This window comes from Pseudophryne corroboree, chromosome 6 (assembly GCF_028390025.1).
Source record: "Pseudophryne corroboree isolate aPseCor3 chromosome 6, aPseCor3.hap2, whole genome shotgun sequence".
Lineage (NCBI taxonomy): Eukaryota > Metazoa > Chordata > Amphibia > Anura > Myobatrachidae > Pseudophryne > Pseudophryne corroboree.
In genome coordinates this window covers 129,696,734-129,768,822 of record NC_086449.1, presented here as the reverse complement: position 1 = coordinate 129,768,822, position 72,089 = coordinate 129,696,734, and positions in this window count along the sequence as shown.

Here is a 72,089-nt window from a genome sequence, read left to right as displayed (position 1 = left end):
TAATGGTAAAGAGTTTGTAAACAAAATCTTTAAAAAAGTGTTAGAAAAATACGGCATACATCATTTCACAACCAATAATGAATTGAAAGCGGCCATTATAGAACGCTTCAATAAGACTTTAAAAACAAGGATGTGGCGTTATTTCACAGCGCGGAACACGTACAGATATATAGATGTCTTACAAGATTTCATAAACAGCTATAATAACACATACCATAGAACGATTAAGTGTACACCGTGTGCTGTGGGGCCCTCTAACGCTTTGAGAATTTTCAAGACGACGTACGGCGATTACTTTAGAACTAAGAAAATTACACCACGTTTTACATCGGTGAACATGTACGCATATCCAAATATAAGGATATATTTCATAAAGGGTATGAACAGAATTTTTCTGAGGAAATATTTGTCATACAGAATGTGAACACTAAAGGCGTGAAGCCGCTTTATAAGCTGACGGATCTCTACGGCGAAGAAATTACCGGCCGTTTTTACCACGATGAGTTACAAAGCGTGCCAAAAAACTATAATAGAATATACAAAGTGGAAAAGATTTTAAAACATAAGACGGTCACCGGTCGAAAATAGGCGTTAGTCAAGTGGCGCGGGTACCCCGCAAAATTTAACAGTTGGGTTGACGCATCAGAGATAAAAGATATATAAAACGTGCCGCACGCTAAACAAGACGAGCGATGGATGACAAATCGTTTTACATAACCTTACCCAGCAATGCCTCAGCGGATACTTTTCCGCAAAATAAGATTTCTAACTATACAACAAAGCTTGCAAAGTCAATACACTTAAGCGGTGAGTGGGAAGTCTCTCTTACAGAAATACAATATCCACACACGTGGAATACCTTGGATATACAAGATTGTAAGTTACAAATAACACAGTTATGTTTTCCAATCCAGTTGTGGAATTTGCAGCCGTGTGCGTTAAACCCGGATTTTATAAACCAATCGACGCGCTACTGGACGTAATCAACACGGAAATAGGGCGACATAAACTGGATGGCGGATTAAGACTAGTGTACGATCCGCTTGAACGCGTAGTAACATGCGATAGTAAGCGTCTGTATCATCTTACAGCCGGTGATAAACTGACGACGATCCTTGGATTACAACCTAAAACTAAGATTTCTAAACCATGCGCCGACGTCAAAGGCGGCCAGTATACGCTGTATGTGTATACTGACATTATCGAGCACCAGAGGGTCGGTGATAGCTACGTACCGCTACTACGCACAGTTGAAATTAAGGGATATAACAACGAGGTGGTCACAATACGATATGAGAAACCCGATTATGTACCATTGTGCAAAGCGCATTTTGACACTGTAGCCATAGAGATAAAGAACGACCAGAACAAGAACATCTCATTTAAGTTTGGTAAAGTGATCGTGAAACTACACTTTAGACGTCGCAAACACTAAATTTATTAACTAAACAGGATGGTCGCTGTTAAAAATTATGGCAATCCGGATCTCTATGCGCAATATTATAAAACGCAGGCCGGTAATGGATTACCAGGTTTTCACGGCAGCGCGTACATGTACGGATGCGGTTTAGGCGGTATTTTTCGAAGTCTTTTCAGAAAAGCTGTTCCTCTTTTCCGGAGAGGTTTAGAGTTAGCTAAACCGCATATGAAGACCGCGGCACGTAATATAGCGAAAGACGTTATCGGACAAGCCACAACGGCCGTGATGAATAAGATACACAATGCGAACCAAGCAAAACAAGATGGTTCAGGACTAATATATACAAGAAAAGGCGTGTCTAAAAGAAAACGGAAGCGTATGATAGCACTTCCGCCTTGGGACATAACCTTTTTAAATAAAAACCAGAGACGACGCAACTCAAAGAAGAAGAGAAAGCCGAATCGCTCCGTTGGTAATATTTTTTAAACATGTCTTTCATACACCACGAGTCCGTTGAATGCGCAAAAACAGAGCTGGATCTTTTTGACGTGCCCCCGACACAAACTAGCATAGAGAAAAGTCTATACGACGAAGTTCAACCTTTAGCGGCATTATCCGACACAGCGCCGCTTGAATTTTATATAGCGGCCAGCGGTGAACACTACTACGATCTGAACAACACGCTGCTGTACGTGACGTGAAAGATCGTACGTACCGATAACACACCGATACCGCAAGGTGCACGTGTTGCACTTATTAATTACCCCATAGCGACTTTATTCAACCAAGTGGATGTAACTTTGGGCGACAGGCTCATATCACAATCCAACAATCTTTACGCATACCGCGCGTACATTGAGACTATATTGAATTACAGCTCAGACGCTTTGTCAACAAAGCACACAACAGGATTATTTTACAAAGATTCGGCTGGAGAATTTAACAACACGGTGCTGGACGGACCGAATACGGGGTTCAAAAAACGAGCAGGTGCGACAGAGCAGAGTCGCATGGTTGAATTGCTAGGACTGCTTCACTGCGACCTTTTTCATCAACATAAACTAATTTTAAATACCGTTGACCTGAAGATTAAACTAACCAGAAACAAAGACGCATTCTGCTTAATGTCGGCTGATGCGGATGCCTTTAAAATACAGATCACAGTGGCGTCCCTGTTCGTGAAAAGAGTGCAAGTCTCACCGGCCGTGCGGATTGGGCACGCGCAGGCCCTGCTAAACGGCAACGTGAAATACGCGATTGACCGCGTTGGGATGAAAATCTACAGCGTACCAGCAGGCAGTAGAGTATTTAATCTAGAAAATCTATTTTTAGGTCAAGTGCCGAAAACCGTCATAGTCGGCTTTGTGGATAACAAAGCATTTTCAGGAATCCATAACCGGAATCCCCTTTGCTTTGAACATAAAAATGTAAGTGTTGCGTCCCTTTATCTGGATGGAACACCGCACCCTGCAAAACCATTTCAACCAGACTTTGAACACGGTAATGCTGTAAGAGAGTATATGTCACTCCTACAGATCACAAATAAGCAGAAATCTGATAATGGTATACTGATTGACCGCGAAGAGTACCTCAGAGGTTACACACTATTTGCTTTTGATCTGTCGCCGGAGCAGGAATGTGGAGAACACCTCTCCCTGATAAGAACAGGCAATCTACGTGCTGAATATCGCTTTGCAGAAGCGTTGGACAGGACAGTCAATGTGATAATATATGCTCTATTTGATAACATCATCGAGATTAATCAAAGGTGCGATGTGCTGTACGATTATCTATAAATGAAATAAACTAACACTACGCTGCTGAAAAATGAACTCATTACAGATAAACTGTATTCTGTACGCTGCGCAAAGCACACGGTATATTTTTAAAGGAACGTATCCGTGTGATCTGTTGCCTGCCGATAAACTGACTCATTACCCCTGCGCATTTGTAATCAACACGCATAGCAGTGGGCAACCTGGCGAACACTGGTTGGCTGTTTATTTTAATGAAGATGGCATTTGTTATTTCTTTGATTCCTACGGTCTCTCGCCGGACAGTGACATTTTCCCACAGAAAATCATAAAGTTTTTACATTATAATTCAAAAAGTATTTGTCACCAAAACCGTCGGTTACAAGATTTTTCAAGCGATGTATGCGGTCAATACTGTATTTACTTTATATTTTTTATGTGTAAAAACTACAAATATGATGATTTCTTGACACAGTTTAGTAATGATACAAAACGTAATGACCGTTTAGTTTCAAACTTTGTAAGGCGTATGCCAAGAAGCCATTGTTTGAGTCATTATACAGATAAATATATTCAGAATTGTGTAACTTGTTGTAATAACCAGTGTGTTTGATGCATTTTATGTACAATGCGTCATAACTATGATTATTTGAAAATAAACATCAATGTTTTTAATCTTTATGCTGTTGTATGTTTGTAAGTTTCTTTCAAAGACAACTGATTAGAATAAAGAAAAAACGGGGTCTTTCTAAATCATGAATATATTTTATTAGATCATAAAGTTTATTTACAGATCTATTGCCGTTGCATTATTATAATATGTCATTTATTACAGTTCTACGCGTAAAAACTACAAATATGGTGATTTCTTGACATAATTTAGTAAAAATACAAAACATACATTGTGGTACAAAATAAGCACACAAATTTACAAAAATAAATAAATAAACAAACAAACATTAGTTATACATTAGAATGTCAACCACGGTGATTCCTGAAACAGATCTACGGCTCTTTTCCTAGGTAGTAAGTAGCCGTGCGGCGTTGTTAGGCCGGGTGAACTTAAAACATTTATACGTCTTTTCTTAAGGTTTTGCGGTGGCGCAGGCGATGATACAGCAACATCAGAGTCATCGTTCGCCTCTGCTTTTAAACGGTCTAGGTACATTCTAGTTGACGCATTCCTAACAAATGTGGATGGCACATTTAATTCAGACAAAGCACGCATAAATTCAGGCCAGCCAGTCGGCATCTTACGACTCGTCACGCTATGGTTTTGTGTGATGCTTCTTATTAAATCCAGCATGTTGGAACCCTGTACAGCTGTGCCTTTATACAGAAACTCGCCTTTAGCATTCCAGTTTGTGATGTGCTTAGAGCGTGACATTTTATTCAATAGTATTTCACAGTTTTTTTTATACTTCGCATTAACACCGCTCAGTATTTCATGATAAACATCATCGGCAGCATCCGGATGTGCATGGTTAATTGTTTCATCAAAGACATTTGTACCAGGTGATAAAAGAGTTAAAGTTGACATTTCACCATCAGTCTGTTTACTCAGGACCAGATACCTCTGCAAAGCAGCAGTGTAACGTTTTGCCTTTTCATATTCTGATAAATTGTTATTCTGAAGTAAGTTTACGATCTCTACATCTAGACCTTGTGTTGCTGTTTTACGTATGTCATCAGAATTGGGTTTGTTTTGTAAACGCTCTATCTGTCACTGGGGCACCAAATACATTTTCTCAGCGTATTCCATCAGCGGTTAGTCAGAAGTCCTGTTATTAATGGAATAGCAAAACCAAGCAACGACCCAATAAATTCCCCGGATTGTTTCACCAAACGTTTCTTTTTACCAATGGTGCATTTCTTATTACAAAGAGATTTTATAAGATCCCGCTTCTTTTTAAGGTACTTCAACTGTCTTTGTGACAATGGTATTTTACCTTTAAGTATGTTGAGGGCTATCTCACAAATGGCAGTCACCAAATCGTTTGAAGCGTTGGATAAAATAGCACTTCTTTGGGTCGGTGTCGCCTTTATTAGCGTCTTTAAAAGCGACCAATTACGGCTTATCCTGGCTGACATGTTCACGGCTGATAGGACTATGACAAATGACTAAAAGTTGTGCGTTTATAGCTTTTTAGAGCTTCTCTTTTTAATGACATAAGCCACCGGTTCAGCCGGTGGAAATAAACCGCTTCGTAAATGGTATTCGTCAAGCGTATTGGTTCTTAAATCAACAAGTAAATAGCCATACGGTGTGGATGTCGCATTTTGGAATGCATCCAGAAAGAACCGACTATTAGTGGGGTACATTTGTCTAGCCAGCGTCGTCACCTGCAATTTATCCCGTGGGTTTTTGAAAAGGACCATATATTTTGTGTTTAGATGTATCGTCCTGCTCTTTTTACCTTGGCAAAAGACATTTTGCACTAGGTACATGATACTGAGGTTTCTGTGGTGTACATACTTTGTGAATGCTTTCTCAATCTCAGAATTATTACTAGCCGACTCCATCAGATCATCAACAACTGCTAAATAAATCCTACCAAGGGGAACAAGTTGGTCATCGTTAAAAGTCTCAGGTAGACCCTCTATAAAACGCATGCTTGGGTAATCACGCAGAAGCTGATCGTACATAGGTTGCCAACAGCCATAAAACCAAACAATATTATCAGGCACATGTGATATGTGCGTAGGTGCATTTTCCAGCAACATTTTCACAAAATAACTTTTACCCGAATTGGAGGGGCCTGCTAAAATACATGAGAAGGGGTGTTGTAACCGGACATCCATCCTAATACCCAAATGGGACTGTTGTGAAGTTATCTGTAAGTCTCCGTTTAGTGTAAACACACTTTTGCATTTTCTGCAGCGTGCGCGTTTCAATCTGCCAGTACTTTTTAAATCGGACTATACCGGGTTGACGGAGCACAATTTTTTTTTGATCATCACCTTCGGGGTTTAACGGATAATCTAAGACCAGGTCTTTCAGACTTTCAAAGTTAATGTGTTTCGCATTATCAACATTGAGCGTTATACCTTTAACTTTTAAACTAGTCTTTCCATTGTTTAGACGATATCCATATGATTTGGGGCCTGATGAGACAAACTCTGTTATATGGACACCCGCTGGCAGCTCGCTAGTCAGCTCACCTAGATAATCACCCAATGGTGGATTCCAATCACCGGGCCTGCTGACAAAAATCACAGAATCTGTATCGTGATAAAGACAACGTTCTTGTAATCTATCCAATAGTTTGTACAATTCAATCCTAGCATGCGCGGTGGTAATCGCAGCTATAAATATATTTGTATTGGAAGCTTTGGAGTAATGATCTTTTGCATATCTCCAATTAAGCATTGCGGTACTATCATCTATAAAGTCTATAGCAGACACCTCATAGTGCGGTAAAAACGCGTATTCAAAAAGCTTGTCGGGGTCAGACACTAGACATGTGTTGGGCATGTTATTACGTTGACCAAACTTTCCCCATAATGAGTTTAAAAACAATTTTGACATTTGTCTTTTTGCGGGGTTAATTTCTATGTGATCGGGTCGTAAAGACACACCTTCATTTTTTTGATAGGCGTCTATATATGCCTGGCGTTTCTCAGAGTCTGTACACCAATCGGGATAACCAGAAGCCTCTTGTTTATCCCTAAGATGCATTTTAATGTCACCTGAAAACAAATCGTCAGATCGTTCATCAAATTGCCACACCTCATAGATTTTACACACTTTGTAACCCTACAGCCAGTTTTAATTTAGGAGTATACCACGTACCCGTGATTGCCCTGCATTCATCGCTATGGACACAAGGCTCTGTCTGTCCAAACTCAGCACATGTACGACATAAAGGAAACATCAGTTTTCCACGCATTTTAACAGGTAGAACAGGAAAGAAAAGACCCCGTGGTGGATACACTTTTACTTTGGCAATACCAAAATACTTTGTAACATCACCAAAATTTCGATAGATTATACGTGGGTGTTTTATTGGGTACATTTTGGTTTTGTTGACAAAAGGGTACAGACTGCTTGGGGGTCCAGTGGTTCGGGTAATTCTTTACCCTTCAGAAAAGATTGTAGACTCGCATCAGTCTCTACCATTTTTTTCCATTCGCATTCCCAAATGACACGTACGTGAAAACCGCATAGTTTAAGAAAGTTCATTCTCACTAGCGTCTTGTGTCGCAGTTGACCATAGGTCGTTTTAGTCAGTTTGTTTTTATCATCGCCGTTGTAACATGCGCCACAGCCATGGTAAAAACAACCTTGGAATTCAAACGCCGTTGCTACGTCGTTAATCACGGCGTAACCATCAAGGTGATAGTTACCAACTTTCTTTTCACCCCCTTGTAAAGCGTGTCTTATTTCTATACCTTCTTGGTGTTCTATGTACATCAACCATTGCATGGCCAGTGTTGAATATCACTTCTGAGTTTTGTGATAGTTATCCCCCGGTACAAGCGCCAAGGTATTTTCTGGTAAAAACTTGCTCCGGTACATCGCCATGCAGACAGCCGCCAGAGTCGTCATTTGAAAGGGATCAATGTGCCTCTTAACAACGACATCACCTTTCTTCTTCGTTATTACATATTCTTGTTCCGTCATAGATATAACAGCGTCTCTGAAAGAGCTACATGCTTTTTGTAAAATTTTGACATCCTCCTTACAATAGCGTGCGAGTTCATCCTGAAAGTTGAATGGGACTTGTTTGGCACTTTTATACCATTCCGTAAACTCTGCTTGATCTTCAGCTAACATGTATTGTACACCAAAATACTCTATTGAGGGCATAGAACCTATGTAATTTTGGTTAGCGGCAGTGTTAAAAAAATGTGGAAAATGACCTTTGGAACCCTCAAAACCCATCGCTTTTGGTAATCGACTGAGTCGCATGGGCAAAAAAATTAAAGAGTCGATAAATCTTATCTTTAAATCTGCTACTGTTACACACAACAGTTTACCACCCTGAGCCAGCACATCGATCTTAAATTTCTCCTTAATCAGCTGTCGCATAACAAAGTACGCATCATAACGACCGGCATTATGGGCTATGAATGTGTACCCCTCAAATTTTGCTCTCATGAATGTTTTTACAAAATCCTCAATACAAACAACACCCTTAAACTCCCAGGATTCATCATCCACTAGTGTTAGAGCGTAACAGTAATTTGGCACGTGAATATTGTTTTCTTGACTACACTCAAAATCATAAAAAATGTAATTCTTAGTGGGTTTCGCGGGTTTTATGTTTTGTATGTAACACAAATGACCCGCAAAACCTGCAACCACTGTCTTGCAAATGGGGCAAATCATTCCGTCACATTTGTGTTTGGGGGTCGTAAACTTGCCACATTTATCAAAATAGATTTTGTTTAGACACTGTATCTTGTGAGACAAGGCTAGAGACTTTTGCGCCTCTAAACATACAGTTGACCAGCAAAACACTCTACATTTGGAGCACCTTAGAGCAGCATCTCCTGTATCAACACAATCCTGCCTGAGGCATGCTTTACAAAAGAAAAGGCAAGTGTGATTATTTCTGTGGTGATAGCTGTGTGGCAATATGTACAGAAAAAACGGGCTCCTACAAATGCCTAAATATCTAATATACCGTAGAAATGGTCATTATGCCATAATATGAAAAGAATTTCATCGTACTGGCTGTCTGTGCAAAAATAATGGCAAGAATTATTGTTGTGATAAAGTATTTTAATTTTCGCGCTTAAGTGTTTTTCGAAAAAAGCAATGTCGCTAAAGCCGAGGGCTTTATCAAGAGGTAGCTTCAAAGCTTTATGAATCTCTAGAGCCCTCTCATGAATCATGTGGTCCGTTGCATTATCTTTGTCCAGGAGTTTGCAGAGACTAGCAGCCAGACACAGATTGTTATCGGTGTTATTAAAATCAAATAACAGGCGCCGACGCTTCTCAATTATTAGACTATGAGGATCCCTCCGTAGGCTCCGCCCCGTCAGGGAGCCACCTGCACGATTCTTGAAAACAGAGATCACAAATTTCAACTCTGTATCAAATAAAACCTCAGCATTACTTTGCAACATGTTTGTTATCTGATTCAAAAAACCGATGGCGTCTAATGAACCATGCGGTTTACGGTGTAAATAGATGGCGTTATGTAGTCCACCACCCTCCAACCTTAGCTGTATGCGGTCGTTAGGATCCAATTCATGCATATAATCATCGAGCATTGCCTGTATAGCCTCGTGTATTGACTGCACAGCGTCTACAAATGACGTTACCCGGTCCAAATTGACAAACCTGAAATGATGATGGTATTCAGATGCCCTGAAATTGGGGTAATGTCTTTCAAATCTATCAATAGATTCTAAAAAACAGGGTGTATCGCATTGTTATTAACAGGTGTTGGTGGCCTGGGTACTATGGGTGATCCCGGTTGTTCAACAACTGCTGCTGGTGCATGATTGGGTTCTATCGCCGGCGCTGATGAATGTGCTACGCTGTCAACATGGTCACTAACAGGTGTACCCAACACCCGACCAGTAACCCTATGTTTACGCAATATTAGTAACTGCTTTATTGCACGTTTCACTTTTAATTTCCTACAGCGTGACAAAACGCCCATTACAACAGAACTTCTCATTACATCAGCTTTTATTTTCTGCCTGCATAACTTAATTTCATCACATTTCAATCCACGTCCAATCATATCTAGTCATTTTTTTTTTGCAAATATATTTTCCCTTATGAATGTCCATGTTCCATCTGACTGATCGCTGTATTTCATCGATGCCACAGCGTATTCTTTAATAAATCTTTTAAGCATACGCAGATCTCTATCGCCGCTGCGCATTAACTTCTTCAATCGAGTTGACATATCATTTGCAATCTGTTCCATGCAGCTGATATCCTCCCAAAGCTTACCTATCAACGCATAATGTTGTATTTCTATCGCTTTGTGATTATGTTCTGTCAATGTGGTTTTGTCAACTGTGTTTTTTTGCCCCCTTGCCATGTCTAATGATGTTGTCGCAACATCATCCGGCATAACAAGGCCTGATGCTTCTGCATCGACCACTTCAGTTGTTAAAGAATCATGAACCGCTGTCTGCACATTGACCGTGTTGTTCTGAGCTGCTGAATCGCATTGGTTGTCATGTGTGGCTTGTATCTCTATACACTCTGTATAAAATTCTTGTGCATTTATGCCTTGATCACCCCTGGTTACAGGATCATCACTATGCATAAATTGTTGTGCATCAGTAATAATTATCGGGCTAGCCTGTGTGTCTGGTATTATAATTATGTCTGGTTGCACCAACTGTGCACACTCTTTGTTAACACGCCTTCTTGATAGGCGCCACGATTTCTTAGCTCTTGCCGGCTCTGTAATTTTAACACTAGAGTCGACTGTATGTTCATGAACCTGTGTATCTGGGATCGTGATAATCTCTCTGTCTTCATTACCGCTTGCACAGTTGTTTGTGATTATATCGCCTACAGCACTTTTTGAGATTCTGGACCCCCTCTTAGTTTCTGCACGTTGTGTACCAGGCATTTCACCATTATTGATGCCATTACATTTGTTAGAATCATTTTGTAACCTACGTTTTTTAGGTTCTACACATTCTGTATAGGATCGCTTTCTTTTTAGACATTCTGCAGACCCAAGGTTGTTGGCGTCATTGCATAGGTTTGAAATATCATGCAATGGCGTCAACTTGCGTTGTTTTGGCTCAGTAAAGTCTGAATAGCATAGTTTTCTTTTTAAACATTCTGCAGACTGGTTAGATGCTAGACCAGTGCCCCATTGTGTTGTGCGTGACATACCTCTCATACGTTTGTTTGGTTTGATTTTACAATACAGCTGATTCATAAACAATGGGTTAGAAAAATCTAGATGATAGTTCAAGGGCGTTGTGACTTGTTGATTTTCATCATTGTTGACAGGTTGTTGTACTGCTGTTCTGACAGTGTTTGCCTCCTCAGCAGACACATCGGCCACTGTTATAGACGGCTCGTAACAAGTCGCTACATTAGAAGGCCTACATGCTGTAATAAAAAAATAAACAAAAATAAAAAGTTAGATTTATATAGTTATGTTTACGTTGACGGTGTGTAAAAAACATTGTTTGAGACTATTACATCTATAGCTTTGTTTGGTAAACATACATTGTATAAAATGTGTTTGTTCCATTTCAGGATCATGCGTTTGCGGTGGCGGAGTTGGTACATCATTTACGAGGCACTGGTTGTCTGATTGGTCCGCCGGTATAGTTGGGTTATCTACAATAGAGTATGAGTATAAGTACCTTTTAAAAAGATAAAATATTTTTTTTCATCTGCATTTTTTCATCCGCAATAATTACGCACAGCTGTTCTCTGATCCTGTATCCCCACCGTATGTTGGCACCCGGCTGTTCTCTGATACTGGCTCTACACGGTTTGTTGGATAATGATTCCAGAATGTATCAATGTCACACCCAAAAACATATTCTGAACCAGTCGGGTCGGTTGTACCCATATAGCCGTAGTCCTCATTATTTACAGAACCTGCATATATAATTACAGGAAAAATTACATTTTATAATAAATTTAAATTTACATTTTATAATAAATGTATTTATTTTTTATTTATTAACACATTCTTATATAGCGTAGCAAATACTGTTGCGCTTTAGAATTGGAAATCACAATGATGTAACAAAACTGTTTAATTACAAACAGTCATAGAGGTAGGCCGGCACTGCTCGCAAGCTTACAATAAATTAAAATCTTGTGAGCAATGTACAAACATTTTAAACTTTTTAAAAATAAATAACAAATTTGTCGCTGTCAAACTTACGGTTTAGAGGTTGGTAGCTAGGTACAGAATCAGAAATATCAACGTTGCTATTGTCATCGTAGACATCCAGGTTTGTAGGTCTCTAAAAAAGGTATAATGCGATCGGATTAATGATCGTATACTTTTTCAAACTTTCAACGGTTAACGTATTATACATTGAAATACCTTTAAATAATATATATAATTTACTGATATTAAACAATTAAAACACAAAAATATGGTATATTTGTTTGAAATATTAATATACTATGTGCTTGTTTTTTGCTTTATGAGAATGTGTGTAGCATCACTTTACAGCGAGTTGCGACATTATATAAAAGTTGCATAAAATACATTTACAGTAGGGTTTCATACAATGCTTAATAACCAATTATTTAATCATTAAATTAACTGAATTAACTGTACAGTACTTAACTACACACCTGCATTATGTTTGACAGTTGATGGCATGGTATAAATTTTATTAGTAATTTCTGAAAAATATAAAACACAGTGTATTTTTTAATTATGATAAATTACAATGATCATGCAAAATAAGAGTTTATAAACAATGCTGTAGTATTAGTAACATTCAATAGCGCCCTATAACATACACAAATAGATGCCTATAACATTCAAACAGAAACAGCTTCTAAAATATATATATATATATATATATATATATATATATATAGAATTTTAAATCCTATAGGCCTACACAGTATTACAACATAATATAGTTTAATCCCAAGATATTACAGAAATACACTGCTGTGTATTTTTAGACTTGCTAAATTAACAACTAGACACTCAATCAGTATAAAAACACAAAACATGTTCTCTCACATTTTAACTTGTTTGCAATAATATAAAGAGCTTGCTAACTGACGACTATTAGTAACATTCAAATAGCGCCCTATAACATTCACAAAAAGGTGCCTATAACATTCAAACAGAAGCAGCTACTAAAAAATATATATATATATATATATATATATTTTTTTTTTTTTTTTAAATCCTATAGGCCTACACAGTATTACAACATAATATCGGTCAACCCCAAAATATTACAGAAACAAAATGCTATGTGGTTTAAGACATGCTAAATTAACACATTGACACTCAACCAGTATAAAAACACAAAACATGTTCTCTCTCATAAGCAATAATTCACAACAGCATGTGTTAGGGACATAAACACAATTCACACAATAATATAGCGGTCCAACAGAAACAATGGCATAATAAAAATACAGGATGCAGAAACACACACATTCAAACAGATACAATAACAGCAACATATTAATAACTACCACTGCTGTGCTATAAATTATCACAGCATCTTTTCAAACATAAATGACCACAATACCAACCATATGGTCGTGAATAAAACAAAATCACAAAGCATGGACGTGCATAAAAAACATTTATATAGTAAAAGTCATAATTACCGTTTTCGCAGCGAGCAGTTCAGTAACCGAAAGTCAGATTTTCAAGTAGCCTTTAGAGCAGTTGTCCATAGCTTTCTGACCTGTTCTTATATAGCCATTTTGGTGATGACACAACGTACCGCCCAGAAATTACATCTGATGGTGGGCGTTTCCATTTTTTTACTCTTAAAATAAAGTTAATTTCTTCACATAAACATATTTTTTGTTTTGTGTGTACTATAAAGTTTTATTTTATAAAATCAAAATCGTTGAATTTTTTCCTATCATTTAACTTCAAACATGATATGTGACTACAATTGATAACAAAAATAGTTCAATAAATGTAAATGTCACATACACTATATAGATTTAAAATGTTGATCTTAAAAAATTATTTGTAACTATACAATGCACATTGAGACCGTTAACGGCTCAAACCGTATCTTATATTAGATAACACAACATTGCTGTATAATACAAATATATAGTTTTCTAATGCGTAAATCATACAAATACATGCCCAAACATGATTATAAAATATAAAAAAGCCCTATCCCTTTAAATTTAAATCAGAAGATAATATACAAATATCTATAAACTATACCTGTTGTTTCACACACTGACCGCTAGATGTCACTATTACAACACAAACCGCAATGCTTGCATAAGGGCTAATTGTCTGTCCATCTGTTTGACCACATAAGTGGTATACATTACGTTTAACAAAGATATCAAATAGCCGGCCATTTGTCCAGCTACTTCAGCCCTCATAATTGGTGGTATACAGCACATTTCCCAAATATTGGTTACATGGCAAATAGTTGTCCATATGTCCAGGGATTCTACAGCCTTCATAATGAGTGGCAGATGTATTACGTAGCCAGACGCTGACCATTTGTGCAGCTGGATCATCCCCCATCCTCTGAGCCAATTCTAAAACATTCGCATCGGGTTCACACTTTGATAGTTTCCTAATGCACTGCCCATCAATAATGTTTAATACCTAAAAACCCTACATTTGGTTCACATAATTGGTGGTATACATTACAATTGGTTACATGGCAAATAGTTGTCCATATGTCCAGGGATTCTACAGCCTTCATAATGAGTGGCAGATGTATTACGTAGCCAGAGGCTGACCATTTGTGCAGATGGATCATCCCCCATCCTCTGAGCTGATTCTAAAACATTCGCATCGGGTTCACACAATGTTAGTTTCCTAATGCACTGCCCATCAATAATGTTTAATACCTAAAAACCATACATTTGGTTCACATAATTGTATACATGTCATTTTACAAAGATGTATAGATTACAGCGCTATTAGCTGGCCATTTAATATAAATGCGGCTTGTCTAAGGGTCAGATTCTGTTCTTAATAGCCAATCAATAATCATTTGATATCAGTTTTATATCATTTGATATCAGTTTTATATAAAACACAATTAAAAGTGGGTGGGGCTTTAAAGGGGGCGGGGCACCTGTCAAAAGTTTGATGAAAGGTGGTTCACTATACTACTTACAGTCAAATTACCCCACAACAAATGATATTAAAATACAAAGGCACACTATGTTGTCCATATGTTGATGTCCTGCAGATAAAAATAATTAATAATTCATCCTTATATCCAAGTACATTGTCACTCTTGCTTTCTGATTCAAATTATTGAGGAATGATAAAATATGAAATCTCATATGTATACAGATATTGTCAATAATGAGTTAGAGAAACACCCAGTGTTATTGCTCACTGCTTAGTAATAGAAAATGAAAAATGCTGTGAGGAAAAGCAGCCTGAGGATAACAAAAGGTCCTAAACCAGTACAGGGCAATACCAAAAAGGGCACTCCACCTCTTTATAGAAAGGTAATGCAAATGTGCTTACCGTCTATCAACTGGACTCTTACAATATACAAACTTGTGTCTTGGCTTCTCATAAACATCCTTTCTGGTCAATTTGGCATTGGATTCAAAGTATTCACAGTGAATATATGCAGATAAAAAGAAAAAGATGCCTCAGACAGAGATGGTGAAAGACCATATCACAGCCCTTTGTACAATATAGAATCACCATGGAATACCGCATTAAGTGTCCATGAAGATGGCAAGTTTCAGTTACCCCCTGCTCTATGGAGCCTTCCTGTCTGCTGACTGTCTCCTATGCATTTCAGCTCTTGGGAGCCTTTTCAAGATCAATTATCTTGGAGCACATACAAATATCAAACAAAAAAATGTATACCTTTGAGCCTCACAGGTGTAAGGTAAATACTACATAACAAGTTACGCTGCACTGTTCAATCCTTAGCTGGCACTAGCCTTTTCTATGGCAATGAACAGATGCCTGCCATGAGCTACTGGGACTCACGTCCCCTTCCCCCCCACACACACACACAACAAAGTGAAGTGCAAAAGTGACTGATGAGCTGAATTCATGTGTTCCACACTCCGTGTCTACAAGAACAGTGAGGATGGAAGTACGATATTCATGGGCAAGCTGTACTTATTAAACAACTGGTTAACACAGCAAATGCCAAGAAGCAGAGAGAGTAGTGTAACACTCATAAATCGTGGACTGCCGAACAAGGGGAAGATTGTCATCTGGTCGGTTGAATCATCTTGCACCCTGTTCCCAACTGCAGGACGAGTTTATGTGTGTAGAACACTGAACCAAGTGTACAATCAGGACTGTCTGGTGCCAAGAGTGAAGCATAGTGGATGGTCGGTGATGATTTGGGTAACCATATCATGGTATTTTGCTGGTCCCATTATGACCATGCACAGTTCAGTCACTGCCAAGGACTACGTAGACATTTTGGTCGACCGGGTCCATCCCATGGTGCAGAGATTGTTTCTGGCAGTTGACACCTGGTACCAAGATGATCAGGCACCGATTCATGTGTTGTCAAATCGCTGTTTTCTGAGCATGCAGAGGAGGTGTCACCCAATCACCGGACCTTAATTTCATAGAGCTCCTATGATCGCTTTTGGAGGACAAGGTTCGATCACGTTATTTGCCTCCAACATTACTCTGGGAACTTGAACAACATATTTTTTCTTTCTTCAGTTTCCTATCCTCCTGATCCCAGGCCAAAAATGCTGTGTGGGAATATCATACAGCCCACCAAGAACCTTTGCAATCTGGTAGACCATTGTGCTGACACTGCCAGCACCCCTGCAATGATTACACTGTTAGCACCCCTGAACTGAGGACACTACTGGGACACCTGTACTGCTGCCACTGCCGGCACCCCTGTAATGAGAACATCATCGGCACCCCTGCACTGAGCCGGGGCCCTTGACCTGCTGACAATGCTTGAACCCCCCACTGCCAACAGCGCTGGCATACCCAAATTGAGGGTACCGCTGGCACCCTCACACTGCCAACACTGCTGGCACCACCGCATTGAGGACACTGCCGGCACCCCCGCATTGCCAACACTGCCAACACCACTGCATTGTGGACACCACCGGCACACCCCACTGCCAACATGGCTGCTATACCCACATCGAGTACACTACTGGCATCCTCACACTGCCAACACAGATGGCACCCCTGCATTGAGGACATCCCACACTGCTGATAGCCCAGCACTGAGGAAAACTCTGAGACCCCGTGCCACAATAAGTGCACTATTGTTGTATCCGTCCTGTATCTCGCACTGTACCTGATGCACACTGTCTGAGCTTGCACTATAGCCACCCCACACTGTATCCGACCTGCACTGTATCTGGCCCAAACTGTAAACTGCACTGTATCCAAACCATAATGTATTCCACACTGTGGGCTAGATGCATCATTGCTTAGAGAGTGATAAAATGGGGAGTGAAAAAGTACCAACCAATCAGGTCCTAACTGCCAAGTCACAGGCTGTGTTTGAAAAATGACAGTTAGAAGCTGATTGGCTGGTACTTTTTCAATCTTCATTTTATCACTTTCCAAGCGATGATGCATCTGGCCCTGTATCCGACATGCACTGTATCCAACCTGCACTGTAACCTACACTGTATCCAACCCACACTGTATCCAACCCGCACTGTATCTGACTTTCACTGTATCTCACACTGTTTCCGACCTTGCAATGTAACCAACGCGCACTGTATCCGATCCGCACTGTATCCTGCACTATATCCAACCCGCAGTCTGACCTGCACTATATCCGACCTGCACTGTATCTGACCTGCACTGTATCCAACCTGTAATGTAATCTGCACTTTATCTGACCCACACTGTATACAACTCTCACTGTAAAGAACACTGTATACAACCCTCACTGTATGAAAACTGCACTATATACAACCAGCAATGCTTTCCACCTATATTGTATCTGACCTGTCATGTATTAGAGATGAGCGGGTCCAGAACTCTGAGACCTGGACACACCCAAACATAGGGGAACTGCCCCGGATCCCAAAGCGAACCAAAACTTTAGGATGCTAATGTTGGATCCTGAGGTTTTGGCTTGGATGCCAGTCTCCATTTTTGTCTATGGAAGACTGCTGTTTTGTTGAAAGAACCGTCTGTCATGGCTCTCAGCCAATCAGCGTGTCCATTAATTTACATGGGGGGGGGGAGATAGATGCCCCAACCGCAATAATGTTGCAGCCTCCCGCATGGCCAACACAGCCGCCCGCACTGCCAACTCTCCCACACTGCTGGCACCCCTGCAATGAGGACACTGCTGACACTCCTGAACTGATGACACCACTGGCACTCCTGCATTGTCGACACTGCTGGCACCCCTGCATTGAGGACACCGAAGGCACTCCTGCACTGCTGACACAGCCAGCCCCCATGCACTGCTGACACCTCCACACAGAGGACACAGCCCACACTGCTGACACAGCTGGCTACCCCGTACAGAGGACACCACAGGCACCCCCACACAGATTATACCACTGGCACCACCCGCACTGGCGACATCGCCGGCAGACCCCCACAGAGGACAACCACTGACACCCCCATACAGAGAACACAGCTGGGACACCCACACTGCAGACACCCTTGCAGTGAGGACACCATCAGCACCACTGAACTGCAGTGAAATGAGGTTGGGTGAGGCAGGTGAAGCAGAGCCTTTACTATCATACTAACGTTTGTGCCAGAGTTTTGACTGTATAAAGTATATGAAAAATACAAATAATTTGTTTGAAATATCTTCTTTGTATTATTCTAATCATTTTTATAGCCAAACTCTGTAGTAAAAAGTCTATGGTAGGTGAGGCAGTGCCTCCCCTGTCTACCTGTTCCACACATCTCTGATCATAACTCACCAAATTTCCAGGAGTTTATATTGCTGCACCTGAGTATAATGCCCACATGTACCCTTTGGCTCATATATTGTGTGTAAATGTGGCTCTGTTGCTAGCCAGTGCCTCCTGAGCCATTTAGCTCACCACATGTCCCTGTGGTGCACTGAGGACACCACTGGGACACCCTCACTGCCGATACCGCCGGCACCCCTGCAATGAGGACACCACTGGGACACCCTCATTGAGGACAACACCGACATCCCCTTCCACAGTACCTAAAAATCCCCCCCACCACCAACAGCACCAGCATACCCATATTGTGGACACCGCCGGCACCCTCACAATGCCGACAAAGCCGGCACCCCCGCATTTAGGACACCGCTGCCACCCCGCATTGCTGACACCACCAACACCCTTGCACTGAGGACACTGCCATCACCTTCCACTGAAGACATCACCGACATACCCACATTGAGGACACTGCCGGCACCCTCATACTGCCGACACCGCTAGCTCCCTTGCATTAAGGACAGCGCTGACTTTCTCTGCTACAGTAAGTGCAGTATTGTTGTATCCGGCCTGCCTTGTATCTCCCACTGTATACGACATGGGCTGTATCTGACCTTGCACTATAGCCAACCCACACAGTATCCGACCCACACCGTAAACTGCACTGTATCCTAACCACACTGTATTTGACGTGCACTGTATCCAACCCAAACTGTATCCAACCCGCACTCCGACCTGCACTGTATTCGACCAGAACTGTAGCCCACACTGTATCTGACCTGCACTGTATCTTGCACTGTATCAGACCTTGCACTGTAGTCAATGCGCTCTGTATCCGACCTACACTGTAATCTGCACTATATCCAATCCGCACTCTGACCTGCACTGGATCCAAATCGCACTGTAACCTGCACTGTATCTGACCCACACTGTATCTGACTCACACTGTATCCAAACCACACTGTATCCAACCTGCACTGTAACCTGCATTGTATCCAACCTGCACTGTAACCTGCTCTGTGTTCACCCTGCACTGTACCCGACCAGGGCTGTATACGACCAGCACTGTAACCTGGTTGATATTTAACTGTGTCCCCCAAAGTATTCCGCACTGTTTGAGAAGCTGCTCGACAAAAAGGCTGATTAATTGGGGTTTACATTGGCACAGAGTGGCAGTCATCAGTAAACCAGGGCCCCCAGGAGGGAGATACAGACTGGGCAAGGAGAATAGACATGTGCTGGGGGCACTTGTGTAGGGGGCATCAATGTCTGCGTTTGTTATTTTATACATGGTTAGGTTTTTTTTTCTTTTCTGTTTGTTTACTACTTTAAAGTAATAATATTCTATACACGATTCTCAGTAAATTTCTGTGTTGGATTGTTTTCTATTGATGGTACTTGAGAGTTGGTTTGATTGGTTATTGCTAATACATTACTAATTTGGAAAACATTTTTTAACAGTGATAACTGCTGTGTGTTTGTGCCACTGCTCTGTTGCTTAATTAGTCAGCCAGGCGTGTTGGTGAACAATGGGAGTCATTCCGAGTTGATCGCTCGCTAGCAGTTTTTAGCGGCCGTGCAAAAGCATAGTCGCCACCCACAGGGGAGTGTATTTTTGCTTTGCAGGAGTGCGAACGCCTGTGCAGCAGAGTGGCTGCAAACACATTTTGTGCAAAACAAAACCAGCCCTGTAGTTATTTATCCTGTGCGATATTTGCTGCGACGAGTGACACGGTAATGACGTCAGATACACGCCCAGGAAACGCCCAGCCACGCCTGTGTTTTTCCAAACACTCTCAGAAAATGGTCAGTTGACACCCAGAAATGCCCTGTTCATGTCAATCTCCGTGCTTTCGGCTGTGCGATTGGAATAGTCGCTAGAGCCAGTGCAAAACCACAAAGGACTTCATACCCATACGACGCGTGTGCGCATTGCGGTGCATACGCATGTGCAGATTAGCCATTTTATTCAATGATCACTATGCAGCGAACAACGGCTGCTAGCGATCAACTCGGAATGACCCCCAATATTGTGATCTGTGAGGTGGTCAAAACTGACTGTAAATGAGTGGAAATGAATGCTATTGAGGTTAGTACTACTATAGGAACAAAAACAGGCCAAAATTCTGTGATTTAACCGTTTTTATGATTTTTAACTACTTGCCTGGCATGGTTGCATCTGCCAGCAAGTGCTTTATCTGACCTGGTCGCACAGGATGCGACCAGTCAGATAAACAATGTTAGCAGTGGCAGGGAAGGGAAACTTCCCTCCGCTGCTTCTCACAGGGTTCTCACCCAAGCCCCCCCTGTGAACCTGGATGCTGTCCCGGCTTTCAAAATGAAAGCCGCGATGGTCGTGGTGTTTCTGATGTTCCGATGGTCGCAATGTTCCCGGTCAATGATTTGGTGTTTGAAAAAAATATATATTTCAAAAAAATCCCAAATTTCTTTTTAATTTTTTTGTTTCTGTAACTAAAATCATTTTGGATATAGTTAAATTCATGTTCTTCACCTAAATCACTCATTAAAAAAACGTAAATTTCAGAGCAGTTTTTTGGGGACAAAATCATCAGTTAAGTGGTTAAAAAAAATACAATCCAAAACCAATACAGATCAAAAACACACAATGGCGGTTTTGTCAAAACCAATACTGATCCAAAGCATGAAGGAGATACAGATCCAAAACCAAAACACAAAACCCGAGAAAAGGCCCGGCGCACATCTCTACCCTGTATCCACCTGCACTGTATCTGACCCACACACTGTAACCTGCATTGCAACCGACCCACTCTGTATCCAACCTGCATTGTAACCCGCACTGTGTCCGACCCACTCTGTATCCAGACAGCGCTGTATCTGACCAGCACTGTAACCTGGTCAGTACTTAACTGTTTGTCCCAAAGTATTCCACACTATACTATGTAGGTACGGAATGCTGTTTTTTGTGACTGGGGAGATGTGGTGGAGCTGCTCGACAAAAAGGCTGATTGAACGGGGCTTTACCTGGGCACAGAGTGCAAGTCATCAGTGAGCCAGGGCCCGCAGGAGGAAAATACTGAGAATAGGCATGTGCTGGAGGCATGTGCACCTGTGTAGAGGGCATCCATGTCTGCTTTGCTATTTTACACATGGTTTCGGTTTTTTTTGCTGTTAACTACCGTACAACTAATTTTAGAGCAATGATATTCTACTAGGGATGAGCGGGTTCAGTTCTCAGAGAATCGAACCCCCCGAACTTTGGGATCTGAGCCCAGGTCCGAGTCAGGCTCGGATCTCCCTGCCTGACTCGGATCCAAAAATGGTGCAAAACCTCAGGATCTCCCTGTTGGATCCTGAGGTGTTGGCTTGGATGCCAGTCTCCATGGTAACCTATGAAAGACTGCTGATTGGCTGAGAGAGACAAATGTCATGGCTCTCCTCCAATCAGAGTGTCCCCATAGGCTACAATGGGCAAGGTGGATGCCCCCACAGCGCTAATAGTGCCGCCGCCCGCACTGCCACCACCGCCACTCACACTGCCAACACCCGCACTGCCGACACTGGGGCTAATTCAGACCTGATCGTAGATGCGCCAAATTTAGCACATCTACGATCGGTCACACTGACATGCGGGGGATGGGGGGGGGGGGGGCGCCCAGCACAGGGCTAGCCCACCCCTCATGTCAGTCCCTGCCCCGTCGCACAAGTACAAAAGCATTGCACAGCGGCGATGCTTTTGTACTTCAGGAGTAACTCCCAGCCAGCACAGCTCCTGCGCACTGGCAGGGAGTTACTCATGCTGCCTGGGTCACAGCGGCTGCGTGTGACATCACGCAGCCGTTGCGGCCCACCTCCATAACGGTCCAGTTACACCTGCATTGCCCGGACCACTCCGCCTAAACGGCGGCCAAACGCCACTGGCCTGCCCCCTTCCGCCCAGCGACAGCCTGTGTCTATCAGTCAGGCAGAGGCAATTGCAGGGCTATGACAGTCATTGGCTGTCTGGCATGCACCGGTGCACTGTGGCACCGGCGCATGTGCAGTTCAGACCTGATCGCTGCTGTGCACAAATGCACTGCACCAATCAGGTCTAAATCAGCCCCATTGCTGGCACCCCTGCACTGGGGACACTGCCAGCACTACTGAACTGAAGACACCTCCGGCACTGCCGACACCACCGCACTGAGGACACCGATGGCACCCCTCCGCTGCCGACACTGCTGGCACCACCGCATTGAGTACACAGCTGACACCCCTGCACTGACGACACTGAGGATACTGCTGGCACCCCTGCACTGCTGATTCTGCAGGCACCAACGTACTGAGGACACCACTGGCACCCCTGCACTGCCAACACTGCCGGCACTACCGCATTGGGGACACCGCTGACACCCCTGCACTGCCAGCACCACTGCACTGAGGACACCGCTGGCACTACTGCACTGCTGACACTACCGCATTGAGGGCACCACTGACACCCTGCACTGCCGACACTGCCAGCACCACCGCATTGAGGATGCCGCTGGCACCTGTGCACTGTTGGCACTACCGCACTGAGGACACCGTTGGCACATCTGCACTGCCAACACTTCTGCACTGAGGACACCGCTGACACCTCTACACTGCCGACATTACCACTCTAAGGACACCGCTGGTGCCACTGTACTGACGACATGATGGCACCACCACACTGAAGACACCTCGTTGACAACCCTGCACCGAGGACCCTCTGTCACAGTAAGTGCACTATTGGTATATCTAACCTGCACTGTATGCACTGTAACCTGTGCTGTATCTGACCCACACTGTATCCAACCCACATTGTATTTGACCTGCACTGCAACCCGTACTTTATTCGACCCACATTGTATTTTACCCACACTGTATCAAACCCACACTGTATATGACCTGCGCTGTATCCAACCCACAATGTGTCCGACCTGCACTGTATCCAACCCACACTGTATTTGACCCACACTGTAACCTGCACTTTATCCGGCCCATGCTGTATCTGACCCACAATATATACAACTCACAGTGTATGCGAACCATACATCCGATGCTCACTGTATCTGATTTTGCACTATAGCCAACCCTCACTGTATGTGACATGCACTGTGATCTGCACTGTATCCGACCCGAACTGTATCCCAGACTGTATCTGACCTGCACTGTATCCAACCTTGCACTGTAGCCAACGAGCATTATATCCAACGAGCACTCCGACCTGCACTGTATCCAAGCCGCACTGTAACCTTGCACTGCATCCGGCCCACACTGTATCCAGCCCACACTGTATCCGACCCGCACAGTATGCGATCTGCACTATATACAACCCACAATGAATTCCACAAACACTGTATCCGACCTGCCCTGTATCCACCTGCACTGTATCTGACCCACACTGTAACCTGCATTGTATCCAGCATTGCTTTTTATTAGTGATGTGCACCGGAAATTTTTCGGGTTTTGTGTTTTGGTTTTGGATTTGGTTCCGCGGCCGTGTTTTGGATTCGGACGCGTTTTGGCAAAACCTCCCTGAAATTTTTTTGTCGGATTCGGGTGTGTTTTGGATTCGGGTGTTTTTTTACAAAAAACCCTCAAAAACAGCTTAAATCATAGAATTTGGGGGTCATTTTGATCCCATAGTATTATTAACCTCAATAACCATAATTTCCACTCATTTTCAGTCTATTCTGAACATCTCACAGATCACAATATTATTCTAAGTCCTAAAATTTGCACCGAGGTAGCTGGATGACTAAGCTAAGCGACCCAAGTGGCCGACACAAACACCTGGCCCATGTTTGAGTGGCACTGCAGTGTCAGACAGGATGGCACTTCCAAAAAATAGTCCCCAAACAGCACATGATGCAAAGAAAAAAAGAGGCGCAATGAGGTAGCTGTGTGACTAAGCTAAGCAACACAAGTTGCCGACACAAACACCTGGCCCATCTAGGAGTGGCACTGCAGAGTCAGACAGGATGGCACTTCCAAAAAATAGTCCCCAAACAGCACATGATGCAAAGAAAAAAAGAGGCGCAATGAGGTAGCTGTGTGACTAAGCTAAGCGACCCAAGTGGCCGACACAAACACCTGGCCCATCTAGGAGTGGCACTGCAGTGTCAGACAGGATGGCACTTCCAAATATAGTCCCCAAACAGCACATGATGCAAAGAAAAATGAAAGAAAAAAGAGGTGCAGGCATCGCAACCGACACAATTGGACTCTCCTTGGGGATTTGTGATTTAGAAGAACGCACAGATCTTTGCTGTGCTTTTGCCATCTTATCTCTTTTAAGTTTTCTAGCAGGAGGATGAGTGCTTCCATCCTCATGTGAAGCTGAACAACTAGCCTTGAACATAGGCCAGACCCTCAGCCGTTCCTTGCCACTCCGTGTCGTAAATGGCACATTGGCAAGTTTACGCTTCTCCTCAGACGATTTTGATTTAGATTTTTGGGTCATTTTACTGAGCTTTATTTTTTTGGATTTTACATGCTCTCTACTATGACATTGGGCATCGGCCTTGGCAGACGACGTTGATGGCATTTCATTGTCTCGGCTATGACTAGTGGCAGCAGCTTCAGCACGAGGTAGAAGTGGATCTTGATCTTTCCCTATTTTACCCTCCACATTTTTGTTCTCCATTTTTTAATGTGTGGAATTATATGCCAGTAATATATCAATAGCAATGGCCTACTACTAGTGGTCAGCAAACTGTGCAAAACTGAAATGCACCACAGGTATGGATGGATAGTATACTTGACGACACAGAGGTAGGTAGAGCAGTGGCCTACTGTACCATACTGCATTATAGCATATACTGGTGGTCAGCAAACAGTGCAAAACTGAAATGCACCACAGGTATGGATGGATAGTATACTTGACGACACAGAGGTAGGTGAAGCAGTGGCCTACTGTAACTTACTGCTATATATTATATACTGGTGGTCAGCAAACTGTACAAAACTGAAATGCACCACAGGTATGGATGGATAGTATACTTGACGACACAGAGGTAGGTAGAGCAGTGGCCTACTGTACCGTACTGCTATATAGTATATACTGGTGGTCAGCAAACTGTGCAAAACTGAAATGCACCACAGGTATGGATGGATAGTATACTTGATGACACAGAGGTAGGTAGAGCAGTGGCCTACTGTACCTTACTGCTATATATTATATACTGGTGGTCAGCAAACTGTGCAAACCTGAAATGCACCACAGGTATGGATGGATAGTATACTTGACGACACAGAGGTAGGTAGAGCAGTGGACTACTGTACCGTACGGCTATATATATATAATTATGCTGGTGGTCCGCAAAATTCTGCACTGTCCTCCTACTATATACTACAATGCATCACAGATATGGAGCGTTTTTCAGACAGAGAACGTATAATACTGGTGGTCACTGGTCACTGGTCAGCAAAACTCTGCACTGTCCTCCTACTATATAATACTGCTGGTCCCCAGTCCCCACAATAAAGCAATTAGCACACTGAGCACAGATATTTGCAGCACACTGAGCACAGTCAGATATGGAGCATTTTTCAGGCAGAGAACGTAGATATTTGCACTTGCAGCACACTGAGCACAGATATTTGCAGCACACTGAGCACAGATATTTGCAGCACAATTTGCAGCCCACTGAACATAGAAACTGAGAGGATGCCAGCCACGTCCTCTCACGATCATCTCCAATGCACGAGTGAAAAATGGCGGCGACGCGCGACTCCTTACATAGAATACGAATCTCGCGAGAATCCGACCGTGGGATGATGACGTTTGGGCGCGCTCGAGTTAACCGAGCAAGGCGGGAGGATCTGAGTCTGCCTCGGACCCGTGTAAAATGGGTGAAGTTCGGGGGGTTCGGATCCCGATGATCCAAACCCGCTCATCACTACTTTTTATCCAACCTGCACTGTAATCCGCACTGTGTCTGACCCGCACTACGGTCCTCATTCCCAGTTGATCGCTCGCTAGCTACTTTTTGCAGTCGTGCAAATGCATAGTCGCTGTCCACGAGGGAGTGTACTTTCACTTTGCAAGTGTGCGATCGCATGTGCAGCCGAGTGCAGCAAAAACATTTTGTGCATAACAAGACCAGCACTGTAGTTACTTATCCTGTGTGATGATTCCAGCGACGGAGGTACTGGAATTGACTTCAGATACCCGCCCTGCAAACGCCTGGTCACGCCTGCGTTTTCCCTACCACTCCCAGAAAACGGTCAGTTGACACCCATAAACGCCCTCTCCTTGCGATTGGCTGTGCGAATGAATTTGTCGCTAGAAGCATTGCACAGCAACAATGCTGTTTGTACCCGTACGACGCGTGTGCGCATTGTGGTACATACGCATATGCAGTTTTGCCATTTTTTAACCTGATCGCTCCACTGTGAAAATCGTCAGCATGCAATCAACTCGGAATGACCCCCTGTATCCGATCAGCACTGTAACCTGGTCAATATTTAACTGTGTGTCCCAAAGAATTCCACATTGCACTACGCAAGTACGGAATGCTGTTGATTGTGATTGGGGAGATTTTGGGGAGCTGCTCTACAAAAAGGCTGATTGATTGGGGCTTTATATGGGCACAGAGTGCCAGTCATCAGTGACCCAGGGCCCTGATAAGGGTGGTATAGACTGGGCACTGAGAATAGGCATGTGCTGGGGGTATGTACACTAGTGTAGGGGGCATCCATGTCTTCTTTTACTATTTTACACATGGTTTTGGTTTTTTTTTTTCATTGCTGTTTGGTAACTACTTTTGAGCAATGATATTGTACACACGATTCTCAGTAAATTTCTATGTTGGATTGTTTTCTATTGATAGTACTTGTGAGTTGGTTCAATTGGTTATTGCTAATACTGTACATTACAAATTTGTAAAACATTTTAAAACAGAAATAACTGCCGTGTATTTGTACCACTGAGCTGTAAAGTGGTTAAAATTAATTGGAAATGACTAGAAATGAATGTTATTGAGGTTACTAATACCCCAGGAAGAAAAAAAAGTCCCAAATTATGTGTTTTTGGCATTTTGTATTATTTGTTGTTGTTTTTTTTTTTTGGGGGGGGGGGTAAAACAGATCCAAAACCAAACCATGTGAAGGGCAATTTTGGCAAAACCAAATACAGATCCAAAACACCAAGGAGAGACAGAGCAAAAACCAAAACCCATGTCGGGGGCCAGCGCATATCCCTATTTAAAATAGAGATGAGTGGGTTCAGTTCATCGAGATCCGAACCCCCCCGAACTTCACGTGGTTTACACAGGTCCGAGGCAGCCTCGGTTCTTCCCGCCTTACTCAAAAAACCTGAACGAGGCAAAACGTCATCATCCCGCTGTCGGATTCTCGCGAGATTCGGATTCCATATAAAGAGTCGCGCGTCGCCGCCATTTTCACTCATGCATTGTAGATTGAGCGGAGAGGACGTGGCTACGTTCTCTGCCTGAATAGCCCAATATCAGCTAAACATCAGCTAAATATCTGTGCTCAGTATCAGTGGTGCATTGTGGTGACCAGTATATAGTAGTACAGTACAGTAGTCCATTGCTGTATTTTGCTGCTACGTGTCAGTTCTAGTATCCTGAACAGTTCTCAATATCTGTGCTCATTATTATCATTGCTGCATTGTGGTGACCAGTATATAGTAGTACAGTACAGTAGTCCAGTGCTGTTCTCGCTGCCCAGTGTCAGTTCTAGTATCCTGAACAGTGCTCAATATCTGTGCTCAGTATCAGTGCTGCATTGTGGTGACCAGTATATAGTAGTACAGTACAGTAATCCATTGCTGTATTTTGCTGCTCCGTGTCAGTTCTAGTATCCTGAACAGTGCTCAATATCTGTGCTCATTATCATTGCTGCATTGTGGTGACCAGTATATAGTAGTACAGTACAGTAGTCCAGTGCTGGTCTCGCTTCCCAGTGTCAGTTCTAGTATCCTCATCAGTGCTCAATATCTGTGCTCAGTATCAGTGCTGCATTGTGGTGACTAAAAGTCTAGTGGCTTGTGCTGCATCTTGCTGCTGTAGGGCGCTGTGGTAGTGTCCTGTCACTGTGCATAGGTCATCATCATTCCATTTTACAGTGGTATCTGGTATCTATATATAGTGTTATCTAATTTCAGACATTACTGCCGTCTAATTCCAGATAAATTACTGGCATATAATTCCACATATTAAAAACTGGAGAACAAAAATGTGGATGGTAAAATAGGGAAAGTTCAAGATCCACTTCCACCTAGTGCTGAAGCTGCTGTCACTAGTCATGGTAGAGATGATGAAATGCCATCAACGTCGTCTGCCAAGGCCGATGCCCAATGTCATAGTAGAGAGCATGTAAAATCCAAAAAACAAAAGTTCAGTAAAATAACCCAAAAATCCAAATTAAAAAAGAGTCTGAGGAGAAGCGTAAACTTGCCAATATGCCATTTACAACACGGAGTGGCAAGGAACGGCTAAGGTCCTCTCCTATGTTGCTCATGACTAGTGGTTCAGCTTCACATTAGGATGAAAGCACTCATCCTGCCGCTAGAAAAATGAAGAGTTAAGCTGGCAAAAGCACAGCAAAGAACTGTGCGTTCTTCTAAATCACAAATCCCCAAGGAGAGTCCAATTGTGTCGGTTGCGAAGCCTGACCTTCCCAACACTGGACGGGAAGAGGTGGCTCCTTCCACCATTTGCACGCTCCCTGCAAGTGCTGAAATGAGCACCCACAGTACAGTTCCTGATATTCAAATTGAAGATGTCACTGTTGAAGTACACCAGGATGAGGATATTGGTGTTGCTGGCGCTGAGGAAGAAATTGACGAGGAGGATTCTGATTGAGAGGTGGTTTGTTGAAGTCAAGCGCTGCTGTTGTTGCTGCTGGAAGTCAATCTTCATCCCAGAGGGGAAGTCGGAAGACCACTTGTACTACTTCCAGTAATCAATTGACTGTCCAACAGTCCTTTGCGAGGAAGATGAAATATCACAGCAGTCATCCTGTTGCAAAGCGGATAACTCAGGCCTTGACAACTATGTTGGTGTTAGACGTGCGTCCAGTATCCGCCGTTAGTTCACAGGGACTTAGAGAATTGCTTGGGGTAGTGTGCCCCAGGTACCAAATACCATCTAGATTCCATTTCTCTAGGTAGGCGATACCGAGAATGTACACAGACGTCAGATAAAGAGTCACCAGTGTCCTAAAAAATTAGGGATGTGCACTTGAAATTTTTCGGGTTTTGTGTTTTGGTTTTGGGTTCGGTTCCGTGGCCGTGTTTTGGGTTCAAACGCGTTTTGGCAAAACCTCACCGAATTTTTTTTGTCGGATTCGGGTGTTTTTTTCAAAAAACCCTAAAAAACAGCTTAAATCATAGAATTTGGGGGTCATTTTGATCCCATAGTATTATTATCCTCAATAACCATAATTTCCACTCATTTTCAGTCTGTTCTGAACACCTCACACCTCACAATATTATTTTTAGTCCTAAAATTTGCACCGAGGTCACTGTATGGCTAAGCTAAGCGACCCAGGTGGCCGACACAAACACCTGGCCCATCTAGGAGTGGCACTGCAGTGTCAGGCAGGATGTCCCTTCCAAAAAATACTCCCCAAACAGCACATGACGCAAAGAAAAAAAGAGGCGCAATGAGGTAGCTGTGTGAGTAAGCTAAGCGACCCTAGTGGCCGACACAAACACCTGGCCCATCTAGGAGTGGCACTGCAGTGTCAGGCAGGATGGCCCTTCCAAAAAATACTCCCCAAACAGCACATGACGCAAAGAAAAAAAGAGGCGCAATGAGGTAGCTGTGTGAGTAAGCTAAGCGACCCTAGTGGCCGACACAAACACCTGGCCCATCTAGGAGTGGCACTGCAGTGTCAGGCAGGATAGCCCTTCCAAAAAATGCTCCCCAAACAGCACATGACGCAAAGAAAAAAAGAGGCGCAATGAGGTAGCTGTGTGAGTAAGCTAAGCGACCCTAGTGGCCGACACAAACACCTGGCCCATCTAGGAGTGGCACTGCAGTGTCAGGCAGGATGGCCCTTCCAAAAAATACTCCCCAAACAGCACATGACGCAAAGAAAAAAAGAGGCGCAATGAGGTAGCTGTGTGAGTAAGCTAAGCGACCCTAGTGGCCGACACAAACACCTGGCCCATCTAGGAGTGGCACTGCAGTGTCAGGCAGGATGGCCCTTCCAAAAAATACTCCCCAAACAGCACATGACGCAAAGAAAAAAAGAGGCGCAATGAGGTAGCTGTGTGAGTAAGCTAAGCGACCCTAGTGGCCGACACAAACACCTGGCCCATCTAGGAGTGGCACTGCAGTGTCAGGCAGGATAGCCCTTCCAAAAAATGCTCCCCAAACAGCACATGACGCAAAGAAAAAAAGAGGCGCAATGAGGTAGCTGTGTGAGTAAGCTAAGCGACCCTAGTGGCCGACACAAACACCTGGCCCATCTAGGAGTGGCACTGCAGTGTCAGGCAGGATGGCCCTTCCAAAAAATACTCCCCAAACAGCACATGACGCAAAGAAAAAAAGAGGCGCAATGAGGTAGCTGTGTGAGTAAGCTAAGCGACCCTAGTGGCCGACACAAACACCTGGCCCATCTAGGAGTGGCACTGCAGTGTCAGGCAGGATGGCCCTTCCAAAAAATACTCCCCAAACAGCACATGACGCAAAGAAGAAAAAAAGAAAAAAGAGGTGCAAGATGGAATTGTCCTTGGGCCCTCCCACCCACCCTTATATTGTATAAACAGGACATGCACACTTTAACCAACCCATCATTTCAGCGACAGGGTCTGCCACACGACTGTGACTGAAATGACTGGTTGGTTTGGGCCCCCACCAAAAAAGAAGCAATCTCTCAAACTGGCTCTACAGAGGCAAGATGTCCACCTCATCATCATCGTCCGATTCATCACCCCTTTCACTGTGTACATCCCCCTCCTCACAGATTATTAATTCGTCCCCACTGAAATCCACCATCTCAGATCCCCGTGTACTTTCTGGAGGCAATTGCTGCTGGTGAATGTCTCCATGGAGTAATTGATTATAATTCATTTTAATGAACATCATCTTCTCCACATTTTCTGGAAGTAACCTCGTACGCCGATTGCTGACAAGGTGAGCGGCGGCACTAAACACTCTTTCGGAGTACACACTGGAGGGAGGGCAACTTAGGTAGAATAAAGCCAGTTTCTGCAAGGGCCTCCAAATTGCCTCTTTTTCCTGCCAGTATACGTACGGACTGTCTGACGTGCCTACTTGGATGCGGTAACTCATATAATCCTCCACCATTCTTTCAATGGTGAGAGAATCATATGCAGTGACAGTAGACGACATGTCAGTAATCGTTGGCAGGTCCTTCAGTCCGGACCAGATGTCAGCATCAGCAGTCGCTCCAGACTGCCCTGCATCACCGCCAGCGGGTGGGCTCGGAATTCGTAGCCTTTACCTCGCACCCCAGTTGCGGGAGAATGTGAAGGAGGAGATGTTGACAGGTCGCGTTCCGCTTGACTTGACAATTTTCTCACCAGCAGTTCTTTGAACCCCTGCAGACTTGTGTCTGTTGGAAAGAGAGATCCAACGTAGGTTTTAAATCTAGGATCGAGCACGGTGGCCAAAATGTAGTGCTCTGATTTCAACAGATTGACCACACGTGAATCCTGGTTAAGCGAATGAAGGGCTCCATCCACAAGTCCCACATGCCTAGCGTAATCGCTCTGTTTTAGCTCCTCCTTCAATGCCTCCAGCTTCTTCTGCAAAAGCCTGATGAGGGGAATGACCTGACTCAGGCTGGCAGTGTCTGAACTGACTTCACGTGTGGCAAGTTCAAAGGGCAGCAGAACCTTGCACAACGTTGAAATCATTCTCCTCTGCACTTGAGTCAGGTGCATTCCCCCTCCTTTGCCTATATCGTGGGCAGATGTATAGGCTTGAATGGCCTTTTGCTGCTCCTCCATCCTCTGAAGCATATAGAGGGTTGAATTCCACCTCGTTACCACCTCTTGCTTCAGATGATGGCAGGGCAGGTTCAGGTTTTTTTGGTGGTGCTCCAGTCTTCTGTACGCGGTGCCTGCACACCAAAAGTGACCCGCAATTCTTCTGGCCACCGACAGCATCTCTTGCACGCCCCTTTCGTTTTTTAAATAATTCTGCACCACCAAATTCAAGGTATGTGCAAAACATGGGACGTGCTGGAATTTGCCCAGATTTAATGCGCACACAATATTGCTGGCGTTGTCCGATGCCACAAATCCCCAGGAGAGTCCAATTGGGGTAAGCCATTCTGCGATGATCTTCCTCAGTTGCCGTAAGAGGTTTTCAGCTGTGTGCGTATTCTGGAAAGCGGTGATACAAAGCGTAGCCTGCCTAGGAACGAGTTTGCGTTTGCGAGATCCTGCTACTGGTGCCGCCGCTGCTGTTCTTGCAGCGGGAGGCAATACATCTACCCAGTGGGCTGTCACAGTCATGTAGTCCTGAGTCTGCCCTGCTCCACTTGTCCACATGTCCGTGGTTAAGTGGACATTGGGTACAACTGCATTTTTTAGGACACTGGTGAGTCTTATTCTGACGTCCGTGTACATTCTCGGTATCGCCTGCCTAGAGAAGTGGAATCTAGATGGTATTTGGTAACGGGCGCACACTGCCTCAATAAATTGTCTAGTTCCCTGTGAACTAACGGCGGATACCGGACGCACGTCTAATACCAACATAGTTGTCAAGGCCTCAGTTATCCGCTTTGCAGCAGGATGACTGCTGTGATATTTCATCTTCCTCGCAAAGGACTGTTGGACAGTCAATTGCTTACTGGAAGTAGTACAAGTGGTCTTCCGACTTCCCCTCTGGGATGACGATCGACTCCCAGCAACAACAGCAGCGCCAGCAGCAGTAGGCGTTACACTCAAGGATGCATCGGAGGAATCCCAGGCAGGAGAGGAATCGTCAGACTTGCCAGTGACATGGCCTGCAGGACTATTGGCTTTCCTGGGTAAGGAGGAAATTGACACTGAGGGAGTTGGTGGTGTGGTTTGCGCGAGCTTGGTTACAAGAGGAAGGGATTTACTGGTCAGTGGACTGCTTCCGCTGTCGCCCAAAGTTTTTGAACTTGTCACTGACTTATTATGAATGCGCTGCAGGTGACGTATAAGGGAGGATGTTCTGAGGTGGTTAACGTCCTTACCCCTACTTATTACAGCTTGACAAAGGCAACACACGGCTTGACAAATGTTGTCCGCATTTCTGTTGAAATACTTCCACACTGAAGAGCTGATTTTTTTGGTATTTTCACCAGGCATGTCAATGGCCTTATTCCTCCCACGGACAACAGGTGTCTCCCCGGGTGCCTGACTTAAACAAACCACCTCACCATCAGAATCCTCCTTGTCAATTTCCTCCCCAGCCCAAGCAACACCCATATCCTCATCCTGTTGTACTTCAACACTGACATCTTCAATTTCACTATCAGGAACTGGACTGCGGGTGCTCCTTTCAACACTTGCAGGGTGCGTGCAAATGGTGGAAGGCGCAAGCTCTTCCCGTCCAGTGTTGGGAAGGTCAGGCATCGCAACCGACACAATTGGACTCTCCTTTGGGATTTGTGATTTCGAAGAACGCACAGTTCTTTGCTGTGCTTTTGCCGCAAGTCTTTTCTTTTTTCTAGCGAGAGGATGAGTGCTTCCATCCTCATGGGAAGCTGAACCACTAGCCATGAACATAGGCCAGGGCCTCAGCCGTTCCTTGCCACTCCGTGTCGTAAATGGCATATTGGCAAGTTTACGCTTCTCCTCAGACGCTTTTAATTTTGATTTTTGGGTCATTTTTTACTGATCTTTTGTGTTTTGGATTTTACATGCTCTGTACTATGACATTGGGCATCGGCCTTGGCAGACGACGTTGATGGCATTTCATCGTCTCGGCCATGACTAGTGGCAGCAGCTTCAGCACGAGGCGGAAGTGGATCTTGATCTTTCCCTATTTTTTTAACCTCCACATTTTTGTTCTCCATATTTTGCGCACAACTAAAAGCCACCACAGGTATACAATGTAGATGGATGGATAGTATAGTATTACTTATACTTATGGACGACGAGTGACGACACAGAGGTAGGTACAGCCGTGGCCTACCGTACTGCTGCTTAATGCTTATATATAAATATAATATACTGTATAACGGACCTGGTGGACAGTGTCAGCAGCAGACTGCTAAACTAGTATGAAGAAAGAAAAAAAAAACACCACAGGTATACAATGTAGATGGATGGATAGTATTACTTATACTTATGGACGACGAGTGACGAGTCGACACAGAGGTAGGTACAGCCGTGGCCTACCGTACTGCTGCTTAAGTGCTTATATCTAGATATAATATACTGTATAACGGACCTGGTGGACAGTGTCAGCAGCAGACTGCTAAACTAGTATTAAAAAAGAAAAAAAAAACACCACAGGTATACAATGTAGATGGATGGATAGTATTACTTATTCTTATGGACGACGAGTGACGAGTCGACACTGAGGTAGGTACAGCCGTGGCCTACCGTACTGCTGCTTAAGTGCTTATATATAAATATAATATACTGTATAACGGACCTGGTGGACAGTGTCAGCAGCAGACTGCTAAATAAGTATGAAGAAAGAAAAAAAAAACACCACAGGTATACAATGTAGATGGATGGATAGTATTACTTATATTTATGAACGACGAGTGACGAGTCGACACAGAGGTAGGTACAGCCGTGGCCTACCGTACTGCTGCTTAGTGCTTATATATAAATATAATATACTGTATAACGGACCTGGTGGACAGTGTCAGCAGCAGACTGCTAAACTAGTATGAAGAAAGAAAAAAAAAACACCACAGGTATACAATGTAGATGGATGGATAGTATTACTTATACTTATGGACGACGAGTGACGAGTCGACACAGAGGTAGGTACAGCCGTGGCCTACCATACTGCTGCTTAAGTGCTTATATCTAAATATAATATACTGTATAACGGACCTGGTGGACAGTGTCAGCAGCAGACTGCTAAACTAGTATGAAGAAAGAAAAAAAAAACACCACAGGTATACAATGTAGATGGATGGATAGTATTACTTATACTTATGGACGACGAGTGACGAGTCGACACAGAGGTAGGTACAGCCGTGGCCTACCGTACTGCTGCTTAAGTGCTTAAAATATAATATACTGTATAACGGACCTGGTGGACAGTGTCAGCAGCAGACTGCTAAACTAGTATGAAGAAAGAAAAAAAAAACACCACAGGTATACAATGTAGATGGATGGATAGTATTACTTATACTTATGGACGACGAGTGACGAGTCGACACAGAGGTAGGTACAGCCGTGGCCTACCGTACTGCTGCTTAAGTGCTTATATATAAATATAATATACTGTATAACGGACCTGGTGGACAGTGTCAGCAGCAGACTGCTAAACTAGTATGAAGAAAGAAAAAAAAAACACCACAGGTATACAATGTAGATGGATGGATAGTATTACTTATACTTATGGACGACGAGTGACGAGTCGACACAGAGGTAGGTACAGCCGTGGCCTACCGTACTGCTGCTTAGTGCTTAAATATAAATATAATATACTGTATAACGGACCTGGTGGACAGTGTCAGCAGCAGACTGCTAAACTAGTATGAAGAAAGAAAAAAAAAACACCACAGGTATACAATGTAGATGGATGGATAGTATTACTTATACTTATGGACGACGAGTGACGAGTCGACACAGAGGTAGGTACAGCCGTGGCCTACCGTACTGCTGCTTAAGTGCTTAAAATATAATATACTGTATAACGGACCTGGTGGACAGTGTCAGCAGCAGACTGCTAAACTAGTATGAAGAAAGAAAAAAAAAACACCACAGGTATACAATGTAGATGGATGGATAGTATTACTTATACTTATGGACGACGAGTGACGAGTCGACACAGAGGTAGGTACAGCCGTGGCCTACCGTACTGCTGCTTAAGTGCTTATATATAAATATAATATACTGTATAACGGACCTGGTGGACAGTGTCAGCAGCAGACTGCTAAACTAGTATGAAGAAAGAAAAAAAAAACACCACAGGTATACAATGTAGATGGATGGATAGTATTACTTATACTTATGGACGACGAGTGACGAGTCGAAACAGAGGTAGGTACAGCCGTGGCCTACCGTACTGCTGCTTAGTGCTTATATATAAATATAATATACTGTATAACGGACCTGGTGGACAGTGTCAGCAGCAGACTGCTAAACTAGTATGAAGAAAGAAAAAAAAAACACCACAGGTATACAATGTAGATGGATGGATAGTATTACTTATACTTATGGACGACGAGTGACGAGTCGACACAGAGGTAGGTACAGCCGTGGCCTACCGTACTGCTGCTTAAGTGCTTATATCTAAATATAATGTACTGTATAACGGACCTGGTGGACAGTGTCAGCAGCAGACTGCTAAACTAGTATGAAGAAAGAAAAAAAAAACACCACAGGTATACAATGTAGATGGATGGATAGTATTACTTATACTTATGGACGACGAGTGACGAGTCGACACAGAGGTAGGTACAGCCGTGGCCTACCGTACTGCTGCTTAAGTGCTTATATATAAATATAATATACTGTATAACGGACCTGGTGGACAGTGTCAGCAGCAGACTGCTAAACTAGTATGAAGAAAGAAAAAAAAAACACCACAGGTATACAATGTAGATGGATGGATAGTATTACTTATACTTATGGACGACGAGTGACGAGTCGACACAGAGGTAGGTACAGCCGTGGCCTACCGTACTGCTGCTTAGTGCTTATATATAAATATAATATACTGTATAACGGACCTGGTGGACAGTGTCAGCAGACTGGTAAACTAGTATGAAGAAAGAAAAAAAAAACACCACAGTGTTTTTCAGGCAGACAAACGTATACTGGACTGGTGGTCACTGTCAGCAAAACTGTGCAGTGTGCACTGACTATACTCCTGCTATAACTGCTCCCCAGTCCCCACAATTAGGCAGTGTGAGCAGTGCACTCAGCACAGATATATCATGCAGCAGTGCAGCACACTGAGTGAGCACAGATATGGATTGGTGGAGCGTTATTTTTTTCAGGCAGAGAAACAACGGATTAAACTCAAAACCCTGCACTGTACTCCCTAACAGCTGCTCCCCGTCCCCAATCCTCCCCACAATTTATAACTAACTAAGTTCTACTATAACGGAGAGGACGCCAGCCACGTCCTCTCCCTATCAATCTCAATGCACGTGTGAAAATGGCGGCGACGCGCGGCTCCTTATATAGAATCCGAGTCTCGCGAGAATCCGACAGCGGGATGATGACGTTCGGGCGCGCTCGGGTTAACCGAGCAAGGCGGGAGGATCCGAGTCTGCTCGGACCCGTGCAAAAAAGGGTGAAGTTCAGGCGGGTTCGGATTCCGAGGAACCGAACCCGCTCATCACTATAAAAAATGCAGTTGTACCCAATGTCCACTTTACCACGGACATGTGGACAAGTGGAGCAGGGCAGACTAAGGACTATATGACTGTGACAGTCCACTGGGTAGATGTATTGCCTCGCGTAGCAACAACAGCAGCGGCGGCACCAGTAGCAGCATCTGACTCAAGCACAGTGGAGAATGATTTCAACGTTGTGCAAGGTTCTGCAACCCTTTGAACTTGCCACACGTGAAGTCAGTTCAGACACTGCCAGCGTGAGTCAGGTCATTCCCCTCATCAGGCTTTTGCAGAAGCAGCTGGAGAGATTGAAGGAGGAGCTAAAACAGAGCGATTCCGCTAGGCATGTGGGACTTGTGGATGGAGCCCTTCATTCGCTTAACCAGGATTCACGGGTGGTCAATCTGTTGAAATCAGAGCACTACATTTTGGCCACCGTGCTTGATCCTAGGTTTAAAGCCTACGTTGTATCTCTCTTTCCGGCAGACACAAGTCTGCAGATGTTCAAAGACCTGCTGGTGAGACAATTGTCAAGTCAAGTGGAACGTGACCCGCCAACAGCTCCTTCTTCATTTTCTACTGCCACTGGAGCTGCCAGGAAAATGATACAATTTCCAAAACCACCGGCTGGCGGTGATGCAGGGCAGTCAGGAGCGATAGCTGACATCTGGCCCGGACTGAAGGACCTGCCAACAACTACTGACATGTTGTCTACTGTCACTGCATATGATTCTGTCACCATTGAAAGAATGGTGGAGGATTATATGAGTGACAGCATCACTGTAGGCATGTACGTATACTGGCAGGAAAAAGAGGCAATTTGGAGGCCCTTGCACAAACTGGCTTTATTTTACCTAAGTTGCCCCCCCCTCCAGTGTGTACTCTGAAAGAGTGTTTAGTGCAGGCAGTAACCTTGTCAGCGATCGGCGTAGGAGGTTACTTACATAAAATGTGGAGAAGAGGATGTTCATCAAAATGAATTATAATCAATTCCTCCGTGGAGACATTTACCAGCAATTGCCTCCAGAAAGTACACAGGGACCTGTGATGGTAAATTCCAGTGGGGACGAATTAATACTCTGGGAGGAGGGGGATGTACCCAGTGAAAGTGGTGAGGAATCGGACGATGAGGAGGAGGTGGACATCCTGCCTCTGTAGAACCAGTTTGTGCAAGGAGAGATTGATTGCTTCTTTTTTGGTCGGGGCCCAAACCAACCAGTCATTTCCTCCACAGTATTGTGGCAGACCCTGTCGCTGAAATGATGGGTTTGTTAAAGTGTGCATGTCCTGTTTATACAACATAAGAGTGGGCGGGAGGGCCCAAGGACAATTCCATCTTGCACCTCTATTTTTTTTTATTTATCTTTGCATCATGTGCTGTTTGGGGACTAATTTTTTAAGTGCCCTCCTGTCTGACACTGCAGTTCCACTCATAGATGGGCCAGGTGGTTGTGCCGCCCACTTGGGTCGCGCCACTTGGGTCGCTTAGCTTATTCATCCAGCGACCTCGGTGCAAATTTTAAGACTAAAAATAATATTGTGAGGTGTGAGGTGTTCAGAATAGACTGGAAATGAGTGGAAATTATGGTTATTGAGGTTAATAATACTATAGGATCAAAATGACCCCCAAATTCTATGATTTAAGCTGTTTTTGAGTTTTTTTTGAAAAAAACACCCGAATCCAAAACACACCCGAATCCGACAAAAATTCTTAAGGGAGGTTTTGCCAAAATGTGTCCGAATCCAAAACACAACCACGGAACCGAATCCAAAACCAAAACACAAAACACGAAAAATGCCCAGTGCACATCACTAATTTAAAGTATATCTGAACTCCAACTGACTGTAATCAATTACTCATTCTGACTGACTTTGCTTATTCACATGAAGATGTGCAATTCTTGTTCATACCAATTGGTTAAATAAACCTTTTTAGATCAGTATTCAGCTTTATATCTTTGTCATCACATATATTCCCTGTAAATTATCATAATAATGCTGCAAGTCTATGCGAGATATAATCAATCTTGCTGATCAGCTCTCTCATTTTATTCTCTTACAATTCTGCTCTGCCACTTTTTAACAAGCAGTATTTTGCTTTTGGCTTTGCCACCAATTTCACATCAAAAATAGAGTCCATTCATCATGACATCTATTCCCTTCCCCTTCCTTCCTGTCTAACCACATATCCCACCAACCTACAGTATCTGGGTATCAAGTCTTCTCTCTCAATTACCACCTTCCCACTCTTGCCATACCACTCTTTACTCCTTCCAAATAGTCTCTGTTGATGAAATACACACCTTTTTCTCCTCTTCCCACATACAGCTGCCCCCTTGACCCAGTCACGCCCATATCTTATTATAGATTAGCCACTAGTCTCCAAGACAGCAAACATTCACTCAAAACTCACCTCTTCATTCAAGATCTCCTCACTCTTTATCTTTTTCTACTTTCTCAACTCCCCACTCAGTGGCACCATATTTACTATAGAATAAAGTTCCTCATGTAGATGTGGCTGAAGTAACTTGGCTGCTGCTTCCTTGGAAGCTGCAGCAATAGCTCTGTATTGTAATGCAGCAGGAGGCAGCTATTACAAGTAGATAGCTCCTGCTGCAGTAATGATCCGAGCTGTGTCCAAGCCGTCCATTGCAAGAGGCCTTGTAAGAGGCAAGGAAACTTCCATTCAACGACGGAGATCCTGGCCTCTTCCTTCCCCCTAAACAGCAGCGACATGCCTCTGTTTTCGCACATGGAGTATGCCAGCACCCCCTCCCCATCCTAGCAACATCAGACGTCAATCACTAACAGTCTGCTGCCATCCTGTGTCCTTTGTCGCAGTATCCATTCGCATTAATGCAGAACAGATCCTGTGCATGTGAAAAGTAACAAACATTGTTACTTTGTGGCATGTGATGCAGGACCGACTGCATCTCAATGAGGGCCTTAGAGTCAGTCAAGTTGTTGTAGACTCGTCTATGTAAACTGTATTTTAGTTTTGTTTAATTATGTATTATTCATTGTTGTGTATACATTTTCTATTTGTTCTTTGTTCACAAATATGCGGGAATCCAATGACTGTAGGTGCGATGAAACATCAGGAGTAAAAAACTGGAGTTTTCCGTGAATTTTTCCAATGTTTTACCAATATTTTTTTTACAGGGTATCCAATTAGATCTCCCATAAAAAAATATTTTTTTTTGTTCGAAAATACACAGGTTGGGTGAAACCTGTGTGTTTTGAGTGCCCCAGCCCTGAAAACCCATCACTTATATAGGATTTTGTTAAAATCCCCAACAAACTGTGCAAACCCCCTCCATTCAGTGCCCCACACCCGCTGCCACAGCAGCATCAGGGAAGGCAACCGGGAGCCAGCAATCAAACCCGTGACCTGGCCCGTGCTGGATTATCAGGGCTAATAGGATTGCCCCGGGTGATATCATTACCCGCAGTAATCTACCGACGGTAATTGGATATCCCCCAATGTATAATGTTGTGGCCCATTTGTAGCAACTTACAAATAAAGCAACTAATAATAATAATAATAATAATAATAATAATGATTATAATAATCTCTGTTTGCTCCTAAGAATCTTATTTGTTGGATTGTGGACCAACTGGTTCAATTCTTATTCCTAAGGAGAGGTTCCAGTCTAGCTTGCAGGTAATGATGCATTTCCAAATCTGACTTACAGAATATATGGTGTACAGATGGAGCCATGCTCATCTGATGCGGCTCCATTGCAAACCTTCACTCCCGGCTTGACTAGGTGATCTGGCACCTAGCCACGCTATGGGAGTGCACAGAGATTCTCCCATTGCAGTGAATGGGGTGCGTGTTTGTCTCACACTCACGTGGGCTCCAGGCGCTGCGATAGGCGCGCCTCGGCAGATGCACAGCAGCACAGACGGAGCCACGATTAGCGTGGCTCCATCTGTAGTTGGGCAACACACATACAGTATTTTCAGTTGTTCAACAGAAGATAAATGACTGACAAAATGAATTCAGAATATGTAATACCATAGACTGCTGTTATAAGGGGCAGAAAGCAAAATCATCCAAAAGGGAGATAAACAGAGTAGTGTTATTAATTTATTGCACCTGTAAGCAAGAGTCATTCTCCACTCAGTTGTGACAATTGGAGATGGTATTGTAACAGATGTGAAGTAAGCTTTAATTATCTCTCCTTGTTACGTCTGTGTTTTCATAAGGGCCGGCCCCATGCATATGCAGGGTACTCGGCTGCGTGGAGTGCCAGATGATGAGGGTGCTGCCGCAGATGCCCCGCAACCACCCTTCCACCAGCAGCCACACTGGAGGTAGGCTCTCCCTCCTGTCTTCTCACTTCTTGCGGCTTTCCCTCATGTCTCCCTCCTGTCTTCATGCTGGCAGTAACTGTGAGAAGGAGAGACTCTAGATTACCACTAGCTTACGAGCAAGTCCCGCCACAGGGTGGTTTGTGCTATTCTAGAAAGCAGCAGTTTGAAGCTCCGCCCAAGACCATGACTCCCTCCCCCTGTGAGATAGGACCATGTGTGTTGGTAAGTCAGTCCTGGTTTTTTTTTTGTCATTCAAGTTGTTGGATAAGTTTGGCAGTTTGGTTACCCTATAAAAAGTCAAGCAATGGGGCCTGAGAACCCAAAACCTGTTGTACAGTATCTTTGACCAGTGCCGTAAATAGACAATTTAGTGCTGTGTCCAAGAAACAGCATTGGTGCACCCCCATTTTTAAAATAGGGCCAGTGCATAAAAATATATAGGGGCATGGCTTCATGGGGAAGGGGAGTGGCCACCAAATAATACCAATTCATATTACGCAGCACAGTAGTCTCCATTATTCAAATTACGCTGCACAGTAGAACCACTTACACACATTTCACCAGGTAGATCCCCTTTTACACATTACACCAGGTAGAGCCGATGTCACACATTACCCCAGGTAGAGCCCCATTTTATACATTACTCCAAGTTGAGCCACCTTTTACACATTATGGCAGGCAAAGTCCCCTTTTACATATTATGGCAGGCAGTCCCCTTTTACTCAGTACGCAAGGCAGAGTCCCCTTTTTACACATTACGGCAGGCAGAGTCACCTTTTTACACATTACAGCAGAAAGAGTCCCCTTTTTACACATTACGGCAGGCAGAATACTCTTTTTACACATAATGGCAGACAGGGTCCCCTTTTTACACATTACAGCAGACAGAGTCCCCTTTGTACACATTATGGCAGGGCACTCACCTAGGTCTTGAGCAGGTGGCAGGGCAGGCACAGGTCATCTACAGGGGTGGAAAACCATGATTACATGCACAGGCAGCGTGCACTGTGCAGCATGGAGCAGTGAGCTCCGCGGAGAGCTGGTGGGGCTTAAGGTCCAGCGCTGGAAGACAATACAGGTTTCTGGGTGCAGAGGAGCGGCGGGACCTGTAAACAGTCCAGGCCCCATAGCAGCTACATCCCCTGTCAGACTGAACTGAAAACTCCAGGATGCCCAGACTTCATGGTAAGGGCAGGTGGTGGGATCAGGCACTGCTGCCCGTGCTGTGGCTCACCAAGCGGGGGAGGAGGTGTTCAGGGCTGGCTGCTGGGGTGGAATTGGGCATTGCTGCCCGTGCTGTGGCTCACCGAGCGGGGAGAGGTGATAAGGGCATGCTGCTGGAGTGGGATCAGGCATTGCTGCCTGCAGCTCACTGTAACATCCGCTAAGGGGGAGGAGGTATGGGATGGTCAGGCGGTAGAGGGATGGCACAGAAAGAGTAGCACAGACTGCGGCTGCCCTACAGTGCTTTCCAGCCCTCAGACACGCATTGTGGCGCATAACTACGGTGTTTCCTGTGGTACTGCACCCCCAGTGCAGATGCGCTGTGTGCCAGGCACCGCTGGCACACGCCTAGTTACAGCCCTGTCTTTGACTATTAAACTACAGAGTACTATATTTAAAGCTAATTTTGCTTCTCATTTATATCTTCCTATAACAATGGTTTTTAGCACATTCTTTCTTATTAAGTTTTCAAAAAGGTATACATCCATAGTACAAATGTATAACACATTAACAGGAGCAGAAAAACAAAATATATCCTACGTATTTGATTACCATTGCTGTCTGAGTTGGTATTCCCAAGTGTGTACGCGGTATAACATGTATAAGGGGTACTACTGTGATGTCTAGTATGAATAATGGACACTACTATGCAGGGGTGGATTGGAATAGAAAACCAGCCCTGGAAATTTATGGATGCAGCCGTAATAGGGGGGTCTGTTGAAGGGGTGTAGTCTGTCAAGTGGGCTGGATTACTGCTCAGAAGGCCTGACCACACGTACGAATGAAATGTGTGTGCCGCAGGCACACATCAACATTTTAGAGGCATGGCTTAATTGGTAAGGGGCGTGGACACATAATAGTGCTAATTCACATTACACCACACAGTAGTGCTGCTTATACACATTGCACCAGGTAGAACCTCGTGTACACAATGCGCTAAGTAGTTATACATATTGCGCCAGATAGAGCATGTTCTACACTTTGTGCCAGGTAGAGCACGGTATACACTTTGCGCCAGGCAGAGCACATTATACACATTGCACCAGGTAAAGCACATTATACATTTTACGCCAGGCAGAGCAAATTATACACATTGCACCAGGTAAAGCACTTTTTTACATATTGCACTAGGTAGAGCATGTTATACACTTTGCACCAGGCAGAGCACATTATACACATTGCACCAGGTAAAGCACATTATACACATTGCACCAGGGAGAGCCAGGGAGACAGGGCAGGAACATTACACAAGTAAAGCAGTGAGCGCCATCCCTAGTGAGTGAGGGGCACGTACCCAGGTGAGGTGTGAAAGGGGGGAGTCAGGGTGGGGGAATTACACAGGTAACGCAGCGATGACCATCTCTAGCGGGCAATGAGAGGCATGTACCCAGGTGAGGTGTGAAAGGAAGGAGACAGGGTGGAGGGCATTACACAGGTAACTCAATGATGGCCATCCATAGCGGGCAGTGAGAGGCATGTACCCAGGTGGGCTGTGAGAGGGGGAAGACAGGGTGAGGGCATTACACAGGTAATGCAGCGATGGCCTTCCCTAGCAGGCAGTGAGAGGCATCTACCCAGGTGAGGTAATCACTGTTACCCCCGTCCTCCTCCCCTGTCACTAGACATTAGCACCATCATAGTATCACTCCCCCTCCCCCCACATCAGCGCCTCCTGCCCCTACAGGGCGATCTCTACGCACATCAAACACACACAGGACAGCATCAGGATGGGGCAGGCAGCATGTTGCTGGCTCCCTATGGGAGCCACAATGTTGGGTAAGTCTGTGTGAGCAGCAGATAATGATGTATACAGTGACCGAGGGCGGGAGTCAGCTGTGGGTGGACACTGTGCTGTGGCCAATTCGAGAGAGAGTACTGGCTGTGGCCTACGGAGAGTGGGCAGAGCAGAGGACTATGGGAGGGAGAGTGGGCAGAGAGGAGGCCAGTGGGCAGGACAGTGACTGGCTATGTGCTGGCTATAGGCAGACCTGGCTGAGTGATGGGACACGGCGTGCTATGAGAGGAGGGATGGTAAGCTGAGCTACAGGACACTGCAGCAGGGGGTAGGGGAGGGGTCTGCCACTGCTTCCATTGCTGCTGGAGAGGGAGCTGTGCTGCTGGGCTAATGCTACCGCGATCGGCGCTTAGATCGTGGCAGCCGGCCAGCATGGGGGGTGACGGCAGCCACTGAGGAGATGCCCGGACCAGCCAAACGAAATCTGGTCTGGCATCCTGGCATCCCAATCCGCCGCTGCTACTGTGTGGTGTAATAGCAGACACCACCATGCGGTGTAATGTGAATAACAATCACTACTGTGTGGTGTAATGTGACTAACGGACACCACTGTGCAGTGTAATGTGAATAGTGGACACCACTATATGGTATTATGTGAATAGCGGACACCACTCTGTGGTTTAATGTGACTAACCGACACCACTGTGTGGTGTAATGAGCATAAGGGCTACCACTGTGTGGTGTAATGGGTATAAGGGGTACTACTGTGTGGTGTAATGTGAATAGCGGAGACCACTGTGCTGTCTAGTGTGAATAGCTAAAACCACTCTGTGGTGTAATGTGAATTGGTGCTATTCTGTGGTCACGCCACCATATATATCAAAATATATATTTTGGCACCCCGACAAAATATAAATTTGCTTCCCAAAAAAATTAGACTCGGGCTTGCCCTAGTTTACACCATTCTATCCTTGTCACATATTTATACTTATGTAATCAAATCCACAAAAGCAGCCGCTTCTCACTTACAATTAGACAGAACGCTAGTGCACGGTTGGTATAAACATGTAGAAAAAATCCAAGAATAACCACAAAAGCGATCAAACCCAGAAGAACCAGCACACAGCTTAGATGCAAAAGGAAGTTTTACTTGTCCAGAAAATTCATTAAAAGAGGCAACAAGCATATAGCACACATGATGGTAGCAGCATGAATATATCAATGAGTACTTATCATTCCATTCCGACAGCTGTTTCGATTATCTTCTTCATGGGAATAGATAAAGTGACATGGTGCTGTACACTGCCAACCGCAGTGTCTATTTCCAAAGTGACATGTGCCTACTTATGTAATGGTATATTACTACCAGTGCTCAAAGAATAAATGGAAAAAAAAAATTGAAATAAATGCCATTTAAAACAGAAATATTACTCTAATTAGGCTGACATTAATGGTGTGGTACTTATTTATTACCCACAATATATTGTAATAAAAACAGTTCTTGTATAAATGTAATTTTAGTTTTAAATAAAACACTCTCATACATATAAGAGTTTTTAGCCCTTTTCTGGTCATGGTTAGTAAGGAGTAGAGATGAGCAGGTCTGGTTCTCAGGGAACTGGATGCACTCAAACATTGTGATCTGAGGCAGGCTCCGAGTCTGGCTCTGCTTTTCCCACCAGACTTGGATCCCAAAATGTCATCCTCCCACTTTTGGATTTTCGCTAGGGATGAGCGGGTTTGGTTCCCTGAGAACCGAACCCGCCTGATCTTGGGGATCAGAGCCCAAATGCGAGTTAGGCTCGGTTTGTCGCACCTGACTTGGATCCGAAAACAAGGCAAAACATCATCATCCCGCTGTTGGATCTCGCGGGTTTAGGATTCTATATAGTCCCGGTGATCGGCGCCATCTTCACTCCAGACTTGGAGAGTGCACAGTAAGGATGTGTTCCGTCTGTGCTGTGTGCTGTTAGGGAAGGAGCAAGCAAGGAGAGCGCAAAGCAGGGCAGGAGAAAGCAGAGGGGGCAGGAGAGAGAAAAGGGGGCAGGCAGAGCAGAGGGGTTGTTTTGCAGGAGAGTTGACTTGGGTGTGCTGTCACTGTATTAAGGCTCTGTATAGTAGCATAATGTGGCTGTGTATGTATAGGACCAGGTGTTCCCTGTCTATAAGGGGCTGTGTACTGCCGTACACTACTGCAATATATCCTCTGTGTGTGATCAAGAGCAAAAAATATATTTCTATTCACTCTGACTACTAGTATAGCGGCTGCCGTACACTACTGATATATATCCTCTGTGTGTGATCCAGAGCAAAAAATGAATTTCTATTTGTGCATCACTCAGTAACAACTAGTACAGCGGCTGCCATACACTACTGATATATATCCTCTGTGTGTGATACAGAGCAAAAAATATGTTTCCATTGGTGCATCACTCAGTGACAACTACCAGTACTGCCGTACACTACTGCTATATATCTGTGTGTGATCCAATGCAAAAAATATTTCTATTGGTGAGTCACTCTGACTACTAGTACAGTGGCTGCCGTACACTACTGCTATATATTCAATGTGTGTGATCCAAAGCAAAAAATATATTTCTATAGGTGCGTCACTCAGTGCATGAGAGCTGGAGGTAAAACAAGTGAAAGATCAGGAACCACTTACTACTGGTGCTGAAGCTGATGCCACTAGTCATGACAACAATGCAATTCCATCAACGTCATCGGCTATGACCGATGACCAATGGCGTGCAGGGTATGTATTTCAAAGAATAAATATTTGAAGGTGATAAAAAAATAATTACAGTTAGCTGAAGTGAAACGTAAAGTTGGCAATATACCATTCACTTCACGAAGCGGCAAGGAAAGACTAAGACCTTGACCTTTGTTTATGACTGGTGGTTATGCAACTCATAATGATAATGTAAGCCCTCCTCCCTGTATAAGAGGCAAAAAAAGGAAACTTCTAAAGGCACAGGAACCAAGTGTGCCTTCAAAAAAAAAATCACAAATTCCCAAGGAGAGTCCAATTGGGTCCGCGGTTGTCATGTCTAACTGTACTGTACCAGAAGAGGAGGCTCCTTCCTCCATTTGCACACCCTTTGTAAGTGCTGATAGGAGCAGCGCCAGTCCATGTGCTGACATTGAGATTGAGGATGTCACTGGAGAAATACACCAGTATGAGGAGGATATTGGTGTAGCTGGCGCTGAAGAGGAAACTGACAATGAGGATTCTGATGGTGATATGGTTTGTTTGAATAAGGCACCAGTGGAGACAGTTGTTGGCCATGGGATGAAAAAGCCCATTGTCTTGCCTGGGCAAAATACAAAAAAATCCTCCTCTTCGATGTGGAATTATTTCTCCATAAATCCGCACAAGTTTCAAGCCATTTGTAGCCTTTGTTAATCTGTACAAAGTAGGGGTGAGGACGTTAACCACCTAGAAACATCCTCCCTTATACATCACTTGCAGCGCATTCATCAAAAGTCATTGTCAAGTTCAGAAACTTTGGCTAGGAGTGTGACCAATCCAGTGACACCTATCTCCCTTTCTTCTGTTTTATCCATGCACCTAAAATTCACACCACCAGCACACTCATCATCAATTTCTTCCACAATCAGGATCAGAGGAAGGCCTGTTAGCCATGTCATAGGCATGACTGCCTCCTCGCTTATCCAGGATTCCTCTGGAAGATCCTTGAGTACTACGCCTACTGATGCTGTGGATGCTGCTGCTGGGAGTCAATCTTCATCCCAGAAGGGTAGCAGGAAGACCACTTGTACAACTTTAACAAGCAGTTGACTGTTCAACAGTCCTTTGCGAGAAAAATTAAGAATGATGGCAGTTACCCAGTTGCAAAGCAGATTACTGAGGCCATAACAACTATGCTGGTGTTAGACGTGCATCCAGTATCCGCCATTAGTGCAATGGGATTTAGACAGATGACGGATATACGGTGTCCCCAGTACCAAATCCCAACTAGATTCCACTGCACTAGACAAGCAATTCCCAGACTGTACAAGGCATTAAAAAAAGTGTCAGTATTGCGTTTAGAAATGCCGTTGTACCCACTGTCCACTTAACCATGGACATGTGGCACAGGGCAAACTAAGGACTACATGACTGACAGCCCAGTGGTTAAATATTTTTGTTATAATCTGGGGAGTATATCTGGACTGAGTGTTAATAGAAATGATCTGGGGAATGTATCTGGATGGAGTGTTGCGCAATTCCAGCAATCCTCAAATCTCCTGCATACTAAAGCTTTGTCTTTAGCAGCTGCCTTTCCCAGGTGGATTAAATCCACCCAGTACTCAGATGCCCCCAGGTCTTAATGTGTACAAGGAAACTATTGGAGGCTGGGCAAGTGCAAGGAAATATGCCTGGGTAGAACCCACCTGACATGGAGTGGGTTAAGGCTGAACAAACTGGCACACATTAAACAAGGACAAGATCAAGAATACCAAAACACAAGAACAAGACAAGAGAATAATGAATTAATAACAATGTATGGTAATAAGGTAAAGGTACTAATAAGACATTTGGGTATTGATAGACACAGAAGGAGTGATGCATTAATTGTAATAGCAACAGGGAAGTAGTCAGGAAAGAAGGCAATAACAGACTAACAGGCTGGGTAATCTAATTAGAGAGACAGGCAAAAAACACAAATCAAATGGTACATAAATAACAGGGAATGCTCTAAACTCACAGTGGTTGCTACTGGCAACAACAGAAATGCATGACACTAGAATACAGACAGGAAAAACAGAACAGACATACAAACAACACAGAATGCTCTAGGCCAGTGTATGTTACTCCTGGCAACCGCAGTACCAACAAAAAGGAGCAAAGAAGACAGAGACAAGGAATTGTTCAGAGAAAAGACTAATAGGAGGAGTGTGACAATGTACACTGATAAACAGGGCAGAGAGTGACTGTAATGGAATGAGACTGTGGTAATGGATACACAGGTGGTGGTATGTGTAAAGCAGCTGTATGTAAATGAAATAATACTGGATAATAACAGAAAGGCCAAGATACAGACAAGACAAAGAACAAGTATAGAGTGGAGAAATCCTCACTGCAGCTGAAGCCAAGACAGACAGGAACCAGACAGGACTTGGTCTGACAAGGACACTTTAGCACAGGATCTCACAGGATAAGAATATTGAACAGAGATCCAAAGGCTCATGCTGCAAACAGGATCTATGACAGGCATGGAGTAATGGGCAGACTGGGAATATAAAGGGAGTACTAAACAATGACATGGTTCAGTACAGACAAGCCAGCCTTTAATTACTAACTCAGTGCAACTGTGCTGCTGAACATACATCAGGCTCATGACTTTAACAAAAAACCACATGCTGGAGTAAGGTAACAAGGCATTTCCCAACAGGTGTGCTGCTACAGCAATTAAGCAGACAGAATAGAGCTGCAATTAAACTGACAGAACAGAGCTGCAGACAGCACATGTAACAGTATTGCCTTCCGCAGCAACAACAGCATCATCTCACAAACGCCAACTCATTCCTAGGCAGGCTATGCTGTGTAATACCGGTTTTAGTAAGAGGCACAACACTGAGAACCTCTTAGGACATCACTGCACAATGGCTTACCCCATGTTGAAGTCAAAAATATTACATACAGAAAACATACAAACTCCACATGGATGAGTCACTGTGTGTGCGAATATGCGCAGCGAGCACAGCAATATATGGTAGCATATGCATTCACACAGACAAGCCACAAGGATATATTCAACACATATTTCATACCACACATACATTAAACATGTCAAGCACTAGACATTATAAGGTTTTAAATTATATAATGGAGTATAACATCATGTATGTGTATTGTTGGAGCAAGATGGACATGTCGTGCTTGGTGTCAAAATGATCGGAGGAATGTGTGGATTGGTTTGGTGCCTGTGGTTGGATTGTAGCACATTGCAATGAGTAGTTATGATTAAATGTAGGAATGTGAAGTCACTCTTATTGGAACAAAGAACATTCCATTTGAAGCATGTGTGGGCTGAAACCAGAGGCCAACCCTTTTGATGTCTTCTTCAAGGCTTGCACATGAACTGACCAATGACTCATCATGAATGAGAAAGTTCCATCCCCTGGACCAATAACAGAAGACATGTACTCCCCCAACATACACAGGGTATAGCTGATTGCAGACTCATAAGAAGTTCTGTTTTACTGTTTCTCTGCTACTGTGAGCATTGAGAGAGAGGGAGAGATGGAGGAAATGGAGCAGAGGGTGCATTGAGCAAATAGGGTAATTGTATGCTGTGGCTGTAACTGTATGGATTCTTGCTTCCTATGTAATTTGTAAATATGTAACCATAGATATATATACTGTACATGTGTTATATTGTATGCATATCCTTTTAAATATCAAATAAATATATATATATAAGTATATATATATATATATATATATATATATATCAATAAGCGTTGGAACTCATACAATGTTTGTGAGTGCTTGTTTTCTCTTAAGGGATATAGTGTTTGCGACGTACAGTGCACTTTTATTGTATATGGTAATAAGATGCACCTTGCTTCTGCAATATATATTAATGCTGGCATTTTAAATAATTATTAGAAATATATCTGACTCTTACAGTTGGGGGCTGCGTCCGCGATATCACGTTCTTAATGATTCACTGTACACACGCCGCTGTGGTGTACCAGCTAATGATGGACGCATCGACATGCTGCTGAACCACATGCCATTTGTTTTTTTGTGTTATCAGTAAGGTGCTGATATGAAATTCAAAGGACAATATATAAATGCAGAGTATTTAAAATGCTACAGCATATTTTTATTGTTGCAAAACAAAGTTCAAATAAGTTATATTGTGTTTGATTCAGATTGAATTGTTTATTTGTTAAGTAAATTTAAATAGCATTTAAAAGTTTGTGCATAGGTATGATATAGCTGTGTTAGCATGCTCAGGCCTATTTGCACACTGCTAACATAGGCCTAAAAGTAATAGACTTCCGGTGCTTGTATAGATTGTGATTTCTTTGTGATAAAAGAGCTAGCCACATGGTGTCCTCCATTTTGGGCAAGCACATGGCTTGTGAATAAGGGGGAGGAGCAGTGGCCATTTTAGGAAGGTCACTTTATCCAACTTAGCTAACAGCTGACTTTCAGTGTGTTTAAAACAATCAGTTTCCTTTGTCACAAAGAAACAACATATATGTACAAATCCAACACCATTTTAAAGCTACCAATGCATTTATTTAACCCATACCATAGTCAATTACAAATAGTTTCAGTTGGGCCTAGTGAGAGTTAATAGTGAAATGAATACTTGATGTAAGAATTACACACAGATATTTAAAAAAAAAGTTTTTTTTTCCTCCAGGATTTAGTTAACTCTGTTTGCTACAATACAGGCATTGAAATGTTAATTAACTTGTTCAACCACTAGTAAAGACAGGCAAACATCTTTTGATATGCAAATTAGAGGCACTGAATGGGTGAAGGGTCTCATAGAAGTGCAGTAAATGGTGTGTGTGTGTGTGTGTGTGTGTGTGTGTGTGTGTGTGTGTGTGTGTGTATATATATATATATAGAACCAATGGAGGCACTCAGAAAGAAATAGATGACACACCGCTGGATAGGTCGACATTTCATGGACGAATCTCTTTTATCAAGACACAACCAGCATTTACAAAAGAACAGGTATATATACAAGTACATCACTTACAAAACACCCATTGTGGATCTCAGGCCGCCGCGTCCAGCCAAATTGCGATGACGTCACCTGCGCGACCCTGCGCCGGGAATCACTGTAAGTCAGGTAGGAGGCGCGGCTGGCCCGTGTCAAAGTGTGGTTGCCAGGCAACCTCTACAAACAAAATGTGCACATAAATAGGGAAATCATAACAAACAAGATAAGATAATTGTACATATAATGAGGTACATAGCCGCTTATTTTGGGATCCTAAATGCATAGACAATCAAAGCTTTTACGCTATATACGCTGTGTCTATAACTCCAATAACTCACAAACTATGCTTAATTCTAATAGCAACAGCGTGAATAATGAATATTATGCTAGTATAGCCAATAAAGGATGCAGGATACCTAACTTCATTACAGAACAAACTGTCAGAAAGCGAAACCTGATTATAAAAACAGTTGAAACTTAAAGATTCATTAAGGCCCTAGGGATACACAGTTTGCAACTTATGTATCCACCAGGGCTCCTTTTGTAGAAGAATCTTTCCCCTATCTCCACCCCTTCTATTGGCTGGAAAGTGCTCGATCATTTTATACCTATAAGACAAATCCTTTAATTCTTATAAAGGTCCGCGCAATCTTACCACGCAAGAGCATGCAGCATTACTGAACCTGGGCAATTACCAAAACATTACAATCCATCCTGCGGATAAGGGCAGAGGAATTGTAATTCAGGATAAACAACAATCATAGTCTGGCTACAATTAGGTATAAAATGATCGACCACATTCCAGCCAATAGAAGAGGTGGAGATCGGGGAAAGATTCTTCTACAAAAGGAGGCCTGGTGGATACATAAGGTGCAAACTGTGTATCCCCAGGGCATTAATGAATCTTTAAGTTTCAACTGCTTTTTATAATCAGGTTTCACTTTCTGACTGTTTGTTCTGTAATGAGGTTAGGTGTCCTGCATCCTTTATTAGCTATACTAGCATAATATTCATTATTCACGCTGTTGCTATTAGAATTAAACATAGTTTGTGTTTTATTGGAGTTATAGACACAGCGTGTATAGCGTAATAGCTTTGATTGTCTGTGCATTTAGGATCCCAAAATAAGCGGCTTTGTACCTCATTATGGGGGTAATTCCAAGTTGATCACAGCAGGAATTTTGTTAGCAGTTGGACAAAACCATGTGCACTGCAGGGGAGGCAGATATAACATGTGCAGAGAGAGTAAGATTTGGGTGGATTATTTTGTTTCTCTGCAGGGTAAATACTGTCTGCTTTATTTTTACACTGCACTTTAGATTGCAGATTGAACACACCACACCCAAATCTAACTCTCTCTGCACATGTTATATCTGCCCCCCCTGCAGTGCACATGGTTTTGCCCAACTGCTAACAAAATTCCTGCTGCAATCAACTTGGAATTACCCCCTATATGTACAAGTGTCTTATCTTGTTTGTTATGATTTCCCTATTTATGTGCACATTTTGTTTGTAGAGGTTGCCTGGCAACCACACTTTGACACGGGCCAGCCGCGCCTCTTACCCAACTGACAGTGATTCCCGTCACAGGGTCGCGCAGGTGACGTCATCGCAATTCGGCTGGACGCGGCGGCCTGAGATCCATGATGGGTGTTTGGTAAGTGATGTACTTGTTTATATAAATGTTCTTTTGTAAAGGCTAGTCGTGTCTTGATAAAAGGGATTCGTCCCTGAAACGTCGACATATCCAGCGGTGTGTCGTCTATTTCTTTCTGAGTGCCTCCTTTGGTTCTATTTCTGCATGCTCTGCGAGAGGTTGTGCACCAGAGAAAGCTGTTTGAAGTTGGACAGTGAGTGTCGGACAAGGGGTATTTGTATTTGGAGTTTTCACTTTTGTGATTGCTGGTCAAGGCACCTATTGAAGCTACGTTTATTTACTACTTTCAGACACAGTGGATGTTTAGTGTGTACACTGTATATAGTTCTGTTCACACGTGAGGTGATATCTGTACCTGAGGAACCGCTGGGATTTTTCATTACAGTACTCTCTGAAGGTGAAACCCTCACTGATACAGAAGCGGAATCTATTCTGTTTAATAATGATCTCCTCACCCTAGCGGGAGAAGAATCGTTTGATCAGCTAATTGCACAACTCTGTAAACTCAAAAAAAGAGAAGTGGACTTTTTGTTACATGGCGAGACTTTATCTGATTATTATAGAGATAAACGTATACCCCGAGGTTTCAGGATCAGAAACATTCCGACCATAGTTCGCCATATTCCTGATTTCTGTAGAAAAAGGGCGGCTGTCCTGAATCATTGCTCTTTTGATTTAATGCTATTGGTGATCAAGACGAGAACTGACAAATACAAAAGAGAAAATTGATGCGTTTGAAAAAGTCAACTTGTCAAAAATACAAACAGCTGCACCGCCTGATTGGCTAGAACAGCTGACTGCTCAGGTTGATAAATATCAAACAGACCTGATTACGTTTAAAAAATCCAAACGGTTGACAGTAGATAGGGATTACGCCTTAAATCAGGTGTATAGCTGGGTTTTCCAGAAAGGCACGGGGCCAACCAGGAATCAAAGGTTCCGACAGAAACCCAGAAAAATTTAATTGGAAACTGAGCAGTCCAGCACAGCATTGTAATCTAGTGACACAGAATGTGCTTCTACATTTGCTACCAAGAATTCTGCTACGGGGGTGAAAACTTGCTCAAAAAATGAGTATACAAAAGAGCCCGTAAGCGCGGGGGGGGGACCACAGGGAAGCCATCAAAAAAGGCTTCAAAGAAAACATAGTTTTCATCTTATCATCTCGGCAACTTACCAGTGATGAACTGCGTGTACTGAATAGAGGCTTGTCATTTGTCCCTACGCACACACCTGATGAATTTACCAATAAAGTGGACTTATTCAAATTGAACAGACGCATGAAATTAAAAGACTATTTTACAGACAAGACCACTACAGTGGATCTGATCCCAGTCTACAAGAAATCTACCTTTGTATCAAAACATTCACTAATTGCCTTGAGAGTTATATTGAAGACAAATCCTTTAATTCTTATTAAGGTCCACGCAATCTTACCATGCAAGAGCATGCAGCATTACTGAACCTGGGCAATTACAAAGACATTACAATCCGCCCTGCAGATAAGGGCGGAGGAATTGTAATTCAGGACCTTTCAACCTATAAAAGCGAGATATAACATCAACTGAATGACCAAGCCGTCTATGAATTACTGCCAGAGGATCCAACACCGCAATACAATATAAGATTGAGCTGGATGAAATCCTAAGTCAAGCCGTTCAAGATAAGACAATCACCATTCAAATTAAGGATTCATTGTGTGAACTTTGTCCGATCATTCCAGTTATTTACACCATTCCAAAATTGCACAAAAATCCAGTTGATCCACCAGGACGCCCTATTATTGCAGCTAACAATTATTTGTATTATAATCTTTCCAGATATTTGGACTTTTATTTGCAGCCATTGATTCAGGGTCTTCCATTGTGTCTCAAAGACACCACTACTCTCATTCGCACTTTACAATCAATATCACCGTTACTGACAAGCCATCTGCTGTGCACGATAGATGTTGTGAATTTATACACCAGTATTCCACACAACAGAGGACTACAGGCCATGGACAGATTTTTGAATAGTCAATCAAACGGTCCGGACATCAAATTCTTCTTAAAGTTACTCGAACTAACACTTTGAAGAAATTATTTCCTATTCGACAAAAAGATATTTCACCAGCGAACCGGGTGCGCCATGGGATCATGTGTGGCACCCAGTTTTGCTAATGTCTTCATGAGCCATTTGGAAAAATCTTTGTTTTTTGATGAAGAAGAATTTACAAGTAAGATCTCATTATTCCGCAGGTATATAGACGACATTCTGATGGTCTGGTCAGGTACAGAACTTGAGTTTAGAGAAATTATGCTGATTGTCAATCTTAAGGACCCTGTAATTAAATTTACTTTTGACTGCAGCAAGGAGTTAGTCCATTACTTAAATGTAGCTATCTCTCAGGCTATGGATGGATCAATTAATAACAGCATTTACTTTAAGCCCACTGATAGAAACACCTCTTTAAGGGCAAGTAGTCATCACTACGAACCCTCCAACTGGAGCTTGCCATATTCTCAATTTTTGAGGATTATCCGCATCTGCAATAATCATGATGATGCTAAACAACAAATTCAAGATATAGCGCAAAAAATTCTATCCAGAGGATATACATCCGAGACATTGGATAAAGCTATGCAGAAGGCGTTAGCCACTCCCAGAGAAGTGGCTCTTACCCCGAAGGTACAAAATAATCAACAGGACTGGATGATATGGACACAGGAATTTACTACAGCAAGTCCATGTTTGTCTCAACAAGCTAAGCTTATCTGGCCAGTTGTCTCTAGGGACAAAGATCTTGTTTGTTTCCAGAACACATCCCTGATGACCTCCTATAAACGGGGGCGCAACAAAAAGACATTGTGGTCCATAATTATATCTCGGACTTTGGCCGTACATGACCTACGCATTTTCTTACCCGCAAACCAGGGAACTTCAGGTGCACAGGGTGTACCACCTGTAGTTGTCTGGATATTGGAGATACTTTTTCACATCCTAGGTCAGGAAAAACTTTTCTGATTAAGCATGCTCTGACCTGTACAAGCAAATTTATAGTTTATTACATCAAATGCCCGTGTGGCTTATTGTATGTTGGTAAAAGCATTAGGAAATTTAAGGAACATATTGCCTTACATAGCTCTAGTATTCGTACTGCTCTTGAGGATAGGGGTAGTGATTTACCTGTCGCCAGACATTTTAAAAACAACAATCATAGTCTGGCTACAATTAGGTATAAAATGATCGACCACGTTCCAGCCAATAGAAGAGGTGGAGATCAGGGAAAGATTCTGCTACAAAAGGAGGCCAGGTGGATACATAAGTTGCAAACTGTGTATCCCCAGGGCCTTAATGAATCTTTAATCTTTAAGTTTCAACTGCTTTTTATAATCAGGTTTTGCTTTCTGACAGTTTGTTCTGTAATGAGGTTAGGTATCCTGCATCCTTTATTGGCTATACTAGCATAATATTCATTATTCAGGCTGTTGCTATTAGAATTAAGCATAGTTTGTGTTTTATTGGAGTTATAGACACAGCGTGTATAGCGTAATAGCTTTGATTGTCTGTGCATTTAGGATCCCAAAATAAGCGGCTATGTACCTCATTATATGTACAATTATCTTATCTAGTTTGTTATGATTTCCCTATTTATGTGCACATTTTGTTTGTAGAGGTTGCCTGGCAACCACACTTTGACACGGGCCAGCCGCGCCTCCTACCCGACTGACAGTGATTCCAGACGAATCGCGGGTCACGCAGGTGACATCATCGCAATTCGGCTGGACATGGCGGCCTGAGATCCATGATGGGTGTTTGGTAAGTGATGTACTTGTATATATACCTGTTCTTTTGTAAAGGCTGGTTGTGTCTTGATAAAAGGGATTCGTCCCTGAAACGTCGACCTATCCAGCAGTGTGTCATCTATTTCTTTCTGAGTACCTCCATTGGTTCTATTTCTGCATGCTCTGCGAGAGGTTGTGCACCAGAGAAGGCTGTTTGAAGTTGGACAGCGAGTGCCGGACAATGGGTATTTGTATGTATATATATATATATATATATATATATATATATGTTATATAATATGGGTACTTATATCAGTGTATGTTCTGCAAGATAGCTATCCAATCTGAATCATAGCATTTAAATTATAGTCAATAGTCATTATAGGTCTGCATAGAATCGGAGACGTTTATTTGTTATACAGTTTGTGTATTTGTTTAAGTGGGTAAATTGTAAAACACAAAATGCAGTTCCAGCCTAAAATTTTAGGTAGCACTCAAAGGAAGATTACTCGTGTGGGTGACCTCCAGCGGGTGTAAGGAACAAAATTGTATTCTGTAGTGAGCAGCAGAATTTTTGCTTACATTTATTGTGATAAGTATGGTTTATTAAGTTACGAACGCACGTTGTACACGTGGTACAGTAGAAAGAAGTACGTGAGGTAAATGTACAAGAATGCACACCTGGCACAGGAACGCGCACGGTTATGTAAGCATGCAAGGTTGCGTAAAGTAGCGAGCGCAAGTTTAACCACACAATAGAAATAAATTTAAAGGCGGGATAGAAGACATAGTTATACAATAGCAAGTAACTATCCGATTTTAAAAGCAGATTACTATAATATTTTGTTTAAAGTGTACTACCTCTGGGGCAAGCTATCAATCAAAGGGAGTGATATTTTTCTGTACAGAAAACCTTGTGTGTTAGCGTGAGTTGAAAGTAGGTGTGGATGTATTGCACCCCGGAGAAACCGGGAATCCCGTGGAGACGCTGAGTTGGCAGAGGCTCGGCGGCGTGAAAGGGTCGCAACCTTACGTATTAACAAAGTAGGCACATACTACAATGTATAGAGGAGCATAATAGATTGTGTATTGAGGAAGTAGGCACGTACTACAATGTGTAGAAGTATTATAGTGTTACGCTCCGGCTGTGGAGCGCAGCTTGTGAATTCGACTCCTGTGATCGTAGGGCATATAGATAACAAGTATCTATAGGCCGTGCAATTGGGCCGCACCTCGGTGTGTGTGATATGCGGCGCCACGTGATACCATTTGCGTTCTTTTCGCAATTGCGTCATCATACACGCTGTGTGGAGCATACGCAAAGGTGATTTGTGTAGAGTAAAAGGAATTTTTTGCTGACTCTCTCTCAGGAAATATTGCTGGTAGAAGTCCATAGGAAGGCTTGGTGACGTTTCCCAGGCGGAATTCCTGTGGAAAGAAACCACAAAGAACAGGCTGATTTTTAACCTCCACTGAATAAGGTGGCGTATTGATTTATTGCTGTTGATACGTCAATACTTAGAGTGCAGAGGGGCCTGATAGAGATACCTCACTGGGTATGCAGGGGTCACTATTGGAGTGAGTCGTGGTACAGCCAGCAGAGAAGGAGTTGGTGAGAGAACTTAGAGGACTTTCACCGTTTGCTCGTATTGTTCATTTGGGGATCATGTCAAAAGTACGCTATGGGTACCAAGTGCACAAGTGGGAAACGTTCGACAGCCAGGGTTCAGGCTGGATAGTGGAGGCCAAGAGAGCCCGCTTGGTTTATAGTGAGTAGGAATTACTGTCCCTACATGGAGGCTTTTTGGTGACGAATGGGTGTGAATGACAGTGGATGATAGGGCATCATTTCCTAGAGTTGGTGGGTTTGATCCTGAGGTATTGCAGGTAATATGAAAAGAAAATATGTTTAAACAAAGTCTTATGAGAACGAAAACATTATAACTGTTTGAACTTGTAGCAACAATAAATAAGCAGAAAAAAAAGAGAAAGCAAGTACACTTCCATATGTGGATGTGGAAGCAGTTACAGCCAGCATACAAACTAAAGAAAATCATAAAAATAAAAATATGAAAAATATGAATGTAACCTATATATTTACTAATGAATGTCAAAGTTTTATTTAGGAGGAGATGGTGACCCAACTCTGGTTTCAGACATTTCTCATGCACTCAGAGGAGTATCCAACCGGTAAAAGAGGAGCTGTAGCCTGCAGGGGAAGTGGCTGAGACCTGTGGAACTGGTAAGTATGGAGTCATTCAAGTACATATATAGTAAAACTCAAAAATAAAATAAAAATCAAGAAAGTAACATCATAAATGGAGAATATCCTGTCCGCACATTAGTATTTCCCAGTAGGAAAGTGGACAGAGATAGGGTAACCCCCGGGTATTTCTTTTAGTTACCACATAAAACGTATTCATGTTTAGTAATGCCCTTAGTCAAGATAAGCTCAGAAATGTTTGTTGGACCATGTACTAGAGATGTGCACTTGAAATTTTTCGGGTTTTGTGTTTTGGTTTTGGGTTCGGTTCCGCGGCCGTGTTTTGGGTTCGACCGCGTTTTGGCAAAACCTCACCGAATTTTTTTTGTCGGATTCGGGTGTGTTTTGGATTCGGGTGTTTTTTTCAAAAAACACTAAAAAACAGCTTAAATCATAGAATTTGGGGGTCATTTTGATCCCAAAGTATTATTAACCTCAAAAACCATAATTTCCACTCATTTTCAGTCTATTCTGAACACCTCACACCTCACAATATTATTTTTAGTCCTAAAATTTGCACCGAGGTCGCTGGATGACTAAGCTAAGTGACCCTAGTGGCCGACACAAACACCTGTCCCATCTAGGAGTGGCACTGCAGTGTCACGCATGATGGCCCTTCCAAAAAAAACACTCCCCAAACAGCACATGACGCAAAGAAAAAAAGAGGCGCAATGAGGTAGCTGTGTGAGTAAGCTAAGCGACCCTAGTGGCCGACACAAACACCTGGCCCATCTAGGAGTGGCACTGCAGTGTCACGCAGGATGGCCCTTCCAAAAAACACTCCCCAAACAGCACATGACGCAAAGAAAAAAAGAGGCGCAATGAGGTAGCTGTGTGAGTAAGCTAAGCGACCCTAGTGGCCGACACAAACACCTGGCCCATCTAGGAGTGGCACTGCAGTGTCACGCAGGATGGCCCTTCCAAAAAACACTCCCCAAACAGCACATGACGCAAAGAAAAAAAGAGGCGCAATGAGGTAGCTGTGTGAGTAAGCTAAGCGACCCTAGTGGCCGACACAAACACCTGGCCCTTCTAGGAGTGGCACTGCAGTGTCACGCAGGATGGCCCTTCCAAAAAACACTCCCCAAACAGCACATGACGCAAAGAAAAAAAGAGGCGCAATGAGGTAGCTGTGTGAGTAAGCTAAGCGACCCTAGTGGCCGACACAAACACCTGGCCCATCTAGGAGTGGCACTGCAGTGTCACGCAGGATGGCCCTTCCAAAAAAAACACTCCCCAAACAGCACATGACGCAAAGAAAAAAAGAGGCGCAATGAGGTAGCTGTGTGAGTAAGCTAAGCGACCCTAGTGGCCGACACAAACACCTGGCCCATCTAGGAGTGGCACTGCAGTGTCACGCAGGATGGCCCTTCCAAAAAACACTCCCCAAACAGCACATGACGCAAAGAAAAAAAGAGGCGCAATGAGGTAGCTGTGTGAGTAAGCTAAGCGACCCTAGTGGCCGACACAAACACCTGGCCCATCTAGGAGTGGCACTGCAGTGTCACGCAGGATGGCCCTTCCAAAAAACACTCCCCAAACAGCACATGACGCAAAGAAAAATTAAAGAAAAAAGAGGTGCAAGATGGAATTGTCCTTGGGCCCTCCCACCCACCCTTATGTTGTATAAACAGGACATGCACACTTTAACCAACCCATCATTTCAGTGACAGGGTCTGCCACACGACTGTGACTGAAATGACGGGTTGGTTTGGACCCCCCACCAAAAAAGAAGCAATTAATCTCTCCTTGCACAAACTGGCTCTACAGAGGCAAGATGTCCACCTCATCATCATCATCCTCCGATATATCACCGTGTACATCCCCCTCCTCACAGATTATCAATTCGTCCCCACTGGAATCCACCATCTCAGCTCCCTGTGTACTTTGTGGAGGCAATTGCTGCTGGTCAATGTCTCCACGGAGGAATTGATTATAATTCATTTTAATGAACATCATCTTCTCCACATTTTCTGGAAGTAACCTCGTACGCCGATTGCTGACAAGGTGAGCGGCGGCACTAAACACTCTTTCGGAGTACACACTTGTGGGAGGGCAACTTAGGTAGAATAAAGCCAGTTTGTGCAAGGGCCTCCAAATTGCCTCTTTTTCCTGCCAGTATAAGTACGGACTGTCTGACGTGCCTACTTGGATGCGGTCACTCATATAATCCTCCACCATTCTTTCAATGGGGAGAGAATCATATGCAGTGACAATAGACGACATGTCCGTAATCGTTGGCAGGTCCTTCAGTCCGGACCAGATGTCAGCATCAGCAGTCGCTCCAGACTGCCCTGCATCACCGCCAGCGGGTGGGCTCGGAATTCTGAGCCTTTTCCTCGCACCCCCAGTTGCGGGAGATTGTGAAGGAGGAGATGTTGACAGGTCGCGTTCCGCTTGACTTGACAATTTTGTCACCAGCAGGTCTTTGAACCCCAGCAGACTTGTGTCTGCCGGAAAGAGAGATCCAAGGTAGGTTTTAAATCTAGGATCGAGCACGGTGGCCAAAATGTAGTGATCTGATTTCAACAGATTGACCACCCGTGAATCCTTGTTAAGCGAATTAAGGGCTCCATCCACAAGTCCCACATGCCTAGCGGAATCGCTCCGTGTTAGCTCCTCCTTCAATGTCTCCAGCTTCTTCTGCAAAAGCCTGATGAGGGGAATGACCTGACTCAGGCTGGCAGTGTCTGAACTGACTTCACGTGTGGCAAGTTCAAAGGGCAGCAGAACCTTGCACAACGTTGAAATCATTCTCCACTGCGCTTGAGACAGGTGCATTCCACCTCCTATATCGTGCTCAATTGTATAGGCTTGAATGGCCTTTTGCTGCTCCTCCAACCTCTGAAGCATATATAGGGTTGAATTCCACCTCGTTACCACTTCTTGCTTCAGATGATGGCAGGGCAGGTTCAGGCGTTTTTGGTGGTGCTCTAGTTTTCTGTACGTGGTGCCTGTACGCCGAAAGTGTCCCGCAATTCTTCTGGCCACCGACAGCATCTCTTGCACGCCCCTCTCGTTTTTTAAAAAATTCTGCACCACCAAATTCAAGGTATGTGCAAAACATGGGACGTGCTGGAATTTGCCCATATTTAATGCACACACAATATTGCTGGCGTTGTCCGATGCCACAAATCCACAGGAGAGTCCAATTGGGGTAAGCCATTCCGCAATGATCTTCCTCAGTTGCCGTAAGAGGTTTTCAGCTGTGTGCGTATTCTGGAAAGCGGTGATACAAAGCGTAGCCTGCCTAGGAAAGAGTTGGCGTTTGCGAGATGCTGCTACTGGTGCCGCCGCTGCTGTTCTTGCGGCGGGAGTCCATACATCTACCCAGTGGGCTGTCACAGTCATATAGTCCTGACCCTGCCCTGCTCCACTTGTCCACATGTCCGTGGTTAAGTGGACATTGGGTACAACTGCATTTTTTAGGACACTGGTGAGTCTTTTTCTGACGTCCGTGTACATTCTCGGTATCGCCTGCCTAGAGAAGTGGAACCTAGATGGTATTTGGTAACGGGGGCACACTACCTCAAGAAATTGTCTAGTTCCCTGTGAACTAACGGCGGATACCGGACGCACGTCTAACACCAACATAGTTGTCAAGGCCTCAGTTATCCGCTTTGCAACAGGATGACTGCTGTAATATTTCATCTTCCTCGCAAAGGACTGTTGGACAGTCAATTGCTTACTGGAAGTAGTACAAGTGGGCTTCCGACTTCCCCTCTGGGATGACCATCGACTCCCAGCAGCAACAACAGCAGCGCCAGCAGCAGGAGGCGTTACGCGCAAGGATGCATCGGAGGAATCACAGGCAGGAGAGGACTCGTCAGAATTGCCAGTGACATGGCCTGCAGGACTATTGGCATTCCTGGGGAAGGAGGAAATTGACACTGAGGGAGTTGGTGGGGTGGTTTGCGTGAGCTTGGTTACAAGAGGAAGGGATTTACTGGTCAGTGGGCTGCTTCCGCTGTCGCCCAAAGTTTTTGAACTTGTCACTGACTTATTATGAATGCGCTGCAGGTGACGTATAAGGGAGGATGTTCCGAGGTGGTTAACGTCCTTACCCCTACTTCTTACAGCTTGACAAAGGCAACACACGGCTTGACAAATGTTGTCCGCATTTCTGTTGAAATACTTCCACACCGAAGAGCTGATTTTTTTAGTATTTTGACCAGGCATGTCAATGGCCATATTCCTCCCACGGACAACAGGTGTCTCCCCGGGTGCCTGACTTAAACAAACCACCTCACCATCAGAATCCTCCTTGTCAATTTCCTCCCCAGCGCCAGCAACACCCATATCCTCCTCATCCTGGTGTACTTCAACACTGACATCTTCAATCTGACTATCAGGAACTGGACTGCAGGTGCTCCTTCCAGCACTTGCAGGGGGCGTGCAAATGGTGGAAGGCGCATGCTCTTCACGTCCAGTGTTGGGAAGGTCAGGCATCGCAACCGACACAATTGGACTCTCCTTGTGGATTTGGGATTTCGAAGAACGCACAGTTCTTTGCTGTGCTTTTGCCAGCTTGAGTCTTTTCATTTTTCTAGCGAGAGGCTGAGTGCTTCCATCCTCATGTGAACCTGAACCACTAGCCATGAACATAGGCCAGGGCCTCAGCCGTTCCTTGCCACTCCGTGTGGTAAATGGCATATTGGCAAGTTTACGCTTCTCCTCCGACGATTTTATTTTAGATTTTTGAGTCCTTTTTTACTGATATTTGGTGTTTTGGATTTTACATGCTCTGTACTATGACATTGGGCATCGGCCTTGGCAGACGACGTTGCTGGCATTTCATCGTCTCGGCCATGACTAGTGGCAGCAGCTTCAGCACGAGGTGGAAGTGGATCTTGATCTTTCCCTATTTTTGGAACCTCAACATTTTTGTTCTCCATATTTTAATAGGCACAACTAAAAGGCACCTCAGGTTAACAATGGAGATGGATGGATACTTGTATACTTATGGATGGACGAGCGACTGCCGACACAGAGGTAGCTACAGCCGTGGACTACCGTACTGTGTCTGCTGCTAATATAGACTGGATGATAATGAGATAAAATTAAAATATATATATATATATATCACACTAGTACTGCAGCCGGACAGGTATATATTATGTAATGACGGACCTGCTGGACACTGTCTGTCAGCACTGCAGACTCCTAAAGTAAGCTACTAGTATCAAGAAGATAGAAAAAAAAAAAACCACGGGTAGGTGGTATACAATTATGGATGGACGAGCGACTGCCGACACAGAGGTAGCTACAGCCGTGGACTTCCGTACTGTGTCTGCTGCTAATATAGACTGGATGATAATGAGATAAAATTAAAATATATATATATATCACACTAGTACTGGAGCCGGACAGGTATATGTTATGTAATGACGGACCTGCTGGACACTGTCTGTCAGCACTGCAGACTCCTAAAGTAAGCTACTAGTATCAAGAAGATAGAAAAAAAAAAAAAACACGGGTAGGTGGTATACAATTATGGATGGACGAGCGACTGCCGACACAGAGGTAGCTACAGCCGTGGACTACCGTACTGTGTCTGCTGCTAATATAGACTGGATGATAATGAGATAAAATTAAAATATATATATATATATCACACTAGTACTGCAGCCGGACAGGTATATATTATGTAATGACGGACCTGCTGGACACTGTCTGCAGAATGCGTTTATAAAAACACCACACGACGAGTGTTTAACTTTTTCAGGCAGACAATCACAATATACTGGTGATCAGCAGACAATCACAATACTGGTGGTCAGTGGTCACTGGTCAGTCACACTGGCAGTGGCACTCTGGCAGCAAAAGTGTGCACTGTACTTAAATGTACTCCTGCTATAACTGCTCCCCAGTCTCCCCCACAATTAAGCTGTGTGAGCAGTGAGCACTCAGCAGTCAGATAATGATATACAGTATATGATGCAGCACACTGGGCTGAGCACAGATATGGTATGTGTGACTGTGTCACACTGTGTATCGTTTTTTTTCAGGCAGAGAACGGATTAATTAAACTGGTGGCACTGGTCACTGGTCACACTATCAGCAGCAAGTAGTACTCCTCCTATATGCTCCCCAAAATTTGTGTCTCTCTCTAGTACTCTAGTCACTCTAAACGGAGAGGACGCCAGCCACGTCCTCTCCCTATCAATCTCAATGCACGTGTGAAAATGGCGGCGACGCGCGGCTCCTTATATAGAATCCGAGTCTCGCGATAGAATCCGAGCCTCGTGAGAATCCGACAGCGGGATGATGACGTTCGGGCGCGCTCGGGTTAACCGAGCAAGGCGGGAAGATCCGAGTCGCTCGGACCCGTGTAAAAAAACCTGAAGTTCGGGCGGGTTCGGATTCCGAGGAACCGAACCCGCTCATCTCTACCATGTACAGACCCTTAATACGGGATGAGAAGGATTGAATAAATACTTTGCATGACCTAGAAGCTAGTTGTTGTTTTTTTTCTTTTGCAGTACTAGAAATTCTCTGTCTAGAAAAGATCACTGGTAAACACTAATTCAGCAAATTCCTAGCAGCATTGGCCCCTGACTAACTTAATCGACAGAGATTTTGTTAAAATGTGAAATACATATATTGTACTCCCGCTCAGGAAGTACAAGGTATGTTAGATACTCCTCAAAGACTAATGTTGCATTCCACTGTTCTAGATTCATGTCCATTGCAGGTAGAGGAAATTATCTCACAGATACTGGGTTCCCTATGAACTTAGGATGGACAGGACACTGCATTGATGGCTGAGGTAGTCCCAGTAGTGACACAGCAAGCACAAGCTTTAAGGGGGGTAGACCAAGTAGTTAATCAATTCCCCGTAGTGCCCAATACAGTTGTCATTTTAATAAAATCTCATCCACCTCTACAAACTTATCTGTCACCAATCTCTATTCTGTTTCTCCACAGTTTCCTCTTCATCTTTTGCGTTCACACAGGGTGGTACAATACATGGACCTGATTCTCCCAAGATTTCGAGTGACAGTCTGAGTATTGTCTCCCAAGCCCTGCATGACTGTTTACAGTCCTTTCAGCCTGAGAAAGGGTCAGTGCTGATACAATATGTTGATGACTTGTTGTTGTGCACTGATTCATTTGAGTCGTCCCTGGCACATACAAAATAGTTTCTGTTTCGTCTCTTCCAAACAGGACAAGAGGTCTCAAGGGATAAACTACAGTTGTGTAGGACAAGGGTCAAATACCTGGGACGAAGTACTGGTACATGATTTGACAGTTCATACACCACATGCCGTATTGGTCCTTCAAAGTTCTGCCCGAACCCAGTATGTCTCATCAGCATGATGGCACCAGTATATTACTGCAGTGTGCCTTGTCATGCACAAAGGGTGGAGGATGAGAATACTGGTGAAGGGAAATTTTGTATAGACACTGATATGAAGATGGCATGGAATATTTGAATCAGACCTTTACTACGAGACCATACATAAATGACAGCCCGTTGGTGAACGCAGACCTGATATTTTCTTCTTCTTTTTCTCCTCTAGAGATGTTTTTTTCTTTTTCTTTTTAGTTATGCTCATGGTACTCTACATTTGCAAACACACAACAATTACATTGAGATGCAAATTTGTGTTCCCTACAGGAAAAGGAGGACTGGAAGGCAAAGGGGTATGGTCAGGAGTCCTCAGGACTCTGGAGAGATGGACAAGGTAAGCCAGTGGCCCCCAGGACGTATCTCCCAGGCCTAGCTGAGGCGGCACATGGTCTGACTCACCTAGGGTAAGGAAGGTATGTGCAAATTGGTCAAAGCTTACTGGTGTGCACCAGGGTTCTCTTCTCAGGCAAGCAGGAAAGCAAGGACCTGTCTTACTTGCATGAGGAAGAACATTTGGTAAGGTAGCACCAACAGAGCCATCCCATATCCCTCCTGAAGACGGACCTTTTCAGGTAATACAAATCGACTTTGTACAGTTAACACCCTGTAGGAATTTGAATTATGTATTGGTGTGCACTGATGTTTTCTCAAACTGGGTAGAGGCATTTCCTGCCACCACGGATGCTGCTGTGTTTACCGCAAAGAAAATTGTGCAGAAGTTTGTGTGTAGATATGGTATCCTTAGGAGTAGGAGCAAAGTGATAGCTTGAAACTGGACTATTGTGGTCATAGACACTGCCACTAGTGTTATGTAGCATCGGAATCACTCCCAGATCCCAACTTAATGAATCACCCTCTTTGAATTTTTTTTTTTTTTAAGACAACCTCATGTCATGATTGATCCGCACAATGGAGGTCATTCCGAGTTGTTCGCTTGCAAGGCGATTTTAGCAGAGTTGCTCACGCTAAGCCGCCGCCTACTGGGAGTGAATCTTAGCATCTTAAAATTGCGAACGAAGTATTCGCAATATTGCGATTACACACCTCGTAGCAGTTTCTGAGTAGCTTCAGACTTACTCGGCATCTGCAATCAGTTCAGTGCTTGTCGTTCCTGGTTTGACGTCACAAACACTCCCAGCGTTCGCCCAGACACTCCTCCGTTTCTCCGGCCACTCCTGCGTTTTTTCCGGAAACGGTAGCGTTTTTTCCCACACGCCCATAAAACGGCCTATTTCCGCCCAGTAACACCCATTTCCTGTCAATCACATTACGATCGCCAGACCGATGAAAAAGCCGTGAGTAAAATTACTAAGTGCATAGCAAATTTACTTGGCGCAGTCGCAGTGCGGACATTGCGCATGCGCATTAAGCGGAAAATCGCTGCGATGCGAAGATTTTTACCGAGCGAACAACTCGGAATGAGGGCCAATGATCAGAAATACACCAATGAGGTGACAGTACAGTACCTTATGGAGATGAGCCAGCATTTGAGAACTTGACGAAAGAACTTGAAGATGTTTATTCCTGATATGCCAACTACTAATTGTCTTGATTGTGAACCAAGAGACTGTGTGATTGTTCTTATGCTCAGGTTGCCTAAGAGACAGGTGGGAAGGACCATACCAAGTTTTGTTGACAGCACGATCCCAGTGAAAGTAGCCGAGAGAGAGACTTGGGTCCACGATTCCCATCGTAGAAAAGTCGGTAGTCCGGAAGGAACTCGTAAATGGAGTGAGATCGCAGAAGTATCACCAGAGAGTCTGTTTTGTGAAGACTGAGAGGCGGCACTGTTGAACACTACCTGAGCATACTAAAGGATTACAGAAAGACCAGTCGTTGTATTTGATTTGCTATGGACAAGATTTGTTTTGTTCTTTCTTTCTTTTTTTCCTGTTGACAAAATTTTTTTTCAGGACATTCAATTTTTGTGAGGATTTTCATGAGGAGTCGAGTGTGAGACTGGAACTGGTTCAGAAGGAAGGTGTGATGTCTTTATAGGATCCCAGGATCAGCCTATAACTTTGTTAAAGCCAGAGAAAATCAAAAGTCTAGTAGTTACGGAGATCAGAGGTAACGTGATAGGCTATTGTCTGAGGAATACTGTATTTTGTAGTTATTGTGACCCCATAATTGAAGATGAGTGCATCCAGAGATGTCAGTCTAGCAATAAGGAAGCATTTGACAGATATCCATTGAGTGATTACCTCTCACTAGTGGGTAAGGTCTTAAACCAAACAGAATGTTGGATGTGCTCACAGGTACCTCTAAGATGAAATGATTCAGGATTAATGTCATATTTATTTAAGAGTTAGCTGAGGTACTTGAATTACACGGAGGAAGGCGGACCGGTGGACAAGGAATATAATATAACTAGACCCCCTAGTCTTAAGATCCACCAGTACCATAGATAAATCCCTGGTATGTTTAAATCTCACCAATTTCAGGAAATCAGGAAATTGGGAGGCAATCAGGAATAATCAGACAATGGATATTCACACATAGCAGAAAAAGAGCTAATTAATATATGTGGAAGAAAGGTTTATGTGTGGCTCTCCCCGAACTCCAAGGGATTATGTTATCTAGGAAGGACACTACTAATAACCTTTGTTCAATGATGAAACAGACCTAGCATACGTTCCAGAAATGAAAACAATGTTCAGAGAGTGATAGGAATATATACCATGAAAATTTTATGTCTCTTTCACGATTTGTTTGTGTTTTCTCCCTCTACCCAGCAGAACCTCTATCGAATCTGAACATCAGTGTACAAAGACGTAGGTACATGTATGTGTGAAATGTTCAATCAAATCAGACATTATAGGCCATAGCACTGTCCCAGCATACTTTATAGGTTGAATGTTGTCCCACACCCAACCAGTGGTTCCATGACCGCCGAGTGCATATAGAGGATGTCTCGTCCTCCTCCCTGTCTTCCCCAAATATGATCAATGTCTGATTTGCGAAATGAATACATACGTGTGTCTAGGTCACCGATTATGTGTTTGAAATATTTTTCTTCTGTAAATAATTTATGGCAGTTATTGTTTACTGCCAAAGGGTGGACCGTCGAAGTCAAAAATATTACATACAAACTCCACACGGAGGAGTCGCTGTGCGTGTGAATACGTGCAGCGAGCACAGCAATATATGGTAGCATACGTATTCACACAGACAAGCCACAAGGAAATTTTAAACACATATTTCATACCACACATAAATTAAATATGTCAAGCACTAGACATTATAAGGTTTTAAATTATATAATGGAGTATAACATCATGAATGTGTATTGTTGGAGCGGAGCAAGATGGACATGTCGTGCTTGGTGACAAAATGATCGGAGGAATGTGTGGATTGGTTTGGTGCCTGTGGTTGGAGTGTAGCACATTGCAATGAGTAGTTATGATTAAATGTAGGAATATGAAGTCATTCTTATTTGAACAAAGAACATTTCATTTGAAGCATGTGTGGGCGGAAACCAGAGGCCAACCCTTCTGATGTCTTCTTCAAGTCTTGCATATGAACTGACCAATGACACATCATGAATGAGAAAGTTCCCTCCCCTGGACCAATAACAGAAGACATGTACTCCCCCAACATACACAGGGTATAGCTGATTGCAGACTCACAAGAAGTTCTGTTTTGCTGTTTTTCTGCTACTGTGAGCATTGAGAACGAGGGAGAGATGTAGGAAATGGAGTGGAGGGTGCATTGAGCAAATAGGGTAATTGTATGCTGTGGCTGTAACTGTATGGATTCTTGCTTCCTATGTAATTTGTAAATCTGTAACCATAGATATATATACTGTACATGTGTTATATTGTATGCATATCCTTTTAAATATCAAATATACATATCAATGAGCGTTGGAACTCATACAATGGGGTATATTTACTAAGGTCCCGATTTTGACCGAGATGCCGTTTTTTCTTCAAAGTGTCATCTCGGTAATTTAC